The sequence below is a fragment of the Zingiber officinale genome, chromosome 3A (assembly GCF_018446385.1).
Source record: "Zingiber officinale cultivar Zhangliang chromosome 3A, Zo_v1.1, whole genome shotgun sequence".
Taxonomy (NCBI): Eukaryota; Viridiplantae; Streptophyta; class Magnoliopsida; order Zingiberales; family Zingiberaceae; genus Zingiber; species Zingiber officinale.
Window position 1 is genome coordinate 103,878,497 of NC_055990.1, and position 72,089 is coordinate 103,950,585.

At 39.5% G+C, this 72,089-nt stretch overlaps 1 protein-coding gene across 1 annotated transcript; it reads left to right on the top strand.

The window, feature by feature from the left end:
- Positions 1-6,610: 6,610 nt before the first annotated feature.
- On the top strand, positions 6,611-47,060 carry LOC122050548 (the record flags this gene model as incomplete). The annotated part of the gene is made up of 4 exons (XM_042611443.1): positions 6,611-7,261; positions 45,596-45,721; positions 46,577-46,642; positions 46,866-47,060. Coding segments are annotated over 4 exons (1,038 nt in total), but the record flags the coding sequence as incomplete, so codon positions are not given.
- Positions 47,061-72,089: the final 25,029 nt, after the last annotated feature.

Sequence of the window (72,089 nt, forward strand, 5' to 3'; positions counted from 1 at the left end):
GAGAGATGCTCAACCTCCGAAGAAGAGGAAATCCAAGAAGCTTCATCCTCAAGGGAATGAAACGAAGGGAACAAGGAGGGAGCATACTCCTTGTTTCATGTTCAAGATGATGAAGCCTCAACCTCTAGGATTGAGGGGGAGCAATCCTTGGTGACGCCAGATCAAGAAGAAGGAGAAGCTTCTACATCCGGGTCAAGTGAAGAAGAAGAAGATGGTGCCACCTCCGAAATTCAAGAAATAGCAAATGGAGGAGCAAGTGCCATCCCTACACAAGAAGGTATAAATGTTTCAATTAAAAATAAAAATCATATAATATGTTTTGAGTGTAGGGAAAGTGGGCACTACAAGAGCAAGTGTCCCAACTTGGCCAAGAAGAAGGGTCAAGTGACGCAAAAGGGCAAGGAGAAGCCCGAGGAGACCATTCCCGGAACAAAGAAGAGCAAGGAGCATATCATATGCTTCTCTTGCAATCAAAAGGGGCATTACCGGAGTCAATGCCTCAAGGGGAAGAAGATGGTCAAGGCTCAAGGAGGCATTAGTCAAGGGGGAGCCTCCAAGGTAAAGAAGAAGGTAACATTTATTGAGCCTACTCCTTTACATTATGGTAAAAAGCGTGATAGTTCTAATTTTTATCATTTTAATGCGATTTACCATAAGAATAGGAAGCATGAGGGCTTTAAGAAAAGCATGTGGCCCTACATGCCAAAACTACTACACCTAAGGCTAGGAATGTAGGTAAAAGTCTAGGCAAGAACTCTAAGGATTGTAGCTACAAGCCTAGAAACAAAAATGCTCATGGACTTAATGGAAAACCAAAAACTAAGGACTTAGTGATGGAAAATCAAGTCTTGAGGTCAAGACTTGATAAAATGGAAAAGACCCTAAGAAGGATGGAAAATATCTTATTAGGCCAAAATGAGCATAGCCTAGGTCTAGGAGCACAAAGGTCATCCAATGGTCATAGAGGTTTGGGATACAAATCCAAAGCTAAAAGGGATGTGCCTAGTTATCATAGGGTTCCATATAGCTATGGAACAAACCCTAAGTCTAGAGGTCAAGTCCAAGATACAAGGGAAGATATCCCTAGAAGTATCTTTGCAACCAAAGTGACTAAGACTTCTAAGAAGTCTAAGAAAGTCACTAACAAGGTCACAAGAGAGGCTATCCCTAGAGTTGACCTAGAAAATGTGACCAAGGCTTCTAAGAAGCTCAACAAGGTTACTAGGAAGGTATCTAGGGAAGTTATCCCTGGTGAGTACCTAGAGCATCCAAGGAGCACCAATAGGTGTTGGGTTCCTAGGAGCATCTTCTCTACCCCATAGATGGGTTAGAGAGTGTCAACTCCGATTAGAAGGGTAGTTAACCCAACTTTGAGGAAATTGACACTCAAGGAGCATTTTCAAGATTTTAGTTAACTTTTGAAAATGAAATGGACCTATTGATTACTCCTTGAAAGAGTAAAATGTGTCTAATGGTGAAAAATTGATTTTATCTTAAAATGGCACAAATTGGGAAAACCTTGAGAAATACCAAGTTGGGATTTTGGTATTCTCTTGGAAATTTAAGGCAATCCGGGCCTTGATTTATGTAATCACTCTTGAGGAAAAATGGAATATGCCAACATTTGAGGACATGTTAATTTTCAATTGGCATACATTAAATCAAGGAAATTAGAAATGCCAATTTAGGCTTTGGCATTCTCTTGAAGCACTTTAGGGCAATCTAGGTTTAAGTTGTAAGTTTAGCTAAGACTTTAAGGATACTTAGATAGTTAATCTAGGTATATTTTATTTATGCTAAATCTTTCCATGATTGTTTTCCCATCATATGCCATGACATCATGTCTAGTTTTGCATTCATGTTTTATTATGAAAAATCCAAAAATACCATGTCATGACATTTATACATCATGTAGTTATAGAATATTTTTCTTTTGAAAATTATTTTATTTTGATGTATGCCATAACATAATCATACGTTAAATTTAATTCCTTGTAATTAAGGACAAATGGCATTTAACAACACTTATTGACAAGTGACATCCTAGGTGGATGTCTAATATTTCTAAAATGCCTAGATAGATATGCATGATCCCTAGATTAGGACAAAAATCAAAATCTACATCTCACAAAGACTATAAGGTGACTTGTATGTGATTAGTGCACATTAGATACAAGTGAGATGTTAGGATGATGAACAAAGCTCAAGATGTTGATTTAGTGCATTCTTTTGAGTTTTTAGGTTCATCAAAACACATAGTTATGTGTTTTCCCATCATTGGGAAAGCTAATGTACAAGTCATGTGCATTATGCCCAAGGAACATGATGGGATATTGGTTTTGAAAATGTTTTTAAAATGTTTTTGGAAAACTTTGGTGAAGGCTATCTTTTGATAGTAATCACCATTGAATAGTTAGACACAAACTTGAAGAAAACGCTAAAGTTTTTGCAAGTTTTCAAGTTTGTGTCAATCTTTGAAAATATAAAGTATTTTCATATAAAGCTATTTTTCCATGATTAAGTATGCCCTAAATAATGTCTACACGAAATTTCATGATTTTTGGATTTTTGTAGAATTTTCTAGGGGTTTCTGAAGTTGACTGAAATGGAATTTCAGCAACTATCAGAACTCCGATCGATCCATGGATCGATTGGAGTTCCTGAATCGATCCGTGGATCGATTCAGAAGGTAAATCTCGCGAGCAGAAGCTTGCTGGATCGATCAGTGGATCGATCCACACATACTGAATCGATCAGTGGATCGATTCGGTTGGTTCAATCGATTGGATCCCAACTCCAATCGATCCAAGTTGCTGATTTTGGCTGGGAAGGCCTGACTTCAGCATCTCTGAACCATGGTTAGTCTATGTAACCATTCCAAACCCTTAAAATACATTTGTATACATAAAAAGGGTATTTTCGTGTTGAAAACAAGGATGGAATGGTTAAGGAAGACTTCATTGAAGTTTAGGTTGAGGTTTGTTTCAAATTTTGAACATTTGAACCTCAAAACTTCTAAATCTGGGTTTCCTAAAGGTTTAGTCATTGTTGGTGCAATGACAGAAGTTACCACCATGTCTTTAGGGGGAGGGACTCTTTAAAGGCATGAAAATTATTTTTCATGAACCTTGGAAGGTGGTTAACCTTCTTTAAAGAAAATGCTCATGGACGAGCTTTTGAACTTGAAATGGGGAGTGGATATCCTCATTATTTCAAGTGGGAACTCAAGATGTTAGAAAATGCTCAAGGTTGGGTATTTGTCTACATTGAGGAAGAAGTTAAGGATAAATGAAGGGTATGGGACCTTCATTATCATGTTGGTTCAACGAGTGAAGTTGTAACCAATGATAAGCAACTCTTTAGGGGGAGAGTTTTCAACAAATGGATTTGTTGAAGTGTGCCCAAAGAGGGGGCATAGGTTGATGTGTGCCAATAGGGGGAGAATGAAAGGACGTGTGAAAGGGAGTAAGTTAGGCTTTCATTATCTAAGAGGGAGTTTTCCCTCTTGGGGGAGAATGAAAAGCTTAACTTATGCTTTCATTACCTAGTGGCATGAAGAATGAGGCTATGGGATTAGCCTAACTTACATGTGGCATTGTAAGTGTTATTGTGGTATTGTCAAACATCAAAAAGGGGGAGATTGTTGGTGCAACATCCCTCAGGTCAAGGTTGACCTGGTTGACCAAGCTGAGTCTTGGTTTGGGTTTAGATGTTTGACAATAAGATATTGATTGAAGAAGAGTCAAGTAGGTCAAGGATGACCGGATACTTGACTGGGAAGTCCTAACTGGGATGTTAGGCAGGAAGAAAATCCTGGTGAGTGAAGCCAGGTGAAAGACCTAGTGAGTGAAGCTAGGCAATTGGGAAGTCCTAGTGAGTGAAGCTAGGTAGGAGAAAAATCCTGGTGAGTGAAGCCAGGTGAAAGACCTAGTGAGTGAATCTAGGCAATTGGGAAAGTCCTGGTGAGTGAAGCCAGGCAAGAGAAATCCAGATGGGTCAAGGTTGACCAGACATTTGGTGAGAGTCCAAGTAGGTCAAAGGGATTGACCGGATACTTGGCACGAGGAAGAAAAGTCCAAGTAGGTCTTAGGGAGTGACCGGATATTTGGCAAGAAGAGAAAAGTCCAAGTGGGTCAAAGGGATTGACCAGACACTTGGTGAGAGAGTCCTAGCTGGCCAAGGGTGACCGGATGCTAGGTCTTATGTACCAACAAGTCATGGTTGACTAGATGTTGGTTTAGGGGGCTTTGGGCTTGGTTTTGGGCAAAAACCAAGGTTTGGATTGATCCGTGGATTGATCCAGCAGGTTTGGATTGATCCGTGGATTGATCCAGCAGGTTTGGATTGATCCGTGGATTGATCCAGCAGGTTTGGATTGATCCGTGGATTGATCCAGCAGGTTTGGATCGATCAGTGGATCGATCCAGAAGATCTGGATCGATCCGTGGATCGATCCGGTGAGTCCCCACGAACAGAACCTCTCTGGATCGATCCGTGGATCGATCCAGAGGTCCCAATCGATCAGTGGATCGATTGGGACGCTGCTGCTTCGCGCGATAAGTGCTGGATCGATCCGTGGATCGATCCAGAAGTTTTTCCAGAGCACAGAGGCGCTCTGGATCGATCCGTGGATCGATCCAAAGCCTCCCCAATCGATTGGGAGCAATCCAATCGATTGGGATTCGACCGTTGGCGCTTTATAGCTGTTGGCGTGCGATTTCTTCAGTAGAACTTCACCGATTCATTCCAGATTCAACACAGCTCTTCCCAGCACTCTCTAAGCTCCTCACCGCCAGTTCTTGAAGGTTCTTGGAGGTTCATCCAAGTCAAGAGGCGAGTTGCAACGAGAAGAAGAAGAAGCTAGGGTTTTTACTGCATTTCTTGTAAGCTTTTGCTTATTCTTTACTACCCTTTCTTCTTCTTGTACTGAGAGTCTTGTAGGGCTTCTCCGCCCTCGGTAGTTACCGAAAAGGAGTGTTTTCATAGTGGAGGGTGCGTGTGTGGTGTGGATCCTTGGATTAGTCATCTCCGTTGGAGGTGGATACCAAGTAAACTCCTAGTGTTAGCGTGTTTGTGTTTGTTTATGTATTTTCCGCTGCGCATTCTTAAAGAAACAAGCAACACCGAGCAACGAGCACGCGACGAGCTATTCACCCCCCCTCTAGCTACTTTTGGTCCTAACAGCTCCCATATCCAAGAAGGTCATGTGCCTCGCCACGTCAGTACTGGGAACCGATTATGGAAATTAATATTTAATGGAATTAATAACTTAAGGTGATTTGGGTCGAACGTGTTAAGTTCCGCAGGAGACCCAAGTCAAAACCTAAAAGAACGAATATATTAAGTTTTGGATCAAACGTGTTAAGTTCCGCAGGCGATCCAAAATTTAATTTAAAAGAACACATGGTAGCTAGGAAAAGGTTCAGACCTTTGTACAAATTTTTGTACAGTGGAACCTCTAGGTTTTCCGAGTAACAACCAGCAATTGGTATCAGAGCTAGGGTTTTGCCTCTGTGTATTTGGTATTAGTTTAATTATGCACATGTCATACATAATTTAGGCAGGTTAATAGTAGGATGTGCTAACTTTGTGGATGCAGGATCCAACTATTATGGCTTTTAGTTATTATGTGTGTGATTGGACCCTTGGACATGTCAAGGGCATTTATATGTGTGTGCATGATTGTATTAAAATACAGCAGGAGCTGTATTTAGTTTTATTAGGATTTTATTTTTGATCTAGATACATGTACATTCCTTTTATGGAATATAGGATCAAAAATGTAAAATTCTATTTATGTCGTGGATCGAATCTTGCAAAGCGTGGAACCTTCTAAGGACCAGAGGCGCAGCGGAACTAGGAGCAAGATGGATGCGACAGCTAGACCCGGTGGCCAAATATGGCAGCAGCTTGGGATGACAACACACGGAGGACAACTAGAGATAAAAGCCATAATAGTTGAAAATTAGATTTTCTATTTATTGCTTTTATATTGTGTTGTGTGTATATGTTAGTTTACATGTTTAGTAGGCTAGCATAGTTAAAATTCCTCATTTATAAATAACTAAGTGGGAGAGGGATTTTTAAATAAATCCCATGGTCTCTATTACTGGTTTGTAAGTGATGCTAACAAGCTTGCGCGTTGGCTCTGAGTGCCTTCCTCCATAACGGATGAGCTTGTTTGTGGATCACTAGAACAGACTTCCATTTTTGGATGACTATAGGAAGTTAATTAAGAGCGTGTGATCTTCCCCAACGGAAGGGGCATAATCTTATTAATGGACTTAGTGTCAAGTAATGGTATACACTTAGACACATCTAATAGTATCCTCCCCATCGGAGTCACTGCTATTATTTGTGTGACCAAAAGACACCAACTATTAATTTTATTTGTCAAAAGGTTAGGTTGACAAGATAATAAAATTAATGGGATAAAATCCTCCTTTTACAAATGTTGAATTTGTATACGTCCAGACTAACGTGGCATACAAAATTCACGATGTTTTGAGGTGTTGGTTAATTTAAAATAGTATTGTTTGAGAAATCAATATTTTTCTAAATTTAGAGTTCTGACCAAAAGTTATTTGTGATTCTTAGGATGACTTTCAACCCACTGTCCATCATACTTCAACAAAATAGACTTACTAGACCTAATTACATAGATTGGAAAAGAAACCTAGACATTGTTCTTACTGCTGAAAGCTATAAATTTGTACTGACTGAGCAGTGCCCTGAAGCACCTACTGGTGAATCTACCCAAGAGGAGATTGAATATCATAGGAAATGGGTAAAAGCAGATGAGATGGCGCGGTGTTACATTTTGGCTTCAATGTCAAATGTATTGCAACATCAGCATCAAGATTTACCAACAGCCTATGATATTATGAACAATCTCAAGGAACTCTTTGGTCATCAGGATAGGGCTTCTAGGCAAGAAGCCATGAGAAAGATAATGACAACCACCATGCAAGAGGGTACTCCTGTGAGGGATCATATCCTAAAGATGATGGCTTATCTGAACGAGATACAGATCCTTGGAGGAGAAATTGATGGGGAAACCCAGATCGATATGATCCTCCAAACACTACCTAGAAGTTTTGAGCAATTCCGCCTGAATTACAATATGAACAAAAGGGTATATTCATTGGCGGAACTACTGACAGAACTTCAGGCAGCAGAAGGATTATTTCGTCACAATGCTCAAATTCACTATGCTGAAAATGGTTCTACTTCTAAACCGAGAGGAAAGAAGAAGAAGAAACAAGCTAGTTCAGCAAAGAAAGTGAATAAGTCTCAGAGTACAGGATTTAAAGCTGGAGTGAAGAAGCCAAAGGGCAAGTGCTTCATCTGCAAGCAGGCAGGACATTGGAAGGCGGACTGTCCTCGTAGGAACTAAAACAAAGGTATATCTCATGCTCTAGTTGTTGAAACATGTTTAGCGGTGTTATCTACCAGCACCTGGTGTGTAGATACAGGAGCCACTGATCATTTCTGCAATTCCTTGCAGGGGTTCCAGGAAACCCGACGACTATCTGAAGGAGAAATTACCGTCTACATGGGCAATGCTACTAAGGTGGCAGTTGTTGCAGTGGGAGACGTCTACTTATCTTTTAGTAGAAATAGGAATTTGGTTTTAAGAAATTGTCTTTATGTACCCAGTTTTAGAAAGAATTTAATTTCAGTTTCTAAACTGTTTTTAGATGGATATTCAGTTTCTTTCAGTAACGATGTAGTTATTAAAAGAAATATAGTGATTATCTGTTCTGGTGCATTAGTTGGCAATTTGTATACTTTAAATCTAATTTCTTCCACAAAGCAAAACATGGAAATTTATAACTCATCTTCTAACTCTAATAAGAGAAAAGAACCTTCGGAAATGAACCAAGCATATCTTTGGCATCTAAGGCTTGGTCATATTAACTTAAGTAGGATTCAGAGGCTTATAGCCGATGGACTTTTGGGTTCATTAGAGTTGGAAAATTTTCCAACTTGTGAATCCTGCTTGGAAGGTAAAATGACCAAGAGGCCGTTCAAGGCCAAGGTGTATAGAGCCAAAGAAGTGTTAGAGTTGGTTCACTCTGATTTGTGTGGTCCTATGTCTGTCCAGGCAAGAGGAGGTTTTGAATATTTTGTCTCTTTCATAGACGATTATTCAAGATATGGATACATTTACCTAATGCGCCGCAAGTCCGAGTGCTTTGATAAGTTCAAAGAATACAAGGCTGATGTGGAGAAACGACTAGGTAAAAGTATCAAGACACTACGATCAGATCGTGGTGGCGAATACCTCTTAGGAGAGTTTAGGAATTACTTATTAGAGGCTGGGATTCAATCCCAACTGTCCGCACCTGGTACACCCCAACAGAATGGTGTGGCAGAACGAAGGAATAGGACTCTTATGGAGATGGTTAGATCGATGATGAGTTATTCAGAATTACCAAATTCGTTTTGGGGATATGCTCTGGAAACAGCAGTGTATGTTTTGAACTTAGTACCTTCTAAATCAGTTTCTTCTACTCCCATAGAATTGTGGAATGGACGTAAACCCAGTCTAAGACATATTCGGATTTGGGGTAGTCCAGCACATGTGCTGAAATCAGATGCTGATAAGTTAGAATCCCGTACAGAAGTTCGCGTGTTTGTAGAATATCCCAAAGGAACGAAAGGTGGTTTATTTTATAGTCCTAAAGACCAGAAGGTCATTGTTAGTGTAACAACCACTTTTCTTACTTACTACTCTCTAAGGGCGACCGTTACCTAACTCCTACTCTACTTACTAGTGTCACTTATGCTATTATTAGCGACACTTAGATTTATCACGGTTCAGAGAAATTCCTACCGAAAAATTTCGGCAGAGTCTCCCCTGTACCGGTGACCAAATCTATAATACACAAGATATATACACATCCACATGCGGCTGGATCACAATTTATTCACAACCACGCAGTAATAAATCATATCATAATCAAAAACTAATCTAGCAACATGAACTAAACTCAAGCTCCCAGAATGAAGCATAATAAGCTACAATGCACATCAAACTCAATTATAAACTCATAATTTCATAACAGAAATAAGGAAAATAAACTAGACATAAACTCTAAATAAATAAGTCTTGCTAGTCCCCTCTGGACCTCTCCATAGTTCAGTCACCACACACATCCATCATCACCACCACCCTGTCGCCTCCCTTCATATCTTAGCTTTTCCTTTATCTGTAGTAGGAGGAAAGAAAACAAGATCTATAAGCGAAAACGCTTAGTAAGTACTAATCTATCTCACAAAACTCGAAATGCATAAATGAAATGCATAAGTGCTGATACTGAAATAATAAAGCTATCTGCATGTGCTCATGGTATACAGAAAATGGACGGAATACAAATCATACTCAGTATCAAGCAGGATAACAAGAAACTAACAATGTAAACTTAGAATCAAAGAAACTAACCATTCTTATTTATTCTAAGCTTGGAACTTATTTCATTTCTTGTATCCTGGTGTTAGAAATTAATCTTTTAATTTCTATCTTTTACTTTCTTCTTCTTTCTTTCTTCCTTCTTACTTAACTTTTCTTTTCTTGGGTTTTCTTTTCTTGGGCCCAGGCTTAGTACCATCTCATGCGCGTTCCCTAATAGGTTGGGGTTGCGAGCCACCAATCCTAAAAGAGCAGACCTCGGTCTACCAGGGCCAAGACCTCGGAAATGGTCACCTGGATTTGTTTAACGACAAGCTCTTGGATGTCGGGTACTAGCCTCTTGCTTTACTTACTTGTTATCTTTCTTATTCTGATATTAAAAATGCCCTGGCATTTAATTAAGCTTTAGTGTTCTTTTAATCCTAAACTACTTCCAGAAAAATGGTTTCAGGAATTCTAAAACATGGTAGTAGCATGGGAGTAAACTAATTCCAATCATACTGTAAATATAGGCAAAGAATGCTACTTTAGTGATTCCAATCATGCTGTAAATATAGGCAAAGAATGCTACTTTAGTGATTCCAATCATGTTGTAAATAAAGCAAAAAGGAAGCTAATTCTAGACGTTTTAGCATGCTGTAATAAAAGTAAAAGAATGCAACTTTACGCTTCTTATCATGTTGTAAAAACTCTAAATCCATTTGCTGGAATTTATGGCAGCAATTAGGCCTACACGAATACTACATTTAAGGCTGTAGGCATGCTAAAGAGACAACTATAAGCTGAAATTAAGGCTGTCCGGTTTAACCAGGAGTTCGAAATAGAGTTTCTATGTAAGAAATGCTCAAAATCTACTTGGTATAAGGACCTCAATTCTGTAATAGCATAAACTTGAACTAATAGCATAAACAAATATCATAAACGAGGAGCTAATAGCACAAACAGAGAATGCTATATTCTTCAACAGAACACCTCTAAGCATGGAAAACTCTCGGCAGTTTTAAGCACAAGGAAACATCAAATCCGAAATCCTTAAACGGATGAACAAGGAATTTGTTCCCAGAACACTTCTATGCATAGGAAACTCACGGCAGTATTAAATGGCAGCAATCTTCACAACAAGGTAAAACCACAACCAACTACTCTTAACCACTGAATCCAACTACAATAGAAGCAAAGGGAAGAACAAAAGAGATTCGGAGTTATCCTACATGCTCAATTAAACAAAACCAGTTCTTGGTCTCTCTTTGAAACCCACGGCAAAACACCCAAAGCCAAAAATCTTTATAACATGGTTCGGATTCAAGAAACTCGGGAAACAAGGAAACAAACCGAAAGATCGGAGCAACTCCTACCGCAGGTGAGTAGTACTTACCCCTTGTTCTTGCACTTACAACCGAGAAGGAGGAAGGGGCGATTAGGGTTCCGGGTGGAGCTCGAAATCTCGGTCTCCTCTTGTGCTCGCGGGCTCTCTTCGACGGGAGGAACTCGGGTCCGCAAGGTTCGCCGGAAAGAAGCTCCAAAGTGGCTGCGTTTCCGCCCGAGCACAGCGCCGTCGCGTCGGGAGAGGAGGAAAGTTAGGTTTTGGGGAAAAGAAAACTTAAACCTTCTCTTATCATTCGGGTTTTTCCATTATAACTATACTTTATATCCAATTCTCTCCATATTAGGTTGACAAAGTCCGTGTAGCTCAGCTGGTTTGGGCCGGTTTTGCTTAAAGCCTAGCTCATGGGTTCGAATCCCAGCCGCGCACTTTTATTCCCCTTTTATTCAAAACGCTCTAACTATAGCTTAAATATATTCCACCTCCTATATAATTAACAAAGCTTTTGTAGACCGGTTGGTTTGCTGCGCTTTGACTAAGTCAAGGCTCGTGGATTCGAGTCTCGGCTGCCACTATTTTCCTTCTTATTTACTCTTATTCCTAACTACTACTTATATACATATTGCTCCATATACAACTAACAAAAACTCGCTGGCTTAGTTGGTCAGGCCGATTTTGGCTTGGGTCAGTCTGACCCGAGGTCCCGGGTTCAAACCTCACTTCCAACGCTTTTTGCCTAAACTTCTTTGGTTTTGTAAAAATGCTAAACGACCTCCAAAAATTACGCAAAAATACTCTAAAAATTTCTAACAATCTCTAGAATATTTTAAAAGCATTTTAAAATATCTTTATGGACATTTGAAACTCAGAATAGGGAAAATTGGGTCGTTACAGTTAGCACCAATGCCCAGTTTCTAGAAGAAGACTATATAATGGATCACAAGCCCAGTAGCAAAGTTGTTTTAGAAGAACTTAGAGAGGACATGTCTACTTCAGTACCAACAGTACAAGATGAAGTACCACAAGAGACTGCAACACGTGTCACACATGATACACAACCACAGACAGTGCCTCGTCGTAGTGGGAGGGTTGTAAGGCAACCTGAAAGATTCATGTTTTTGGGAGAGTCTTCGGATTTGATCCCGGGTAAACATGAACCTGATCCCCGGACATATGACGAAGCACTCCAAGATATAGATGAGATCTTGGCAAAGGCGATGAATTCAAATAGAGTCTATGTACTCTAATAAGGTCTGGGAGTTTGTAGAACCACCGATGGTGTAAAAGCCGTTGGATGCAAGTGGATCTACAAAAGGAAAAGAGGGACAGACGGGAAGGTAGAAACCTTCAAAGCTAGGCTTGTTGCGAAAGGGTACACTCAGAAAGAGGGAATCGATTATGAGGAAACCTTTTCACCGGTAGCCATGCTTAAGTCTATCCGGATACTCTTATCCATTGCTGCTCATATGGATTATGAGATTTGGCAAATGGATGTCAAGACAGCTTTCCTTAATGGAAGTCTTGAAGAGAACATCCATATGAAGCAACCAGAAGGGTTCATTGAAAAAGGCAAAGAGCATCTAGTGTGCAAGCTCAATCGGTCCATTTATGGACTGAAGCAAGCTTCAAGGTCTTGGAACATCCGGTTTAATGAAGTAATCCAGTCATATGGATTTATTCAGTGTCCGGATGAGTCTTGTGTATACAAGAAGTGTAACGGAAACGTGGTGGTATTTCTTGTACTATACGTAGATGATATTTTGTTAATTGGCAACAATGTCAAGGTATTATCAGACGTAAGGGTATGGTTGTCCAAACAATTTGATATGAAGGACTTAGGAGAGTGTGCACACATTCTTGGGATCAAAGTGATAAGGGATCGCAAGAAAAGAATGTTGTGTCTGTCCCAAGCTTCATATATAGATACAATCCTTGCTCGTTTTAGTATGCAGGATTCCAAGAAAGGTTTCTTACCTTTTAGGCATGGAATAGCTCTATCTAAAGAGATGTCTCCTAAGACATCAAAGGAGATAGAAGACATGAAAGCAGTTCCTTATGCCTCGGCTGAAGGAAGCCTTATGTATGCAATGCTATGTACGAGACCTGATATTTGTTTTGCCATTGGCATGGTCAGCAGATATCAGAGTAACCCTGGACAAGGACATTGGACTGCGGTAAAGCATATATTAAAGTACCTGAGAAGGACTAGAGATTATATGCTAATTTACCAAGCAGACGATTTGCTCCCTATGGGTTACACGGATTCAGATTTCCAATCAAATAGGGACAATAGTAAGTCTACATCAGGCTATGTGTTTACTTTAGGAGGTGGAGTCATTTCATGGAGGAGTGTTAAGCAGAAATGCGTATCGGACTCAACCATGGAAGCTGAGTATGTAGCAGCCTCTGAGGCAGCTAAAGAAGCAGTATGGCTCAGGAACTTTCTAATGGACTTAGATGTGATTCCTGGTTTGCCCAAAATTATCACAATTTATTGTGATAATAGCGGTGCAGTTGCAAACTCGAAGGAACCATGAGCTCGTAAGGCAAGTAAACATATAGAGCGCAAGTACCACCTGATACGAGATATCGTGAAGCGAGGAGAAGTTGTCATCGCCAAGATTGCATCAGCAGATAACCTGGCAGATCCTTTCAGTAAGGCCCTTCCGGCGAAAGCTTTTGATCGGCATGTGGAGGGAATGAGAATCAGATGTATGGTAGAAGATATGGCAGCTTAGTCATTAGTATAAGTGGGAGATTGTTGGAGTGTATACTGAAAACCTAAGCTTTTGTAAACATTTATGTTATATAAAGAATCACATTTGGTCAAATTGTCTACACTTGTTTGTAGTTGTTCAATTAATTTATATTGTAGATAACATAGTATGTGGTGTCACATATAGAAGATGATGTTATCAGTACCTTATAAATTATAAACAGTAGCTCACGACCAAAATGGAAAGGAACAAACCATTAGAAGGTCGTAGTGTAATTAGGTATCAGTTTATCTTGACTGTATAATTACACTAGTACACTCAGAGTGTATTGAGTAGGACCATTTAAGGTCGTTTCTTTTATACTGACTTTATAAAGAAACAAAGACCTTGGTTATTATGGAAGTGTGTGCTCTTAATCCTAATATAATAACAAGCACATATATTTGATATTTATTTCTTTAATTTATCAATGGGTGAGATTTAGTTCGATGAATCAATAAGCCCGATAAATTGGGAAATGATATCACTTATAGTGTGTATTGTTGATTATAGAAGGAAACTGTGTCCTAGAGATACTAGGTTGATAATGTCCTCAAGAGGAGCTCATAAGGATTGTCATGTTAAACCCTGCAGGTGGACTTAGTCCGACATGACGATAAAGTTGAGTGGTACTACTCTTGGACTAAGATATTAATTAAATGAGTTGTCAGTAACTCACTTAATTAGTGGACATTCGATATCTTAAACACAGGGAGACTAAAACACTCATAATAAGAAGGAGCCCAAAAATGTAATTTGGGATTGGTGCGGTAGTTCAATAATAGTTCTCTAGTGGAATGAATTATTATTGATAAAATTAAGTTGCGTGTTCGGGGCGAACACGGGATGCTTAATTTTATCGGGAGACCAAAACCAATTCCTCCTCTCGGTCCCTATCGTAGCCTCTTATTTATAGAGTTCTATACCCACCTATACCCACCTTCTATACCCACCAATAGGGGGCCGGCCAAGCTAGCTTGGGAACCAAGCTAGGGCCGGCCTAGGTATAAGATTGGGTGGTCGGCCCTAGTTTGAACTCAAGCTAGTGGGGGCCGGCCAAATTAAATTAAAAAAGAAATTTAATTTTAATTTTTATTATGTGGAAGATATAATTTATTAAAGAGAATTAAAATTAAAATATCTCTCTTGTAAAAGATCTACAAAAGATTAAAGAAAGAGATTAGATCTCTTTCCTTATTTGTAAATTGGTGAGATATTTTATTTTCTCTTTAAAAATTATTCACATGTTGTAAAATTAAAATTATAGAAATTTCCTTTTTATCAACCATGAAGAGATTTTGAAGAGAAATTTTATTTTTTAAAATTTCCGGAAACAAATTAGGAAGTTTTAATTGTTGATTGAAACTTGTCCAATTTGTTTTCATTGATGTGGCCAGCCATAAGATTTCAATTGGGGAAATTTTATTTTATTTTTCTCAATTAAATCATGTCAAGAAAATTGAGGAAATATTATTGTAATTAAATTTCCTAATTTGCCTAGGCCAAGGAATATAAAAGAAGGGGTGAGGGTGCCTTCAAAAGACACAACCTCTATTATTTTCTCTCCCTCTTTTCCTTGGTGTTGTGGCCGGCCATCATCTCTTCTCCTCTTCCTCTTTGTGGTGGCCGAAACTCTCTATTGCTTGGAGCTCTTGTGGAGGCCGGATACTACTTGGAGAAGAAGAAGAAGAAGGAGAGAAAGCTTGCGTCTCTTGGAGCTTGGTTGGTGTTTTGTTCTTCATCCTTGGTAAAGCTTCTTTGTGGCCGAACCTAGCTAGGAGGAGAAGAAGGCGGTTGGTGGTTTCTCATCTCGGAAGATCGTTGCCCACACAACGTCCGAGGTTAGAAGAGGAATACGGTAGAAGATCAAGAGGTCTTTCTAAAAGGTATAACTAGTAATTTTTCTTTCCGCATCATACTAGTTATTTTTGGAAAAATACCAAATACAAGAGGCTTATGATTCTAGAATTTCGAATATGTTTTTCGATGTTGTGTTCTTTTATTTTTTCTTTTCCTTGTTATTTGATTGTTCTTTTCGGTTAACCTAAAGTTATTTTAGGAAATTAAATATTAGCTTTCTATAAAAGGTTTTGTCTAGTCGGTGGTGGTTGCTCCCATATCCAAGAAGGCCATGTGCCTCGCCACGTCAGTACTGGGAACCGATTATGGAAATTAATATTTAATGGAATTAATAACTTAAGGTGATTTGGGTCGAACGTGTTAAGTTCCGCAGGAGACCCAAGTCAAAACCTAAAAGAACGAATAGATTAAGTTTTGGATCAAACATGTTAAGTTCCGCAGGCGATCCAAAATTTAATTTAAAAGAACACATGGTAGCTAGGAAAAGGTTCAGACCTTTGTACAAATTTTTGTACAGTGGAACCTCTAGGTTTTCCGAGTAGCAACCAGCAAAAATCACAAGGAAAAAAGAAAAAGAACACAACAATGAAATTAAGTTCGAAAAACAAGAATCGAATGTCTCTTGTATTTGGTATTTATACAAAGAAAAATTAACTAGTATGATGCGGAAATCAAATACTAGTTATACCTCTTCCTTGTATGCTAAAAACCTCGAGATCTTCTGTCGTATCCCTTGCTCGTCTTAGACGTCGTGTGGGCGACGATCCTCTAAGACGAACACCACCCGGAAAGCTTCTCCTCCTTCTCTAGAATTCGGCCACCACAAGGAGCAAAAGAGAGCAAAGGGAAGAGAGGGAGAGGGGCCGACCACTTGATGATCTCCAACAACACAATATCAATAGTTATATTTTACAAGGCCTCCCCTTCCCCCCTTTTTGTAACGCCCGCCCTCCCCTCCTGCCTAGTGAGGGCGGTGTTACTTTCTTCTATACATAGCGTACATACGAATAGTTTTCTTTATTTTTTTCTTTCAAAACAGCGGAAGTAATTTGTTCATTTAAATCATAACTAATCGTACCAGTATGTTCAACATGGTTATAAACTTAAGGAATCATAATCATCCATTCCTAACATAAGCGTAAGTAGAAATGGTCATGCAAGTCATCAACATGAAATAAACATAAGCAGGTGATTTATTTTCTTTAGCCAAGCCACCACCACACACATCTCTTGCCCCTCCTGCTACTCTTTTAGTTTATCCATCCTTTACCTTTATTTGCGGTACAAGGAAAGTAAGCTATGAGCACACAAGGCTCAGTAAGATCCTTTCCTACTCACAAAAACCGTACATATCATATAAGAGTAATCATATCACATATCATAGCATGAATGAAACTCATATCATGGCATAAATGGAAATCATATCATGGCATAATTAACAATCATATCATAGCATAAAGTGAGCATCATATCTTGGCATGAACTTATCATATCATAGCATAAAATAAACATCATATCATGACATAAACTTATCATGGCATAAATGGCATTCATATCATAATGTAAAGTAAGCATCATAACATATCATGTCATATCATAATAATAAGCATCATGACATATCATATCATAGTATAAAGAACATCCTATCATAGCATGTGAGTAAGCATCATATCATATCATTCCATATCATAAACATATATGCAAGATGTCCTTTAAATCTTGGATGATGTCATGTGCAAGATGCTTTTCAAAACATGCTTCATGTCATGTGCAAATGTCTTAAAAATAATATCATATAGTACTTAAAAATAATCTCAACATGAGGGGGCCCGACTTAGTACCACATACATACATAAATACACGCATCCTAAGTAGACCCAAGGTAGCTAGTCTTGAACCTACTAGGAAACTAGGCCCGTAGCTCGACCTAGGGGCACGTAAGGAGCCCACCCTTTACTAGGCCCGTTTCTTAGTCCATCGACCTAGGGGCGCATAAGGAGCCCACCCTTTTGGTACAAGCCATACAAAGTAAAATATTGTGTCATATACATATCATATACATGTCATTTATAACATCTCATATTCATATCATTCATAGCATATCATGTACATGTCATTCATAGCATATCATATTCATGTCGTTCATAGCATATCATGTACATGTCATTCATAGCATATCATATTCATGTCATTCATAACTTTTCATAACATAGAGAGTGCTCTTAGTCCCACTTGATAGGGAAGCAACTCGTAGGTCTTTCACTTAGCTTGTCATAAAGAGTGCTCTTAGTCCCAACAATAAGGAAGCATCTCTTAGGCCTTTTCTTTTCATTTCATAAAGCATTCATACTTGAGCATGTTACACAACATAGGAGACATTTCCATGCATGATTCATAAGCATACATAAATGAGCATTTAACACATCATGAAAAACATAAGAATGCATGGAACATAAGTTGGCATCTCCTAATTCATATCATGGCAAAGTGAAGCACATAAAGAGTCATAATTGGGTCTCAACATCAACCTACTAAGGGTGGCCGAAACATGCAAGGGTCGACCTAGGTTGCAAGAAATCATAATAGCATATAAACCCTAAATCAGTTTCATAACATTTATCCTAAGGAACATCATAGGCATATTAAATTTTGGTTCCAAGCTTCCTAGGTCTAAACTTCACAAGGTGGACGAAACATACAGGGCCTAGATCTAGGTTACAAATAGAATACAAACATGTGAACCCTAAACAATTTTCATGACATTTATTCTAAGCAACAACATGAGCATATTGAGTTTAGGTTTCAAGCTTCCTAGGTCCACAACTATAAGTGGCCGAATGTCCTAAATGTGAAGCTAGGTTCTCAACCAAATTCAAGCATGAGAATATCATGTTAATTTCATATCATATCATGGGGGAAAACATGAGCATGTTAGAGTTGAGTTTAAGCTTGTCTAAGCCTTAAATTTCATCTTGGCCGAAAGTTTAAAAGTGTGAAGACCTAGTTCTAAACAATATGAAATCTTAAGTACATCATGTTATCTTCATATCATATCATGAGGAAGATCATAAGCAAGTTAGATTTGAGGTTGAGCCTCACTAGGGTTTTAATTTCTTTCAAGGCCGAAACCCTAAGGTAAGGTTCACCTAGTTCCAAGCAACATACAAGCATGAAACAATCAAGGAACATTCATAACATATCACAAGAGAGATCCTAAGCATGCTAGTTTTTAGTTGAGCTTCTCTAGGGTTTTTAATCCCTTCATGGCCGAAACCCTAAGGTGGAGTTCACCTAGTTTTAAGCAACAAACAAACATGAAATATCAAGGAAACATTCATAACATATCATAAGAGAGATCTTAAGCATGCTAGTTTTGAGTTTGAGCTTCTCTAGGTTTTTTTTTTTTAATCCCTTCATGGCTGAAACCCTAAGGTAGAGTTCACCTAGTTTTAAGCAACAAACAAACATGAAATATCAAGGAAACATTCATAACATATCATAAGAGAGATCCTAAGCATGCTAGTTTTGGGTTTAAGCTTTCATAAGTCTTACAACTCATCATGGCCGAAAGTTTCAAGGAAAAACTCTAGGTTTTTAAATCATCTAAATTGAAGAAAACCACATAACCACTTGTACCACAGGTGAGGGGATACTTACATCCTCTTGCTTGGTCTTTTTCTTAAGAAATATACCCTTGTGAAGAAGAAGAAGAGAGCTCCTCCTTCTAGTATTTCCTTCGCTTCTCTTGCTTGTAAGAAGTAGGTCTTGAGGCTTTCTTCTTGGGGTTTAGTTTTCTTAGGAAGAGAGCTTGGTTGAATCTTGAATACTTGGGAGAGGGATGGCTCAAGGTCTCGGCAATGGTGAGGAAAGAAAGGAGGAAAATGAAACTCTTTTTTCTATTTTCCTTCTTATGCCAAGTGGGAGGAAAAATACAAGATGAATTTTGCCTTCCCTTTCTCATTCACTCCTTCCTAATTATCCTTAATGAGGCAAGGTGTCCCCATTCATCCCCTTAGTTCCTCTTATCTCATTCCCTCATGTTTCTCCACGAAAACGAAAGAGAAGGAAGAAGGAAAAAGACAACTTGTCTTTTGCTAGCTTTCTTCTTAATCATGAGAAGGAGGGAGAAAGCTACTTGATGTTTTATTGCTTCCTTCTCTTAATCATACATTTTACCTTTATCTACCATTTCCATCCTTTATTCAACAATAACTTATGATGGTCTAGTGGTCAATCCATAATCCTTAAAGATTAAAAAGGTTCAAGGTTCAATCCTTGACCAATTCCTTTTTATATATATTTTTTTTTGGTTCTATCTTATCTTTTTATTCTAAAAGAGAATCTTCACATACTTAGCTCAAGAAATTCGTGGGTGTTGCAGTACCCCATACCTCATAGAAAGTTCATCCTCGAACTTTAGAATAGCGACATCAGGTGGCACAGGACTTCCTGCTGAGTGCATCAGCCACTTTGTTCGCCTTTCCTGGATGATAAAAGATCTCGCAGTCATAGTCTTTGACTAGTTCGAGCCATCTACGTTGTCTCATATTCAGGTCTTTCTGGGTGAAGAAGTATTTCAAACTCTAGTGGTTGGTGTAAATCTTACACTGAGCTCCATATAAATAATGTCTCCATGTTTTGAGCGCAAAGACCACGGCTGCTAGTTCTAGGTCATGGGTGGGGTAATTCTTTTCATGCTCTTTAAGTTGTCTAGAGGCGTAGGCAATGACCTTGCCGTCTTGCATGAGTACAGCTCCCAGTCCTAATATGGAGGCATCGCTGTACATATCGAAGCCCTTGTCACATTCCGGAAGAGTAAGGATCGGAGCACTAGTCAGTCTCCTTTTTAATTCTGTGAAACTCTTCTCGTAGTCATCTGTCCATTCATACCTTTTGTTCTTTTTGGTGAGAGCTGTCACAGGGGCTGCAATTTTGGAAAAAAATCTTCTACAAATTTCCTGTAATAGCCTGCAAGCCCGAGAAAACTTCTAACTTCGCTGGCATTCTTCGGCCTGTTCCAGTTGCTTACAGCTTCGATCTTGCTTGGATCCACCATTACTCCGTCCTTGGAGATAACATGGCCCAAGAATGATATTCGATCAAGCCAGAACTCACATTTGGAAAACTTTGCATATAGTTGTTTCTCCTGAAGAATCTACAACACTGTGCTCAGGTGTTCAGCATGCTCCTCTTGGGTTCTGGAATAGATGAGAATATCGTCAATGAAGACGATCACAAATTTGTCGAGATATGCCGTAAATACCCGATTCATCAGATCCATAAATGTAGTAGGAGCATTAGTCACTCCAAAGGGCATAACTATAAACTCATAGTGTCCGTATCTTGTTCGAAATGTCGTCTTTGGAATATCACTCGGTTTCACTTTCACCTGATGATAGCCGGACCTCAGGTCAATCTTTGAGAAGACGGTTGCACCCTTCAATTGGTCGAACAAGTCGTCGATCCGTGGAAGAGGGAATCGGTTCTTGATTGTTACCTTATTTAGCTCTCGGTAATCTATACACATTCACATGGATTCATCCTTCTTCTTTACAAACAGTACCGGAGCTCCCCATGGGGAGTGACTAGGGCGGATAAGTCTCTTGTCAAGTAACTCTGACAGTTGTTCCTGGAGTTCCTTCAGCTTAGCCGGCGCCATTCGGTAGGGTGCTTTAGAGATCGGTTTAATGCCAGGAATCAATTCAATCTCGAATTCTATTTCTCGATCAGGGGCTAATCCTGGTAATTCATCAGGAAATACCCCTGGATATTTGCATACTACCCGGACATCTTCTAGCTTCTGGTCACCAGTTTGACTTGCGTCGACCATTGTGCTAGAAAGCCAGTACATCCTTTATCTAACATCTTTTGTGCCTTTATGGCTGATAAGAATCCCTCAATTCCTTCCCTTGGTTCCCCAATAAATTCGAACTCCAGTTCGGCTTCTGGTCGGAAGACTACTTCTTCTTTACGGCACTCGATTGAAGCGCCGTACTTGCTCAGGAAATCCATGCCTAGTATAATATCAAAATCCTGCATGTCGAGTATTATCAGATCGCAGTAGAGTTCTCTATCTGTGATTCGGATAGGCACGGCTCGCAGCATCTGATCGGATGGCATCACTTCTCCCGAAGGCAAGGTTGTTAAGAATTTACCATTTAAGACTTGTGGTGGCACTTCTATCTTCTTCGTGAAGGGTGTGGAGACAAACGAGTGGGTTACCCTAGTATCAAATAACACGGTAGCATACTGACTGAAAATAGGTAGCTGACCTGTGACAACTGTAGAAGCACTCGCCACGTCCTCCTTGGTGAGAGAGAAAACCCTGGCATTCGTCGTCACTGGTGGGGCTTCTAATTTCCCTTGGCTAATCGGAGTCCCTTCGAGAGCTGTTTGCATCTGATGTAGCTGTGCGGGGGTACTCCTATTCTGGTCATACTGCTGAGATGGTACCTGGAATCGGGTAGGGCAGTCTTTGACCATATGTCCTTCCTGTCCACAATTGTAGCACTTCCTCGTACCCTAGTGGCATACTCCGGAATGCTGCTTCCCACACGTGGTACACGGAGGGTACCTAGGCTGCTTATTTGCTGGACCACTTTTAGTGTTGTTCTATTGCTTTCTCTTTCCAATGGAGTTTCCTTTCCAGTTCGTCTTGGTATTCTGCGGTTTCTGTCCTTTCGTCTGTGCCGGATTCTTTCCCTCGTTCATCGCCTTCTGATAATGTTCGGTGATCAAGGCACTGCTGACTAGCTCCTCCGTGGTTTGCGGTCTATTAACTCCGCCGACCACATTCAAAGCTATCTCAGGTCGGAGCATCTTCAACATTAGTCTGACCCGTTCTCTTTCCGTGCTGATCAACTCTGGACATAGGCGTGCAAGGCGGTTGAAGCGCTTTACTGCTTCATTGACAGATAAGTCACCTTGCCGGAACTCGGTGAACTCGTCGTAATGTCGATTCGTCACTCGCATATGGAAATACTCCTCCAGGAACTCTGCTTCAAAATCGGCCCAATTCATTAGGTTGACCTGTCTTTTGGTCTTAACTCTTTCCCACCACATTCGTGCGTCTTCGGAAAAACAGAATGATACACACTTGATCTTCTCTGATATTGGCCAATCCAGCAGCTCTACGATCTTTCCACTGTCTTGAACCAGGCTTGGGCGTCCCATGGTTCGCAAGTACCCGAAAAATTCTTCGGCTTCAGCCTTAGCCACTGTATCAAGTAGGTTTCTTGTCGGACCACTGGGGTAGGGGCTATCGGTAGTACCGGTGCAGTTGTAGGTATGACGGGCGGTGTATTCTGATTTGTTGGTGGGGTGAACGAATTTCCTTGTTGATTCATCAGAGCAGTGATCACTTGTTGTTGTTCCGTGATCTGACGTTGTAGGTCTGTAACCACTTAGGTCAGATCTGGTGGAGTCACTATTTCCTCGGTCCTATTACCGCGTCTTCTAGTAGCCATGTTTATCTTCATAAATGACAACAAGGCTAGCATAAGTCATCATAGTTTCTAACCAGGCTAACCTAAGGTGATTATTATTCTTAACAAGTCCTAGCCTATGTTATAGTCAATTCTATCCTACTTTCATGTATCCCTAGGCTAAAACTGCAAATCATACAAGAGAGAAAAAAAAATATAAATAGACATGCGCATTAGATTAAAACATTACCTATCATGCATAAAAGAAATAAGTAAGCATAGAAATTCTTACTTGGAGCAGCAGAGTAGAGGCTTGAAGTGTGTGTAGCGGAATGGTTAACTTGGCTCTGATACCAAACTGTAACGCCCGCCCTCCCCTCCTGCCTAGTGAGGGCGGTGTTACTTTCTTCTATACATAGCGTACATACGAATAGTTTTCTTTATTTTTTTCTTTCAAAACAGCGGAAGTAATTTGTTCATTTAAATCATAACTAATCGTACCAGTATGTTCAACATGGTTATAAACTTAAGGAATCATAATCATCCATTCCTAACATAAGCGTAAGTAGAAATGGTCATGCAAGTCATCAACATGAAATAAACATAAGCAGGTCATTTATTTTCTTTAGCCAAGCCACCACCACACACATCTCTTGCCCCTCCTGCTGCTCCTTTAGTTTATCCATCCTTTACCTTTATTTGCGGTACAAGGAAAGTAAGCTATGAGCACACAAGGCTCAGTAAGATCCTTTCCTACTCACAAAAACCGTACATATCATATAAGAGTAATCATATCACATATCATAGCATGAATGAAACTCATATCATGGCATAAATGGAAATCATATCATGGCATAATTAACAATCATATCATAACATAAAGTGAGCATCATATCTTGACATGAACTTATCATATCATAGCATAAAATAAACATCATATCATGACATAAACTTATCATGGCATAAATGGCATTCATATCATAATGTAAAGTAAGCATCATAACATATCATGTCATATCATAATAATAAGCATCATGACATAACATATCATAGTATAAAGAACATCCTATCATAGCATGTGAGTAAGCATCATATCATATCATTCCATATCATAAACATATATGCAAGATGTCCTTTAAATCATGGATGATGTCATGTGCAAGATGCTTTTCAAAACATGCTTCATGTCATGTGCAAATGTCTTAAAAATAATATCATATAGTACTTAAAAATAATCTCAACATGAGGGGCCCGGCTTAGTACCACATACATACATAAATGCGCGCATCCTAAGTAGACCCAAGGTAGCTAGTCTTGAACCTACTAGGAAACTAGGCCCGTAGCTCGACCTAGGGGCACGTAAGGAGCCCACCCTTTACTAGGCCCATAGCTCGACCTAGGGGTACGTAAGGATCCCACCCTTTACTAGGCCCGTTTCTTAGTCCATCGACCTAGGGGCGCATAAGGAGCCCACCCTTTTGGTACAAGCCATACAAAGTAAAATATTGTATCATATACATATCATATACATGTCATTCATAGCATCTCATATTCATATCATTCATAGCATATCATGTACATGTCATTCATAGCATATCATATTCATGTCGTTCATAGCATATCATGTACATGTCATTCATAGCATATCATATTCATGTCATTCATAACTTTTCATAACATAGAGGGTGCTCTTAGTCCCACTAGATAGGGAAGCAACTCTTAGGCCTTTCACTTACCTTGTCATAAAGAGTGCTCTTAGTCCCAACAATAAGGAAGCATCTCTTAGGCCTTTTCTTTTCATTTCATAAAGCATTCATACTTGAGCATGTTACACAACATAGGAGACATTTCCATGCATGATTCATAAGCATACATAAATGAGCATTTAACACATCATGAAAAACATAAGAATGCATGGAACATAAGTTGGCATTTCCTAATTCATATCATGGCAAAGTGAAGCACATAAAGAGTCACAATTGGGTCTCAACATCAACCTACTAAGGGTGGCCGAAACATGCAAGGTCGACCTAGGTTGCAAGAAATCATAATAGCATATAAACCCTAAATCAGTTTCATAACATTTATCCTAAGGAACATCATAGGCATATTAAATTTTGGTTCCAAGCTTCCTAGGTCTAAACTTCACAAGGTGGATGAAACATACAGGGCCTAGATCTAGGTTACAAATAGCATACAAACATGTGAACCCTATACAATTTTCATAACATTTATTCTAAGCAACAACATGAGCATATTGAGTTTAGGTTTCAAGCTTCCTAGGTCCACAACTATAAGTGGCCGAATGTCCTAAATGTGAAGTTAGGTTCTCAACCAAATTCAGGCATGAGAATATCATGTTAATTTCATATCATATCATGGGGGAAAACATGAGCATGTTTGAGTTGAGTTTAAGCTTGTCTAAGCCTTAAATTTCATCTTGGCCGAAAGTTTAAAAGTGTGAAGACCTAGTTCTAAACAATATGAAATCTTAAGTACATCATGTTATCTTCATATCATATCATGAGGAAGATCATAAGCAAGTTAGATTTGAGGTTGAGCCTCACTAGGGTTTTAATTTCTTTCAAGGCTGAAACCCTAAGGTAAGGTTCACCTAGTTCCAAGCAACATACAAGCATGAAACAATCTAGGAACATTCATAACATATCACAAGAGAGATCCTAAGCATGCTAGTTTTTAGTTGAGCTTCTCTAGGGTTTTTAATCCCTTCATGGCCGAAACCCTAAGGTGGAGTTCACCTAGTTTTAAGCAACAAACAAACATGAAATATCAAGGAAACATTCATAACATATCATAAGAGAGATCTTAAGCATGCTAGTTTTGAGTTTGAGCTTCTCTAGGTTTTTTTTTTAATCCCTTCATGGCCGAAACCCTAAGGTAGAGTTCACCTAGTTTTAAGCAACAAACAAACATGAAATATCAAGGAAACATTCATAACATATCATAAGAGAGATCCTAAGCATGCTAGTTTTGGGTTTAAGCTTTCATAAGTCTTACAACTCATCATGGCCGAAAGTTTCAAGGAAAAACTCTAGGTTTTTAAATCATCTAACTTGAAGAAAACCACATAACCACTTGTACCACAGGTGAGGGGATACTTACATCCTCTTGCTTGGTCTTTTTCTTAAGAAATATACCCTTGTGAAGAAGAAGAAGAGAGCTCCTCCTTCTAGTATTTCCTTCGCTTATCTTGCTTGTAAGAAGTAGGTATTGAGGCTTTCTTCTTGGGGTTTAGTTTTCTTAGGAAGAGAGCTTGGTTGAATCTCGAAAACTTGGGAGAGGGATGGCTCAAGGTCTCGTCAATGGTGAGGAAAGAAAGGAGGAAAATGAAACTCTTTTTTTCTATTTTCCTTCTTATGCCAAGTGGGAGGAAAAATACAAGATGAATTTTGCCTTCCCTTTCTCATTCACTCCTTCCTAATTATCCTTAATGAGGCAAGGTGTCCCCATTCATCCCCTTAGTTCCTCTTATCTCATTCCCTCATGTTTCTCCACGAAAATGGAAGAGAAGGAAGAAGGAAAAAACAACTTGTCTTTTGCTAGCTTTCTTCTTAATCATGAGAAGGAGGGAGAAAGCTACTTGATGTTTTCTTGCTTCCTTCTCTTAATCATACATTTTACCTTTATCTACCATTTCCATCCTCTATTCAACAATAACTTATGATGGTCTAGTGGTCAATCCATAATCCTTAAAGATTAAAAAGGTTCAAGGTTCAATCCTTGACCAATTCCTTTTTATATATATTTTTTGGTTCAATCTTATCTTTTTATTCTAAAAGAGAATCTTCACATACTTAGCTCAAGAAATTCGTGGGTGTTACACTTTTTATATTAGTTTCCCAACGAAAAATTATGGAAAGAGTTTATAAAAAATTAGACTCATTCCTATTTCCTTTTAATTTTTTCTTTTTCTTTCCTTTTAATTAATCAATCCTAGATTGATTTATTAATTAAACAACTATTTGTCGATGTTTAATTATTTGACCGGCCCCTTGCTTGGGCACCAAGCAAGGTGGCCGACCACTTATTAAAAGGGAAAGAAAGAAAATTTTTTTATAAAATTTAAAAGAAGAAAACTTCTAATAAAATTTTACAAACTCTCTTTTTTTCTAATGTGGATATTAAAAGGAATGTTTTAAAATTTAAAACCAATTTTTAAAATTTAAAACATCTCTAATAATATTTCTTTTTTAAAAGAAAATTTTATAAATTTTACAACTCTCTTTTAAAACCTTGTGGGTTAATTTAAATTAGAAAAATTTTATAAATTTTTAAAATCTCTCTTTTTACAAATTGTAAATATCTGAGGAAATTTAAAAATTCAAAAACAACCTTCCTAATTTAAATATTGTGGTCGACCCCCTTGCCCAAGGCAAGGGCCGGCCACTTCTAGAGAATATGTGGTCGGCCATTGCTTGGTCACCAAGCAATGAACCGGCCCCTTCTTGGACACCAAGATAGGCTTTTCTTTGGATGGACTTGAGGCTTTATTGAGGCTACAACAGGGACTTAGAGGAGAAATTGGTTTTGGCCTTCCGATGAGCTTGAGTATCTCGTGCTCGCCCCGAACACACAACTCAAGTTCATCGATAATAACTCATTCCACTAGAGAGTTATTACCGCACTACCGCACCAATCCCAAATTACATTATGGGCTCCTTCTTATCATGAGTGTGTTAGTCTCCCTGTGTTTAAGATTACTAATGTCCACTAATTAAGTGAGTTACTGACAACTCATTTAATTAATATCTAGCTCCAAGAGTAGTACCACTCAACTTTATTGTCATGTTGGACTAGGTCCACCTGCAGGGTTTAACATGGCAATCCTTATGAGCTCCTCTTGGGGACATTCTCAACCTAGATAACTAGGACACAGATTCCTTCTATAATCAACAACACATACTATAAGTAATATTATTTCCCAACTTATCGGGCATATTGATTTATCGAGCTAAACCTCACCCTTTGATAAGTCAAAGAAATAAATATTAAATATACATGCTTGTTATTATATTAGGATTAAGAGCACACACTTCCATAATAACTAAGGTCTAGTTCTTTTACTAAGTCAGTACAAAAAGAACTTACCTAAATGATCCTACTCAATACACTTAAAGTGTATCAGTGTAATTTATTAGTCAAGATAAACTAATACTTAATTACACTACGTCTATTCTGATGGTTTGTTCCTTTCCATCTTAGTCGTGAGTAACTGTTTATAATTTATAGAGAACCGACAACATGTCTTCTAAGTGTGACTCCACACTCCTTGTTATCTACTATATAAATTAATTGAACAATTACATTTAACAAATAAATGTAAACATTTGACCAATGTGATTCTTTATTTCAAAATAAATGTGTACAAAAGCTAAACTTTTAAGTATACACTCCAACACCCTCCACTTCGGTCATGCTAATCACTGCATTTTGTGGTTTTTATCCTTCTAAGGCACCTTCAAGGCACTCGAAGGTGCCTTCAAGCCCAGATCTAAGGAGCTTTCAGCTGATTGGAAGGCCCTCTCTGCGCGATGTTTCAGCTAGGGTAGCCGAGGCACCTTTAACAACCCTAGAGGTGTCTCAAACACTGTTCACCAAGTTTTTCTTTGTGCTTCTTACTTCTTACAAGGCATGTTAGTTCAAATACTAAATATACCCTGAAAAATAAGTTTAGCACAATAAAATATGATTAATTAACTATTTGATAGTCTTTGTATTGCCTAGTTCTAACTTTTGGATTTTCTGGATACCCTAGGTTGAATCAACACCTACTGTTCTCTCTACAGGGAATGCATTCTCACCTACTCCTCTCGGGAGAATTTACCTTTTGCCAAACCACTCCTCCAGACCGTCTGAATTTTTGCTCAACATCCGAGACATCAGGACTTTTTATTGGACGTCCAATCCTTGACCTGTCTAGTCTTTCGCCTGGTGTCCATAACCCCCAGGACTTTCACCTAGCACCCTTAACCCTAGAATTTTACCCAACTTCCTCAACCTACCAAGATTTTGCCCAATCCCTTGGACCAAGACTTTATTACCTAACCGTAGCTAGGACTTTCCACTTGCCTAGCCTCAAGTAAAACTTTCCTTTGCCTAGGATCACTTAGGACTTTTCTGCACACTTAGTTTAACTTGTTAGAATAATAATAACCCTTAACTTTGAATCATTTTCCATAATTAAAACTTAGGTTCAATCATCTGGTGCTTTCTGTACCAATAATCTCCCCCTTTTTGATTATGGAAACCCAATTCAAAGTTAAGTAAAGCATATAATAAATAATATAATATAAATAAGGAATTTGAGTATAAATGAAATAATTGGACAATTTAACAAGGTAAAGATGCTCCCCCATAACTTAATACTCTGTGACTCAATCTTTTGAGAAAAAACTTATTTATGTTTGGACTTAAGTTATGTTTTGACTTAACTTTTAACCTTTCTCTCTCCCTTTGACATAAATAAAAAAGAATATTAAGTAGAGAGAAAAGTTATTAACTTGTAATGATAGAACTTAATTATGAAAAACTAACTTTTAATCTTCTTTCTAAAAAAATTAACTTTAAGCTTCTCCTGACAAGTGTCACTTAATTTTCTTTCTAAAGAAATTTAGCTTTTCTTCTTAAAAAAAATACTTAGCTTTTCCTTTTCCAAAAAAACACTTATCTAAATGTTTAGCTTTAAAAAGAATTTCTTACTTAGCTTTAAAAGAATTTCATTGAAGAATGCGTAGCTAAAAAGAATCTCTTTGAAAAAATATTTAGCTAAATGCTTAGCTTTAAAAAGAAACTCTTTGAAAAGATACTTAGTTTTAACTCCTTTACTCAGAAAATTTTTACACAGAAGATTTACAAGGTACTTAGCTTTAGTTATACATTTGAAAATATACTTAGCTTTATGAAAAAATATAGAAAAAAATACATGGCTTATCTCCCAATTTTTTTTGGAAGATACTTAATTTAAAAAAAAAATAAGTTTTTGTAGAATTTAGCCTTTAAAATTTTGACTTGAAATTTTAAAAAATACTTAACTTTTGCAAATACTGAAAATATTTTAGGCTCCTTTTTCTCTCCCGCTTGATTAATGCCTTAAAATTTTAAATAAATTTTTTAAGGGCCTTAGAGTCCAATCATGGAAAATAAGATTAAGAATATATTTAAAATAATCATTTATTTTCTTAATTTTCCATCTCATCCTTTATAAGTTATCAAACATGTTAAGTTTATGAGTTTATGTGAGATGTAGTTAAGTTAATTATGAAGTGGAGAATATTATCTCTGAATTTTAAAAATATTTAAGTTTAAGGAAAAATATTTAAGTTTGAATATTTAAATTTGAATTTGATCAATTTATTTTAATTTTAAAAAATATTCAAGTTTCAATGATTAGATTTGAATTTTAAATTTTGGGAAATTAATTATGTTTTAAGTAAGATTTTGAAATTAATTATGATTTTGAAATTAATTAAGCTTTTGAAATTAATTAAAATTTTAAAATTAATTAGATTTTGAAATTAATTAGATTTTGAAATTAATTAAGTTTTTAAAGATAATTTTATTTTTGATTGGGATTAATTAAGTTTAATTAAGTTTAATTTGACTTTGTTTTACTAATTTCCATTTTTAACCTAAATCCATCTCACCCTTTTCTAATTTTGAATCACGGAACCTTATGAGTTTTGTGAGATGATTTATCTTCAATTTAAAGTGAAACCTAAGGATTAATTTACATTTGAGTTAGACTTATGTTTAATAGTTAGTCGATTAAATATCTATTTTGATAATCGGCTTCCAAGCTATGGCAAGGCACAAGGTATTCTTAGGTATTGGAGGAACAACCACTTCTAGACAATGTCTTTTAAGAAAATTAGATATTTAATTTTCTTTTTAAAAATCCTAGGTCTAACTAGTCAAGTATCGATCAAGCTAAGTTCTTATCTATCCTAATCTAAGCATAAATAAAGAAAGCAATAACTCAAGCATCACACAATTCTATTTAATAACAAAAATGGTCTTTTTATTGGCTCTCCCTAGATCATAGCCTCACTAAGGTCTATCAAGATAGTGAATTTGATCCTCGGGGATCTAATATTGATTGATACCAACTTGATTAATCAGGTTAGACTTGGGGACCCATGCTTGGGCTAGATTTCTATTCGATCGATTCACTAAAGATAAGTATGATTTAAATCTTTGTTTAGCCTTATATTCGAGTCTAGATCGATTATATATGACCCTTTTTCCAAGAATAAGATTAAGGTTCTTGGAACCCAAAGTGAACCATTCCAATGAGTCCTTGAGTTCTTTAACTTGAGGTTTTAAATTTGAATTCTCTTCCTCAAGTTGTTGGACTTGAGTTGAGGTTCCATCTTGAACTTGTTCAGTCAAAGAACTCAGGTTAGTCTCCTCCTTAAGGACTGTTACCTTCTTTTGGAGTGACTTTACCCAAATATTAGATTTGGCCAACTTTCTTAATAAGTATGAAATTAAATTTTGTAATTTATCTACTTGAGGAGAACTTACAGTATTGTTTGGTCCTTCAAAAATGGATACAGATCCTTGGCTTTGCTCAAACACGGCTTTAGATTCAGCTCTGGTTCTAGACTTGGACTTAACTTGTAACAACCCACCCTTCTTACTACTATTCTCTAAGAGCGGCCGTTACCTAACTACTACTCTGCTTACTAGTGTCACTGACGCTATTATTAGTAAGTACTTAGATTTGTCACGGTTCAGAGGAATTCCTACCGAAAAATTTCGACAGAGTCTCCCCTATACCGGTGACCAAATCCATAGTACATAAGATATATACGCAGCCACAGGCGGCTGGAACTCATCTTTCACAACCACGCAGTTATAAAAATAATAGTAAAACAACCAACTATATCACCCCACAAATAATTAAAGTGACTAAATGCATATGCGGAAATAAACTCAACTACAATCTCACAAACTTCATAACAGTGTTAAAGAAAAGAACTAAAGCATAAACTCTAATCAAATAGGTCCTGCAGGTTTGATAACACTCTCTGGATCTCTTCATAGTCGCAGTCATCACACACCTTCATCACCACCACCATCCTGTCGCCTCCCTTTCATATCTTAGCTTTTCCTTTATCTGCAGTAGGAGGAAAGAAAACAAAACTATAAGCGAAAACGCTTAGTAAGTACTAATCTATCTCACAAAAACTTCGAAGTGCATAAAAGTAATGCAATAATACGGAAACTTAAATGCTAAAGCAAAGCTGCATGTACTCATGGTATACAGGAATAAAACTGAATACTAAACATGCTCACTAACTGACAGGAAAGTAATGAAACAACTACTGTAAGCTTAGAATTAAAGAACTAAACTTTTATTGATTCTAAGCATAAACTTGTTTCATTTTCTTATATCCTTATACTAGAAATTAATCTTGTAATACCCCGGTTCTGAGATTCTGGTTAAATATGACTTAAAAGGTTAGATGGTACTATCCATATCACCAAGGTGCACCTTCCTTTTCGGAAGCCCAAACTTAAGAACTCCAAAGTTAAGCGTGCTTGGCTTGGAGAAATCTGAGGATGGGTGACCTCCTGGGAAGTTTTCCAGGGTGCGTGCGAGTGAGGACAAAGCACGCTGAAAGGACCTCCGGTGGTCTGTGGAGCTAGTCATCAAACCGATGGACAATTATGGGTAGCGTTCCCGGTTCGGTCTAGATGGGGCCGCCCGGGCCGGGGCGTTACAGATGGTATCAGAGCCTTGGCTCCTTGATTTTCAGGTTTGTCTTGTTTTCATCTTTGTTCTTGTCCCTCTTTGTTGATCTCTCTATCCCTATCTGTCATAAATTTCTGTTCACTATTTGAGTCCTCAACTCAAAAAAAAAAAAAAAAAAAAAAAAAAAAAGCAGGAAAATTCGAAAAAAAAAAAGGGAGGATTTGTGAATTGAAAGGACTCAATATTCTTTCTTTGTGAAATCTTAATTCAAAGATATTCCTTTGCTCTTAATCATTGCTGAATTTCTCGTTTTATCCGTTTATTTCTCTTATTCTACTCATATTTCTATTGTTGGTTTCTTGTTCACTTGATTGTCTACTTGCTGTCTTGAGAAAGACATTGATAAGATTCTTTCCTTAAGAGCTTATAAAAGAAGCTGAGTGGATAAATTTGAGTGCAACCGCATGAGTAGAGTGGTGAGAACCGTCTAACATTTCTTTTGTAATTTTCCTTGTATCTTCTTTTGTTGCAAGCATGAGTGGGGAAAGATCACCTCATTTCCCTAGGCGAAATCTTAATAGGCTTCAAATGGAGGCACTTACTCAACAATTTGAGAGAATGCTTCAAAGACAACTTGAAGAATTACACGAAAGGATGGACCGACTTGAAGGAGAAAAAGTTTCCAACCGTGGGGGCAATTCTAATCATGAAGAATCTTGTCAAAGTGACCCATTCTATGATTCACCAAGAGAAAGAAGGAGGCGTGAAGGAGGAAGAAGATGTGAAAGAGGAGGTAGAGACCATAGACGAGAAGATGATCTAGGAGGTGTGAAAGTCCAGATACCTTCCTTCCAAAGGAGGAATGACCCCGAAACATATCTTGAGTGGGAGATGAAAATAGAGCAAATCTTCTCATGCTGCAATTACAATGATGCAAAGAAAGTAAAGGTGGTTTCCCTTGAGTTCACCGATTATGCCTTAATTTGGTGGGATCAATTGCAAAAGGAGAGAAGAAGGTATGGAGAGCATCCTATCAACACTTGGGACGAAATGAAGACTTTGATGAGAAGGAGATTTGTGCCTTCCCACTACCATAGGGAATTGCACAACAAATTGCAAAGACTCATCCAAGGGAGTAGGAGTGTGGGTGCTTACTACAAGGAGATGGAGGTGGCTTTGATTAGTGCCAATATTGTGGAGGATAGGGAAGCTACCATGGCTAGTTTCTCCATGGCCTAAACCGAGATATTGGAGATTGTGGAGTTACAACATTATATGGAGCTTGACGACTTAGTGCGTCAGGCAATGAAAATATAGAAACAATTAAAGAGAAAGGGCGTTATGAAGAAATCATCTTCTCCAAACTACTCTTCAAGTTGGAAGGACAAGCCAAAGAAGGAGGGTTCTTCTTCAAATTCTAAAGAGGCAGCAAGCACTAAGAAGCCTATTCCTACTACCTCTTCTTCCACTTCTAAGAGTAGGGATATCAAGTGTTTTAGGTGTTTAGGAAAAGGTCATATTACATCCGAATGCCCGAATAAGAAGACTATGGTGGTGAGGGATAATGGGAATATCTCTAGTGAAGAAATTTCTTCTCATTCCTCTTCCTCAAGTGTTGAGGAAAATGATGGAGCAACCTATGCGCAAGATGGAGATCTCTTGGTGGTTAGGAGATTATTGGAAAGTCAAGCCAAGGAGCATGAGGACCAAAGAGAAAATATTTTTAATACCCGTTGCCTTATTCAAGGTAAGACATGCTCTATGATCATTGATGGTGGAAGTTATACCAATGTGGCAAGCACTAGGTTGGTCACCAAACTCAACCTCAAGATTACACCACATGCAAGACCATATAAACTCCAATGGCTAAGTAATAGTGGTGAATTGGAAGTGAACCAGCAAGTGTTGATTAATTTCTCCATTGGCAAATATGAAGATCAAGTTCTATGTGATATTCCGGGTTCGGTCCGGGTAATTCTGGTGTCGTTCCGGGTTCGGTCCGGGTGGGGCCCGCCCGGGCTGGGGCGTTACAGATGGTATCAGAGCAACCTTGCGACCGTGAGTGCGCCTGTGGTAGGAGCACCCAGGGCACCACCTAGCGAGGGAGATTCTGGGATTTGTTTGTGGTGTGATTTGTGGTTACACAACGAGGACGTTGTGTCTTTAAGTGGGGGTGATTGTAATACCCCGGTTCTGAGATTCTGGTTAAATATGACTTAAAAGGTTAGATGGTACTATCCATATCACCAAGGTGCACCTTCCTTTTCGGAAGCCCAAACTTAAGAACTCCAAAGTTAAGCGTGCTTGGCTTGGAGAAATCTGAGGATGGGTGACCTCCTGGGAAGTTTTCCAGGGTGCGTGCGAGTGAGGACAAAGCACGCTGAAAGGACCTCCGGTGGTCTGTGGAGCTAGTCATCAAACCGATGGACAATTATGGGTAGCATTCTCGGTTCGGTCTAGATGGGGCCGCCCGGGCCGGGGCGTTACAAATCTTTTAATTTCTCTTTCACTTTCTTATTCTTGTTCTTCTTACTTTTTTCTTCTTTTCTTTTCTTTTCTTCTCTTTTCTCTGTTCTTTTCTTCTTTGGGCCCAGGCTTAGTACCATCTTTGTTTTGCGCGCTCTCTAATAGTGACTGAGGTAGCGAGCCTCTAGTCCTATGAGGTAAAGACCTTGGTCTTACCAGGGCCAAGACCTTGGAATTGGTCACCTGGATTTATTTAACGACAACCTTGGAAGTCGGGTACTAGCCTCTTACTTTAATTTTCTAGTTATCTCTTTTTAACTAGTCTCTAGTCTTTTCTTTACTCTTTTATTTTCCTCATAATCTTTTACTAGAGTTTGTTGGAATCCTTTAGATATACCTAACAAGTATAGGATTACAATTAACTAAACATGCTATATAAAACAACACAAGGGAAACCAATCTAAACTCTCTCTAAGCATGTTATCAAACAAGGAAAAAGAAAAGCAAAATCTGAACTTCTAACATGCTGTAAATAAAGGAAAAGAAAGCACATCTGAACTTACTAATCACGCTATAGAATAGGGCAAAAGAAAGTAACTTTGGGCCTTCTAAATATGCTATAAAATAAAGCAAAAAGGAAGCTAATTTTGGGGCTTTCTAAGTATGCTGTAATAAAAGCAAAAGAATGCAACTTTACACTTTCTATCATGCTGTAAAAACAGGGCAAAGGAATCCCTTTTTGCTGGAATTTATGGCAGCAATTAGACTTACATGGGTACCACATTTAAGAACTAAAGGCACGCTTAAAAGACAACCATAGGCTGAAATCAGGGCTGTCCGGTTTAACAAGAATTCAAAACAGAAATTCCATGCAAGAGATGCTCTAATCTACCCGGTATAAAGAGCTTCAATTCTGTAATAGCATAAATTTAACTAACAGCATGAACCAATATCATAATCAAGGAACTAAAGGCACCAACAGGGAGTGCTATATTTCCCCAACCGAACACCTCTAAGCCTTGAAAACTCTCGGCAGTTCTAATCACAAGAACACCTAAACCAAAATCCTTAAACGAATGAATAAAGAGTTGTTCACAGAACACCTCTATGCATTCAAAACCATTGGCAGCAACCATGAAGTGGCAACCTGTACGGTATGATCCGAAAACAGGGAAGCAAGGGAACAAACCGAAACCTAAATTTGCATGGCAAAATACCTAGCAACAACTAAAGGAAAGGATGCATAACAACCCTAGGACCATCTATTCGGCACAATGGAATCCATGAGCAAGGAGAACAAAACTCAACACCCGAAGCTACTCCTACCACAGGTGAGTAGTACTTACCTAGAGTTTCTTGCACTTACAACCGGAAAGGAGAGGAAGAAAGCTTCTAGGGTTCGGGTAGCTAACTTTTCCCAGCGATTCCTTCGTGCTCCCGAGTTCTCCTCTGTCGCGACAACCACCCGCAGATGAAGGATGGTCGGGAGAAACTTCGTCGGCGCCGGAGACCACGCCTGACTTCTTCTTCGTTGTCGCCCGAGCAGAAGCGCCGCGCGGAGTCAAGATCGGGGAGAAGGCAGGGTTTTTTTTCGGCTCGGGAAGGAAAAGAACTAGGTCCTTTAATAACTAGGGTTTTATTCCAAACTATACTATATCCTTAATTCTTTCTACATAGAGTTAACAAAAATCTCCTAGCTCAGTTGGTCAAGCCGGTTTTGGCTTGGGTCCGTCCGACCCGAGGTCGTGGGTTCGAACCTCGCTTCCAACGATTTTTGCCTAAATTTCCTTTGTTTCGTAAAAATACTAAACGACCTCCAAAAATTTCACAAAAATACTCTAAAAATTTATAGAAATCTCTAGAATATTTTAAAAGTATTTCCAAATATTTTTATGGACTTTTAAAACTTGAAATAGGGAAAATTGGGTCGTTACATAACTTCGACAACGTAAGTTTGTACTGGTAGAGCAAGGAAGCTCACTTGCTCATGTTCTTCATTGGAGTCTTCCGAGGATTTAGACCACATTGATTTTAAAACCTTCCTTCTTCTTTTCTTATATTTGGACATTCTGACTTGTAGTGTTTTAGTTACACCCGTAGTAGGTTACTTCTGATTTGGGCTTTATTGTTTGATTTGGACCCAGCTGCTTGCTCTTGGATTGGATCATATTTTTCTTCTTAAGCATTCTCCGAACTCAATTGACTAACTTAGTGATGATCTTGTCTTCATCTTCAAAATTTGATCTGTCTTTATATTCATATTCAGGTTGGTACTTGGGCTTCATCTTCTTATTTGGGAGCTTTCCTGCAAGTAATACAATACCTTTCTTCGGAGTAGCATTAGTTTGTTCATGCAATTCAAACTCAGAAAATAACTCATCTAGCCTAATAATTGAAAGATCCTTGGATACTTTGTAAGCATCTACCATGGATGCCCGCAAAGTGTTCCTCAGGAAAGCGTTTAATGTGTACCTTATAACGTTGCGATTCTCCACCTTTTGTCCGATCGTGTGGAGTTCATTGAGTAGGTCTTGGATCTGAATGTGTAATTGGCTCACTAATTCACCATCCTGCATTTTAATATTATATAACTTATTTAAAATAAGGTTGCATTTACTTACTTTTGCATCAGAGGTGCCCTCGTGCAGTTCGATCAATTTCTCCTATATTTCCTTTGACCTTGAGAATGGGATGACTCAGTTTAGTTCTTCTTTGGTTAGGCCATATTGGAGAGTACATGTCACCTTTGCATCTTCCTTGATCTTCCTCTTTGTTGGTGCGCCCCACTTGTCACAGGGGATGAGTACTCCGTCTTCAGTGGGAAATGTGAATCCGGTTTAGATTATGATCTCCATGTCCACTTGCATCTTCAAGTGGTACTTCATTAGTCCTTTCTAGTATCTGAAGTCCTCGTTAGAGAAAAGGGGTGGGCGTGCGCTATTGTAACCTTCTTGATGTACCATTTAGTGAAGATCTTGCAAAGATAAAAATAATGAAACTTGTTCCAAGACTTAATCTTGGATTTGTAGTGCGGTAGAAAAATAAGGAAAAAAATTAGCTCGAGTAGTGTTGCACCAATTTCGAGAAAAAATTTAAAGAATTGACAAATTTGTTAGGAGAAGTTATTTGACCAATTCTGACTTATGAGAAAATTTAAACATGAAAAAAGGTGTAAGAATTTAGTTTTACCAAAAATAAATGAAAAAGCAACAAAAAAGAATGCTTAAATGGTGGTTATACCGATTTAGAGCAGCTCCACTCTGATACCAATTTTAAGATCAAAAGTGCTAAAGGAGGAGGAGGAGGGGGGGGGGGGGGGGGGGGGGGGAAATATTGCTCGTGACTTTTTCACTTTTTTGGAAAACATAGAATAACATAGCAAAAAGAAAGAAAGAAAAAAAATTGCTAACACTATTTATTTTTATTTGGTTCGAGGGCTGTGACGACTCCTACTCCAAATGTTGGAAATGGGGATAGTGGGGAACGTGGCCCATGTTCCCCACTACTCATAATGGAAAAGGTCCATTATGCCCCTGGTTTATTTCCCTATATAAAGGGGATGCGTCCAAGGATCAGAGGTGATAATCAGGGTGCGTTGGAGACGAGAGTAAGAGGAGAACATCTGAGGTGGTGGGATTTGGTTTGTGGAATTGCGGAGGGCTTTCCTATCCTGTGATCGCTCTTCCGACAGCGAGTTTTGCCATTGCCGATTACGGATCTGCGGGAGATCGCTGTAAGTTTTTATCGCATTTAATTAATTCATCTATCATGCATTTAGAATATAAATCTACATTGGTATCAGAGCGCGTAGTTATTTCTAAATGTTTATAGACGAATTATGAAATTGTCGTACGAATGTTTCCTCGTTTTGTCATTTCCCGTCGCTGTTTTGCACGACTAATGTGTCGTAGCATACACATTGTGCCAAATTTATAAAATCAAGACCGCTGGATTTGCCGGCGACGGCAGTCTGTGGCCGTCGTTGGCGTCCTGGCTGGCCGACTATGTGTTGGTGGCTAGGACAGTTAGAACCACTGTCGGCAATCTCGTCGAGCCTAAAATTGACTGGTTTTTGGTGTTGGAAATGATCAACTACCACCGGCAGAAGGTAGTGTAGGTCCCTTTAGAGGCCGGCAAAAGGGGAGGGGTGAATTGCCCTATAAGAATAAACACAAAACCTTTCTCGGATATTCAACTAATTTAAAAGACACTTGTAATAATTAAACTAAGAGACTAAAAGAAAAGAACAGACACAAGAGATTTACTTGGTTTGCAATCAGGGGATTGCTAATCCAAGGAAAGTAAGCGCACTATCTATTTATCTCCTTCGGGCGGAGTAGCCTCTTTACAGTGTTGACAGCACAAATAAAAGAAACAGAATTGAAAGCACAGAGAAAACTGATTACAAGTGAGTTGTTCGGACTGTGTAGATCAGTGCTATATTTATAGCACTAGTCGGGGCGCCCCGAATGGGTTCCGGGCGCCCAGGGGGGATAAAATTTTATCCCCCAACGATCGGATCGCGTTTGACGCGATCTTGGTCAAAATCCAGGTCCGGGCGCCCCGGAGGGCTCCGGGCGCCCCGGACTGCTCCGGGCGCCTCGGAGCCCAAAGTCAACAATGTTGGCTTTTTCGCCTCCAGTTCAGCTCGTCTCGGTCCGGGTCTTGTTCGCTCCGGCTCTGCTAGCTTGGGTGATCTCAGCCATTCGGAATAGGGCTCACCCGAACCCAAGTTCCAACCTTCTCCTCAAGCAGCCTTCCTTCCCGGTTTCTCGTCCCTCGAACACCGCGCACGTTCTTCTCTCCACCGGTGTACTCTTCCGCGGTCACCTCGTCCCTCGGACGCACCGAGCCCGTCGGCTCTCTCTCCGTGCCGTCCTTCTCGCTAGCCGCATCTTCCGCTCGACTTCCTGTGTTCCTAAACTCCTGCACACTTAGACACAAGGGTTAAACAAACGCAGGACCTAACTTAGCTTGTTTGATCATATCAAAACACCTTGGGGTTCCAACAATCTCCCCCTTTTTGATATGAGCAACCCAAGTTAAGTTAGGGTAAACATATGCAATAAAAACAATTTATATTCAAATAAGTCCAAATATTTTTCAATTGAAAAATTATATTACCTCCCCCTAGACTTAACATACATCTCCCCCTTTGATCACATAAAAATTGGGATTATAAACAAGTTTAAGGTAAATTAAAAAAACTTTAAGTATAAAAAATGTCTAAGTAAAGACACTTTCAGAATTTTTCTTTCGAGAAAAGTTTAAGAAAAATATTTTTCAGATAAAAACAGTCATAAGTGTTAAAAAAAATTTTAAGTTTGAAACTTATTTCAATATTTCCAAAAAAAAATTCTAATAAAAAAAAAATTCTAAATTAATATTGAGAAAAATTATAAGACAATATTATCATATAAAAAAAAATTCTTAGTCAAAATATATATATATATATATATATATATATATATATATATATATATATATATATATATATACATATATATTTTAAAAAAAAATCTTAAGGCAAAAAAAAAATATTCCAAGTTAACTTTCATAAACAATTTCTAAAAAAATATTCTAAGTCAAGTTAAAAAAAATTAAATATTTTCTAACACAAATTGAATAACTCTTTTAAAGCATTAAGTAATTTAAATTAATTCTTTTTCAGTTAGTCAATTAAACTTTTCATTTCGATACTTGCCTTCCAGGTCGTGGCGAGGCACTAGGCCTTCTTGGTTATTGGAGCAACAACCACTTCCTTAGACAAAGCCTCATAATGAAATTAGTTGTTTAATTTCCTTGCTGAAAATGCTAAGTCTGATTTTAATTTTAAGTTAAACAGGTTTTCGAACCCAGTAGAGGTTCCTACCTACAGGATTAACCAAGTATTTCCTAGGTACATAGATTTTTGATATATTTCTAATTTGACTTTGATGAAATCTATAATACCAATTTAAACCTCTATAATTTCTAAAAGTAGAAATATTTGAACCATTATATTTTTTTAATATTTTTATTTCTTCTTTAAGTTTTTCATTTTCAATTTTCAATTTTTCAAAATCCTCTATAAGACATGATTTTGCCAAAATTATTTTTGTTTCTAGAATTTCATTTTCTAATTTGGTATTTTTATTTTCTAATTTATACATGGATTTAGTCATTGCCTTAATACCAAAATAAAGTTCATCATGGGGTAAGAGGCATACATCACTTACCATATCAGACTTAAAGCCTGAATCTCCCCCTGCTTCGCTACTTCCATCTGAGGTCGCTCCCCCTTCATTGATGCTGGGTTCTGATGTACTTTGTCCTTCGTAGCTCGTCATCAGTGCAATCCCCGCATATTCTTGAATCTCGGACTCAGATGAGGAAGTGTCGTCCCAAGTGGCTTTTAGGTTCTTGTGTTTCTTGGGTGTCTTCATTTTGTCCTTCTTTAGTTCTGGGCAATCCTCTCTTAAGTGTCCTTCCTTTTGCACTGGTAGCAGCGCACTTTTCTTCTATTTCTTGGATTCTTTTTATTCTGCATTTCTTTAAATATATTAACTCTAAATTTTTTTAAAAAGTTTCTTACCATGTATGCTTCCTGATCATCCTCTGAGTCTGACTCAGGTTCATCCCTTTTGGTTGTGTTTAGAGTAATCATCTGGCTTGATTCCTTTGTTCCTGCACACCTGGTTTCATGCAATTCAGGAGTGGAGAACAGTTCTTCTAGAGCACTTACCTCCAGGTCTTTCGAAATGTAGTAGGCGTCGACGATTGATGTCCAATCTGATGTTCTGGGAAACGCGTTAAGTGCGTAGCGTATTGTTTACCGATTTGTTACCGTTTCTCCGAGGTTCTCGAGACCAGTAATCAGTTCTTTTACCTTTGCGTGTAGACTAGCTACCTTCTCACCTTTCTCCAGTCGGATGTTCATTAGCTTGTTCCGGAGGATGTCTCTTTTAGCGAGCTTCGCTTCGGACGTTCCTTCATGGAGTTCCTGGAACTTCTCCCAGAGTTCTTTGGTAGATGAATAGCTTCCGATGCGGTTGACCTCTTGAGGCGGCAACACGCTCAGCAGGTGATATTCCGCACGGCTGTTTGCTAAAGACTCATTCTGCTCCTTCTTTGTCCAGTGACTCTCTTCTTTTTCTTCTCCATCTTGATTCATTGGAGCTACAAAACCATATTTCATAATAAACTGAATTTCAAAATCAGTTCTTAGGAATACCTCCATACGTCACATCCAGTCTGCGAAGTCCCACTCGAATTTTGGTGGAACGATGTTTGGTCCGACCATCTTGTTGCTTCGATCAGCGGTAAGTCCTCCTGAAGCGCCTTACTCTGATACCACTTGTAGGTCCCTTTAGAGGCCGGCAAGAGGGGAGGGGTGAATTGCCCTACAAGAATAAACACAAAACCTTTCTCGGATATTCAACTAATTTAAAAGACACTTGTAATAATTAAACTAAGAGACTAAAAGAAAAGAGCAGACACAAGAGATTTACTTGGTTTGCAATCAGGGGATTGCTAATCCAAGGAAAGTAAGCACACTATCTGTTTATCTCCTTTGGGAGGAGTAGCCTCTTTACAGCGTTGACAACACAAATAAAAGAAACAGAATTGAAAGCACAGAGAAAACTGATTACAAGTGAGTTGTTCTGACTATGTAGATCAGTGCTATATTTATAGCACTGGTCGGGGCGCCCCAAATGGGTTCCGGGCGCCCAAGGGGGATAAAATTTTATCCCCCAATGATCAGATCACGTTTGACGCGATCCTGGTCAAAATCCAGGTCCGGGCGCCCGGAAGGGCTCCGGGCGCCCCGGAGGGCTCCGGGCGCCCCGGACCCCAAAGTCAACAACGTTGACTTTTTCGCCTCCGGTTCAGCTCGTCTCGGTCTAGGTCTTGTTCGCTCCGGCTCCGCTAGCTTGGGTGATCTCGGCCATCCGGAATAGGGCTCACCTGAACCCAAGTTTCGGCCTTCTCCTCGAGCAGCCTTCCTTCCCGGTTTCTCGTCCCTCGAACGCCGCGCACGTTCTTCTCGTCTACCGGTGTACTCTTCCGCCGTCACCTCGTCCCTCGGACGCACCGAGCCCGTCGGCTCTGTAACGACCCACCTTCTGGGTACTGGCTGTAAGGCCGGTCGCTACAATTTATGCTAAACTATACTGTGCGGAAAGCTGGGCTAATTAAAATTTTACTCTACTAATGACGGATACAACTGATAAGAAAGGTCTAAAGACCTTCTTTGCTGGTATACATATACTAAGGAGGGGAAACTGAACATCCCAACTGAGCTAGGGACTAGAAACTAAACTTCCCAACTACCTACAGACCTGCCGATCGATCCACAGACCAATCTGGGCTGCGGTCGTTCTGTTCCCAACAGGATCGGTCGACAGACCGATCTAGCTGTGGCTGGATCGGTCGGCAGACAGATCCAGGTATGTCTGGATCGGTCGGCTGACCGATCCATGCACCCGAAACACCTGGAACTCGCTACTGTATCGTGCTGGATCGGTCGGCTGACCGATCCAGGAGGATACAGTGCATACTGTATCTGTCCGGATCGGTCGACTGACCGATCCAGCGGCACAATCTACACTCTGATCGGTCTGTAGACCGATCAGAGTTCTGATTTCAGCCCTAAACTCTGATTTCAGTACTTTGGCATGCCAAAATCTCACACAACAATTCTAAAATCAATGGAAATACATTCTAACAACTATTAACCAGCATTCTAACATAATTACTAACAAACTAAACCTGGCATACTACATAGTGCATGGTTTACTATTTCATAACACTTAACAACCAAAACTGAATAATGAAACTAAAAACGCAAAGTGCTAATACTGAAGTAAAACTGTTTAGATCCCAAAGATCTTTATTCCAACTCCTGCCCACACACATCTTGATAGCATTTCCCTCCAGCCTCCGCTACTGATCCACTTTTCCTTTACCTTTATCTGCAGTATAAGAAAAGTAGTATCTATAAGCTAAAAAGCTTAGTAAGAAACCATCTACCTCACAAAACATGCAACGATGCAAATATGATTTTAAATCATGCTGTTTAAAACATATGCTGGATATACTGAATAAACTAAGCATGGCATGGCATATAAGCATACAATCATGGCATATCTAAAGCTGAACATAAAGTCATCATGCATATTCACAGGGAAAAACTAAGCTGATACTAAGAACTGAGCTACTGCTAAAACTGTACTGAATTCACGAACTAATTTCTGAAGGTTGAAAACCATATACATATAGTAAGTGAAAATACTAAACATGCTGTTGATGGGCCCGACAACTGTACGTGCTATGCGCGCATCTCTAACTAGACCCGGGGTTGCAAGTCCCGAATTTAGTAGAGCTACTAGGTTATCTAAACCTAGGGACCGACTATGGGAGCCCAGCCCAATGGATATCTAATCCAGTACAGTGCCAACTGAAAAGTAAAATACTGAGTATAGCTAAACTGTTCTAAATTGCTCTTTCTAGGTTATCTGAACCTAGAGCTAGGTTGTCTGAACCTAGAGGCGACTGTGGGAGCCCACCCATTGGATCGTAGTCCCATATAAGCTAGAATAAACTGATTTACTAATTTAGATGCTTCTAATGCATTCAACCGTGCTAATAAAAATGCCTAAGTTGCATTCTTTTCTAAGCTGGTTATTTAATCGAACACCTAGTGCGCTTTAACTCCCCTCTCTATTAGGGAGACTACCTTTAGGCACCCAACAGCATCTAAACCTCCAACTGAAGGAGAAAAGATGTGTCCGGCCCATCTAAAGGTACTCACTAAATCCCTAAACCTGCGAGGAGGGTTAAATACACCCTATGTGTCGAAAACATGCGCATATAACTAAACTAATGCACAGAAAAATCACACGGTAGCTATTATACTGCAGGTGAGGGGTTTTTTACCTTCTATTCGTAATTTCTTACGATTCAAATCGCTAGGTTTCCGGAGAAGACGATCCTTTCGACGATCTTCCTGCGTCTATGCGTTCCTCTCGCGGAGGGGAGCGTCCTCGTGTCGAAGTCGTCGCCGGAAGATGTCTTTGGGGCCTAGCCTTGGTGCGCCGAGAGAAAGGGGAGGAAGAGAGGTTGGCGTCGGTGAGGGTTTGGAGAAAAAGTGGCGTGAGGTTTTTGTGAGGAGAGGGCTGCCGAACCAAATTAAAAACCAAACCCACACTTAAGTTTTTCCTATTTATATTAAGTGGATAACCCGATCCAACTCTAATATAAATATAATTGGCTCTCCTTTCTTTCAGCACGGCCCTGCTGGGTTCACCGGTTACTAAGGCTAACTAAAGGTTTAGCGGACCTGAGAGGTTCCGGGTTCGATTCCCGCTTAAGCCTTTTTATTCTTCTAATTATTTTTGCTACTTCCGCTACTCGGAAAATTCCGGAAAAATATCTAAAAATTCCAGAAAAATCATAGAATATTTATGAAAGTGTTTTGAGAATTTTCGGGCATTACAGGCTCTCTCTCCGTGCTGTCCTTCTCACTAGGCGCGTCTTCCGCTCGACTTCCTGTGTTCCTAAGCTCCTGCACACTTAGACACAAGGGTTAAACAAACGCAGGACCTAACTTAGCTTGTTTGATCACATCAAAACACCTTGGGGTTCCAACAGGTAGGCATCACCGACGATCGTGTCCGTCACGGCGTGGGCGGTTTACACGGTGTGATTGAAGATGACAGCGTGTGCGGCGTGCGCAAGGTGCACGACGTGAGGACGTGTGTAGTGGCGGAGAAATCGGTAGAAGAGCCGTTCGTGTGAGGAAATGTTTATTTTTCAAAAATCAAATAAAAAAATAAAAATCGTGTCATTACTGCACACGGTGAATAAAGGCATGGAATATATGTTTATTAAAAAAAGCGTATCATGTCCATGCAATTAAATTTGATGCATGCATAAATTTAATTTCGTATTGTTCAAGTTGAATGCAATGACTTTTATTCACTTGAATGCAATGAATTTTATTCAATTGAACTGGTTCAACTTTAAATGGGCTTGGTTGAAAGATAATTAGAATCAGACCCGAGGCAATTAGTTAGTTTAGTCGAATCAGTTTGGTCCATTAAGATCTGGTTCAGATTTAAATCATTAGTTGGTTTAATTGAACCAATTTGATCTAAACCCGAAATTAATTTGGGTTAATTAATTGGACTTGGACCAAATATGATCAAATGACCAGATTTGTTCTATTAGGTCAGATTTGATCAAAACAATTAGATTTGTTCTAATTGGTCGGACTTAAACCAATGGGCATTGGTTTGATCAAACGGACCTGAGTTTGATCAATAAGTCTGAAATTGATAGAAATGGACTTAGAGAAAAAGTAACAGAACATAGGTACAAAAATCCCTGTCCAATTAGATTAGTTCTAATTAAGGACAATGGACTGAGCTTAGGATCTGGATCCCTAATCAACCAATCCAATGAGTTTGACCAATTAGATTAGTTCTAATTGTTGACTTAAACTCCTGAAAATTGAGAAGATTTGTTTTTCTTGATTTATTATGTTGGTACTATGCCTGTATAAATTGAAATAAGCCGGTTTTGTATTGGTTAGTCGGTTTTGTACTGACTTATTTATTTTCAATTTTTCAGATAGCTAGTCATGATTTACGACAACATGAGCTTTGGGAGGAGATTAAGGAGCTTGATTTCAACCCTGTTCAAGGACTCGAATGGCTTATTGGTCGGCTCAATCGGTTGTTCTAGAAACTCGAGCGAGAAGAATTTCCAGTCGAAGACACACACAGAAGATTTGCTCTAGTCTATTCACTGCCAGAAAACCTTAGGCAGATAGCATTCCAACTTTGGGATGATTATGATGGACACATCTCGTATTCAGAGATGTGCAGACAGTTGCTTCATCTCTATTGGGGTCCTGAAGACCCAGAGGAGGATCCAGATAAATCTTAAGAGCATTCAGAAGATCCTAAAGATCCTCCAGAGGAGGATCCAGAAGAATCTGAAGAGCATTCAGAAGAGCCTGAAGATCCAGAGGAAGATCCAGTTGAATCTGAAGAGGATCTGGGAGAGTGTGTGTGGGATCCAATTGAGAACCTTGAAGCTATCCTGCCTGTGATTACCCCAAATGAGTCCAGGCTGAGAGGGATTATATTAGCCATTGCACTAGTGTCTATCCTAGTGGGAGTGGTAGTTGCCTATCTAGTTTATTAGAGTTCTGTTATTTTTATTGTCGTTTTGTATGAACAATAGTTAGTCCATTTCATTCATGTCAGTTAGTTATATGTTAACAATTTGCAACATAATTTTATGTTAATGATGTGTTCATTTATTTATGCTGTTTGCTTGACATGATGCATGATTAGTTCATGAAGTATTAAATGATTAGTTCATTTAATTAAAAAAAACATGATATATTAAATGATTAGTTCATTTAATTATAGAATTCATGATATGATAAATGATTAGGTCATTTGTTGGGATGTATGTAATAGAATTGATTAATATTAATTTGATTGGTCATACGGATGATGAGTGAAAACATAGTTGTCACTTGATTTTGTAAACCAACTCAAAGTGATATTAAGTCAATCATAAATTGCATACATATGATATACACTGAATACTAAATAATGTGTTTATTTATGATAGATTATGGCAACCAAAAACATAATAGCTGAACTCAACAAAGGTGAAAAACTTAATGGGAATAACTATAAGATCTGGCACCTCAGGATACAGTATGTACTTGAGGAACAAGAAGTTCTAGAGGCTATAAATCAGGCTATGGAAGTACCTGTAGATGGTCCCACTGCACAACACAGACGAGATCTTGATGCCTATAAGGCATAGAAGAAAAAGGACTCCACTGCAAAGGGTATATTGATTAGTTTAATGGTAGACGACCTAGCTTTTGAGTATGAGTCATATCTTACGGCTCATGCAGTATGGGTAGCCCTTAAAGAAAAATACAGTGGAGTAAGTCTGAGCAAACTTCGCCAGCTGACAATCAAGTTTGACAGCTACAAAAAGCGTCCAAATGTATCAATGGTTCAACACCTCAGGGAGATGTCGAACATGATTCGGGAGCTTAAAACTGCTGGTCATGAGTTGACTGATGAACAACAGGTTTAAGCAGTTATTCGTTCACTTCCAGATTCTTGGGAGACCATGAAGCAGACCTTAACTCACAGTGAGAGTATCAAGACTTTCACTGATGTCTCACGCCATGTAGAATTGGAGACGGAGAGAGTTGAATCCGCAAGGATTTCTGGACAAGCCTATGTGGCTGTAGGTTCTGCAGGATCATATGGATCCAAGAAAAAGAAATGGTTCATGAAAGGGAAGGGAAAGAAGAAGGAAGCTACTGTTGTAGGACAGGGCCCAATCAAGAAGATAGTCAAGAAGACTAGAAAGAAACCTAAAAACAATTTGACTTGTTTTAACTGTGGCAAAAAGGGTCACTTTGCTCCGGAGTGCACTGAGCCAAAAAAGGTAAATCCAAGTGTGTCTTCTTTTCAAGAGCATTTTGTTGCTAGTTCAGTGTTGTTAGCTGATTCTTATCCTTTGTGGATTATAGATTCGGGAGCAACCAACCATGTAGCTTGGGAACGAGTTACATTTGTTGAGTACCGTCGGGTACCAGCTAGCAACAAGTGGATCTATGTGAGAAATAATGCAAGAGTTGAAGTCAAAGGAGTCGACACTTGCAAACTCAACCTACGTGGTGGTATAGTTTTGTTTCTACATGATGTCCTGTATGCTCCTGAAATTCGACGGAATCTTGTTTCCGTTACGTGTCTTCTTAATTTAGGGTATTGTATTAATTTTTACAGTCGGTCTGTTGAACTTAAGATTGACTCAGTGTCAATCGGATATGGTTTTTTAACAAATGGTTTTATGGTTCTTGATGTAGAACCAGATGTCAATTATGCTATTGATGGTTGTTTTTCAAACATTGCTTTAACTAGTGATGCATATATAACTGATGAGGTTTGGCATGATAGATTAGGACACATAGGACAAGAACGTATGAATCGGTTAGCTAGAGAGGGTCTATTGGGCACTCGAGCTAAGATTCAATTGTCTATATGTGAGCATTGTCTTGCTGGAAAAGCAACTAGGAAACCATTTGGTAAGACTATTAGATCTGAATCAACATTGCAGTTAATTCATTCGGACATTTGTGGTCTAATGAATGTGAAGGCTAGACATGGAGCTTCCTATTTCATTACATTTATTGATGATTTCTCTAGGTTCGATCATGTGTATTTGATTTCTCACAAATCTGAAGCGTTAGATTGCTTCATTCGTTATATGAACGAAGTTGAGAATCAAACGAAATGTAAAGTTAAGGCTTTACACACTGACCGTGGAGGGGAGTATTTGTCTGATATGTTCAAGACAATATGTAATGATAGAGGGATTATTAGACGGCTGACAATCCCTGGAACTCCACAGCAAAATGGGGTAGCTGAAAGAAGAAATAGGACTCTTCTTGAAATGGTTAGGTCTATGATGGCGCAAGCTAATTTGCCAATCTCCTATTGGGGAGATGCATTATTAACTATAGCGTATATACTTAACAAAGTGCCTTCAAAGTCAGTTCCATCTACCCCATATGAACATTGGATAGGGAGAAAACCAGATTTGAGTAATCAGAGACCTTGGGGGTCAGCTGCTTATGTTCATGATAGTTCTCACAAGTATGGAAAACTAGGGCCTAGAGGTAAGAAATGTATCTTTATAAGATATCATGAGACCTCCAAAGGTTATGTTTTCAAAGGTGAGCAACTAGATGGAACTATCTCCGAAATAGACTCGAGAGATGCGAATTTTCTCGAAACAGAGTTCTCAATCAGAGGTTATGTTGATAAAAATGTTCCTCTATTTGAGGAGGATGAGATTGTTAGGACCAAAAGTAGCTAGAGGGGGGGGGGTGAATAGCTCGTCGCGTTCGCTCGTTGCTCGGCGTTGCTTGTTCCTTCAAAGATGTGCAGCGGAAAATACAGAAACAAACACACAACGCTAACACGGTTGGTTTTACTTGGTATCCACCTCACAAGAGGTGACTAATCCAAGGATCCACACCAACACACACACCCTCCACTAAATAAAACTCTCCTTTATGGTAACTACCAAGGGCAGAGAAGCCCTACAAGACTCAATACAAGAAGAGAGGGAAAGGATACAAGAAATACAAGCTTACAAGCTTACAATGAGTATAAACCCTAACCCTAGCTTCTCTTCTTGGCTTTGATCCGCCTCTTGACTTGGAAAACTTCCAAGATCCTTCAAGAACTGGCGATCTGAGCTTTGTGAGTGCTGTGGAGGAGCTGGCGAAGATCTGAGATGAAATCGTAGAAGGGATGCCGCAGCCATCACACGCCTGCAGCTATAAACGACGCCAACGGTCGGATCCCGATCGATTCGAATATTCCCAATCGATCGGGGAGGCTTTGGATCGATCCACGGATCGATCCAGAGCGCCTCTGTGCTCTGGAAACGATCCAGCGCTTATCGCGCGAAGCAGCCGCGTCCCAATCGATCCACTGATCGATTGGGACCTCTGGATCGATCCACGGATCGATCCAGAGGCTCTCTGTTCGCTGGGACAGGTTTGGATCGATCCAGCACTTGATTTTTGTCCAAAACCAAGTCCCAAACCTCCCAAACCAACATCCGATCAACCTTGACCTGTTGGTATGTCATGCCTAGCATCTAGTCACTCCCTTGACCTGCTAGGACTCCCTTACCAAGTGTCCGGTCAATCCCTTTGACCCACTTGGACTTTTCTCTGTGCCAAGTATCCGGTCAATCCCTTTGACCTACTTGGACTTTTCTTTCATGCCAAGTATCCAGTCAATCCTTTGACCTACTTGGACTTCCCAACACCAGATGTCCAATCATCCTTGATCCATCTGGATTTTCCCTTGCCTGGCTTCACTCACCAGGACTTTCACCTAGCTTCACTCACTAGGATTTTCCATCTGCCTAGCTTCACTCACTAGGACTTTCACCTGGCTTCACTCACCAGGACTTTCACCTAGCTTCACTCACTAGGGTTTTCCTTCTGCCTAGCTTCACTCACTAGGACTTTTCTTTTCTGCCTGGCTTCACTCACCAGGACTTTCCTACTGCCTAGCTTCACTCACTAGGTCTTTCATTTTGCCTAACATCCCAGTTAGGACTTCCCAGTCAAGTATCCAGTCAACCTTGACCTACTTGACTCTTTCTCAATCAATATCTTATTGTCAAACATCTAAACCCAAGCCAAGACTCAGCTTGGTTACCCAGGTCAACCTTGACCTGAGGGATATTGCACCAACAATCTCCCCCTTTTTGATGTTTGACAATACCACAATAACACTTACAATCCCATATGTAAGTTAGGCTAATCCCATAGCCTTCTTCTTCATGCCACTAGGTAATGAAAGCATAAATTAAGCTCTTCATTCTCCCCCTAAGAGGGCAAACTCCCTCTAGGTAATGAAAGCCTAACTTACTCCCTTTCATGAGTCCTTTCATTCTCCCCCTATGACCTTCCCATAGGTAATGAAGGACTAAGCTTAACCATACATTCTCCCCCTATTGGCACACATCAACCCATCGTTGGACACACATCAACCTATGCTCCAATTCTGGGCACACTTCAACAAATCCATTTGTTGAAGACTCTCCCCCTGAAGAGTTGCTCATCGTTGTTCACAACATCACTCGTTGTGATCACCCGATAAAGAAGGTCCCATACCCTTCATTTATCCTTAACTTCTCCCTCAATGTAGACAAATACCCAACCTTGAGCATTATCTAACCACTTGAGTTCCCACTTGAAATAATGAGGATATCCACTCCCCATTTCTCCCCATTTCAAGTTTAAATGCTCAACCTTGAGCAAGTTCACAACAGAAGGTTAACCACCTTCCAAGGTTCATGAAAAATAATTTTCATGTCTTTAAAGAGTCCCTCCCCCTAAAGACATGGTGGTAACTTCTGTCATTGCACCAACAATGACTTGGAATCCCTAAAACATTAGGAAACCCAAATTTAGAAGTTTTGAGGTTCAAATATTCAAAATTTGAAATAACCTCAACCTAAACTTCTACTTAGTCTTCGTTAACCAATCCATCCTTGTTTTCAACATGAAAACACCCTTTGTATGTATACAAATGTATTTAAGGGGTTTGGAATGGTTACCTAGACTCAAAGAGGTTCAAAGATGCTGAAATCAAGCCTTCCCAGCCAAAACCAGCAACTTGGATCGATTGAAGTTGGGTTCCAATCGATTGAACCTTGCTGAATCGATCCACTGATCGATTTAGACTCCCTAGATCGATCGGCTGATCGATCCAGCGAGCTTCTGCTCGCGGGAATTGCCGTTTGAATTGATCCATGGATCGATTCAGGAACTCCAATCGATCATGGATCGATCGGAGCTCTGATAGTTGCTGAAATTCCATTTCAGTCAACTTCAGAAACCCTTAGAAAATTCTACAAAAATCCAAAAATTATGAAATTTCGTGTAGACATTATTTAGGGCGTTTACTATCACGAAAAAATAGTTTTCTATGAAAATACTTCATATTTTCAAAGATTGACACAAACTTGAGAACTTGCAAAAACTTTAGTGTTTTCTTCAAGTTTGTGTCTAACTATTCAATGGTGATTACTATCAAAAGATAGCCCTCACCCAGGTTTTCCAAAATCATTTTGAAAACATTTTCAAAACCAATATCCCATCATGTTCCTTGGGCATAATGCACATGACTTGTACATTAGCTTTCCCAATGATGGGAAAACACATAACTATGTGTTTTGATGAATTTAAAACTCAAAGGAATGCACTAAATCAACATCTTGAGCTTTGTTCATCATCCTAACATCTCACTTGTATATAATATGCACTAAAACACATACAAGTCACCTTATAGTCTTTGTGAGATGTAGATTTTGGTTTTTGCCCTAATCTAGGGATCATGCATATTTATCTAGGCATTTTAGAAATGTTAGACATCCACCTAGGATGTCACTTGTCAATAAGTGTCGTTAAATGCCATTTGTCCTTAATTACAAGGAATTAAACTTAATGCATGATTATGTTATGGCATATATCAAAAGAAAATAATTTTCAAAAGAAAATATCCTATTACTACATGATGTATGAATGTCATGACATGGTATTTTTTTGGATTTTTCATAATAAAACATGAATGCAAAACTAGACATGATGTCATGGCATATGATGGGCAAACAATCATGGCAAGATTTAGCATAAATAAAATATACCTAGATTAACTATCTAAGTATCCTTAAAGTCTTAGCTAAACTTACACCTTAAACCTAGATTGCCCTAAAGTGCTACAAGAGAATGCCAAAGCCTAAATTTGGCATTTCTAATTTCCTTGATTTAATGTATGCCAATTGAAAATAAACATGTCCTCAAATGTTGACATATTCCATTTTTCTTCAAGAGTAGCACTTTTGAATTAAGGCTCTGATTGCCTTAAATTGCCTAAGAACATACCAAAATCCCAACTTGATAGTTCTTATGAATTTCCCAATATGTGCCATTTAAGTTTAAAATCAATTCTTCCACCATTAGGCACATTTTACTCTTTCAAGGAGTAAATAATAATTCCATTTCTTTTTCAAAGGTTAACACAACCTTGAAAATGCTCCTTGAGTGTCAATTTCCTCAAAGTTGGGTTAACTACCCTTCTAATCGGAGTTGACACTCTCTAACCCATCTATGGGGTAGAGAAGATGCTCCTAGGAACCCAAAACCTATTGGTGCTCCTTGGATGCTCTAGGTATTCACTAGGGATAACCTCCCTAGATACCTTCCTAGTGACCTTGTTGGGCTTCTTAGAAGCCTTGGTCACATTTTCTAGGTCAACTCTAGGGATAACCTCCCTTGTGACCTTGTTTGTGACTTTCTTAGACTTCTTAGAAGTCTTAGTCACATTTATTGCAAAAATACTCTTAGGGATGACTTCCCTAGTATTTTTGGCTTGACCACTAGACCTAGGGTTTGTTCCATAACTATATGGAACTCTATGGTAAGAGGGCACATCCTTCTTAGCCTTTGGTTTGTATCCCAAACCTCTATGGCCATTAGATGACCTTTGTGCTCCTAGACCTAGGTTATGCTCATTTTGCCCTAATAGGATATTTTCCATCCTTTTTAGGGTCTTTTCCATTTTATCAAGTCTTGACCTCAAGACTTGATTTTCTCTCACTAAGTCCTTAGTATTTGACCCATGAGCATTTTTGTTTCTAGGCTTGTATCTAAAATCCTTAGAGTTTTTGCCTAGATTTTTACCTACAATCCTAGCCTTAGGTGTAGTAGTTTTAGCATGAAAAGCTATATGTTTTTCTTTAACACTATCATGCTTTCTATTTTCATGGTAAATAGCATTAAAATGATAGAAATTTGACCTAGCATGCTTTTTACCATTTTGTAAGGGAATAGGCTCAATGAAAGTTACCTTCCTTTTTACCTTAGAGGCTCCCCCTTGACTAGTGCCTCCTTGAGCCGTGACCACCTTCTTCCCCTTGGGGCATTGACTTCGGTAATGCCCCTTTTGATTGCAAGAGAAGCATATGATATGCTCCTTGCTCTTCTTCGTTCCGGGGATGGTCTCCTTGGGCTTCTCCTTGCCCTTTTGTGCCACTTGGCCCTTCTTCTTGGCCAATTTAGGGCATTTGCTCTTGTAGTGCCCACTTTCCCTACACTCAAAACATATTATATGATTTTTATTTTTAATTGAAACATTTATACCTTCTTGCATAGGGATGGCACTTGCTCCTCCATTTGATATTTCTTGAATTTCGGAGGTGGCACTATCTTCTTCTTCTTCACTTGACCCGGATGTAGAAGCTTCTCCTTCTTCTTGATCCGGCGTCACCAAGAATTGCTCCCCCTCAATCCTAGAGGTTGAGGCTTCATCATTTTGAACATGAAACAAGGAGTATGCTCCCTCCTTGTTCCCTTCGGTGCATTCCCTTGAGGATGAAGCTTCTTGGATTTCCTCTTCTTCGGAGGTTGAGCATCTCTCAACCTCGGAGTCCTCCTCTTGGTCTTGCTCCAAAGAGTCACCCTCTCTGGATTCTTCATGATCTTGTACAGTGGAGGGGATCTCTTCATGAAGCTTAGCCAATTTGCTCCAAAGTTCCTTTGCATCTTCAAATTCTCCAATTTTGCAAAGAATGGTGCTTGGCAATAAATTGACCAAAAGCTTGGTCACTTTGTCATTTGCCTCGCACCTTTGGACTTGTTCCGGGCTCCATTTGCTTTTCTTTAGAACTTTGCCCTTTGAATTTCTTGGAGCCTTGAAGCCTTCCATTAGAGCAAACCATTGCTCTATCTCCATCATAAGAAAATTTTCGATTCTTGATTTCCAAGAATCGAAACTCGTAGAAGTGTATGGTGGAGCCACCCTTGTGTCAAATCCAAGCCCATCTTGGAATTGCATCTTGAAGTTGAGCTTGATAAAGTCTTGAACTTGAAGAATTTGCTCCAACTTCTTCACCCTCTAGCTTTTCTTGATATGTTTGCCCCTTCCGGCGGTGATTCCGGTGAAGAGCAACCTTGCTCTGATACCACTTGTTAGGACCAAAAGTAGCTAGAGGGGGGGGGGTGAATAGCTCGTCGCGTTCGCTCGTTGCTCGGCATTGCTTGTTCCTTCAAAGATGTGCAGCGGAAAATACAGAAACAAACACACAACGCTAACACGGTTGGTTTTACTTGGTATCCACCTCACAAGAGGTGACTAATCCAAGGATCCACACCAACACACACACCCTCCACTAAATAAAACTCTCCTTTATGGTAACTACCAAGGGCGGAGAAGCCCTACAAGACTCAATACAAGAAGAGAGGGAAAGGATACAAGAAATACAAGCTTACAAGCTTACAATGAGTACAAACCCTAACCCTAGCTTCTCTTCTTGGCTTTGATCCGCCTCTTGACTTGGAAAACTTCCAAGATCCTTCAAGAACTGGCGATCTGAGCTTTGTGAGTGCTGTGGAGGAGCTGGCGAAGATCTGAGATGAAATCGTAGAAGGGATGCCGCAGCCATCACACGCCTGCAGCTATAAACGACGCCAACGGTCGGATCCCGATCGATTCGAATATTCCCAATCGACCGGGGAGGCTTTGGATCGATCCACGGATCGATCCAGAGCACCTCTGTGCTCTGGAAAAGCGCCTGGATCGATCCACGGATCGATCCAGCGCTTATCGCGCGAAGCAGCCGCGTCCCAATCGATCCACTGATCGATTGGGACCTCTGGATCGATCCACGGATCGATCCAGAGGCTCTCTGTTCGCTGGGACAGGTCTGGATCGATCCACTGATCGATCCAGAGCCTGGATCGATCCACTGATCGATCCAGCACTTGATTTTTGTCCAAAACCAAGTCCCAAACCTCCCAAACCAACATCCGGTCAACCTTGACCTGTTGGTATGTCATGCCTAGCATCTAGTCACTCCCTTGACCTGCTAGGACTCCCTTACCAAGTGTCCGGTCAATCCCTTTGACCCACTTGGACTTTTCTCTGTGCCAAGTATCCGGTCAATCCCTTTGACCTACTTGGACTTTTCTTTCATGCCAAGTATCCAGTCAATCCTTTGACCTACTTGGACTTCCCAACACCAGATGTCCAATCATCCTTGATCCATCTGGATTTTCCCTTGCCTGGCTTCACTCACCAGGACTTTCACCTAGCTTCACTCACTAGGGTTTTCCATCTGCCTAGCTTCACTCACTAGGACTTTCACCTGGCTTCACTCACCAGGACTTTCACCTAGCTTCACTCACTAGGGTTTTCCTTCTGCCTAGCTTCACTCACTAGGACTTTTCTTTTCTGCCTGGCTTCACTCACCAGGACTTTCCTACTGCCTAGCTTCACTCACTAGGTCTTTCATTTTGCCTAACATCCCAGTTAGGACTTCCCAGTCAAGTATCCAGTCAACCTTGACCTACTTGACTCTTCCTCAATCAATATCTTATTGTCAAACATCTAAACCCAAGCCAAGACTCAGCTTGGTTACCCAGGTCAACCTTGACCTGAGGGATATTGCACCAACAGAGATATTATCAACGTGAGAGGTATCAAAAGGGATACCTGTGTAATGACCCGCCTTCTACTAACTAGGCGGTAAGGCCGGGGGTTACATTATGCTAACTATTCTTGTGCGGAAATAAACTGAATGAATTAAAACTCTATGCTATGTGCTATAAAATTTGAACTTTGTGTTCGGGACACATTGCTGAAGTTATACATATGCTAAAGAAGGGATCTTAACTTCTATTTGGTCGTAAACTGAAGTTAGGCACTTCTGGCTGAAATCAGACACTTCAATCGATCAGCTGATCGATCCACTGATCGATTTGACGTGATACTGTGCACGGAGTCAAGTCTGGATCGATCGGCTGATCGATCCAGCCTGACCAATCAATCCAGAGATCGATTCAGAGGCTCTCTATTCGCGGGATTTAAATTCCCGATCAATCGGTTGATCGATCCATGGCCGATCGATCAGCTGATCGATTCATCAGCTTTCTGTACGCGGGAGTCCGCTTCCCAGTCGATCGGCTGATCGATCGAGGACTTCTCAATCGATCAGCTGATCGACTCAGCTGCTCACTGTTCACGGGGAATCACCTCCCAATCGATCGGCTGATCGATTGAGGACTTCTCAATTGATCAGTTGATCGATTGAGTTTCTAATTTCACTGAAATCAGCCACGAATTCATACAGAATTGTCAGAACTCAACTATAACATTACACAATACCACTAGACAGGTTATCACTTATACTTTGCTAGCTAATATCAAGATAACAAGCAGTCTAAGCATGGCATAAAATCTAGTTTCACAATTTATGATACTTAGCATCCTAAAAGTGCAGAGAAGTAGCAGCATAAGAAAATACCAAGTTTTTAAGTTTGCTAGTCTCCAAAGATCTTTATTCCAAGTTCCTTCTCACACACATCTTTATCGCATTGCCCTCCAACCTTCGCTAATCCATCTTCCCTTGACCTTTATCTACAGTATAAGGAAAAAGGAAACTATAAGCTCGGGAGCTTAGTAAGAAACCATCTACCTCACAAAAACATGCAATTACAGAAATCATGGTTTTTAAAAGATGCTATGCTGATACATAAGCTGAGAATCATACTAGAAATGCTAAAACATGGCATGTGAGCATGTAACTCATGGCAATCAAGAACTAAACATAAAGCTATCCACTATACCAAGGAAAACTGAACTGAAGCTAAGTTGAATTCACTTATCTGTTTTGTGAAGTTTGAAAACTATTTTCATAAATAGGTAAAAATACTAAACATGCTGCTGATGGGCCCGACAACTGTACTTGCTGTGCGTGCATCCCTAACTAGGCCCGAGGTAGCAAATCCCGAATCTAGTAGGGTTACTAGGTTATCTAAACCTAGGGACGACTATGGGAGCCCAACCCAAGGACAACTAAAGTCCGGTACAGTGCCACTGATAAAATAAAATACTGATTTTATAACTGATTTATCATATCTTGCTTTTTACTAGGTTATCTGAACCTAGAGGCGACTGTGGGAGCCCACCCATGGGACCGTAGTCTCATATTTCTGAAGCAAGGCTATGCACGCTATTTAAAATGCAGCTAGGGCATTTAACTGAGCTATTAAAATGCCTATCGTAACATTTAACTATACTAGGCATTTTATCGAGCACTTGGTGTGCTCTAATTCTGCATTTATCTAAACTAAGACCACAAAAGTGAACTAGAACCATAAGAGCATGCGAATAGCTACTTATACTGCAGGTGAGAGGTTACTTACATCCTGCGCTAGTTTTCTTTCGAATATGATCGCTAGTTTTCCGGAGAAGAAGGTCTTCTTGACAATCCTCTTACGTCTATGCTTTCCTCTCGCCGAGGGAAGCGTCCTTGTGCCGGAGTCGTCGCCGGAATGTGCTCCTACGGCCCTAGGGATGAAACCCTAGGTGTTCTTGGACTTGGGTGCCGAGAGGATGAGGGAGAGTGAGAGGTGGCTTGGGTGAGGGTGAGGGAAAAGAGAGTTGTCATTTGAGAAATAATAACTCCTCCCTTAATTCCCTATTTATATTAAGTGCTTAACACCATCCAACTAAATCTTAAATAGAATTGTTCTCTTCTTCTTTCAGCACACCCCTGCTAGGGCCCCTTGGTTACTAGAGTCATTTATAAGGTGTAGAGTCTAATAGGTCTCGGGTTCGATTCCCGCTTAGGTTATTTTACGTTTTTATTTAATTTTGCTACTTCGACTATTATAAAAATTCCAGAAAAATATTCTAAAATTCCAGAAAAATCATAGAATATTTATAAAATTATTTTGAGAATTTTCGGGCGTTACAATCCCCCACACCTTATAAAAAGTTCGTCCTCGAACTTAGAATAACTCTAGGTACTTCTGCCTCATGCTAGCTTCTGTCTCCCAAGTTGCCTCTTCTGTTGTGTGATTTTGCCAAATGACTTTTACTAATGGTACCTCCTTGTTCCGTAATTTCTTAACTGCTCGGTCTATTATCTGATTAGGCCGACTGTCATAGTTGAGGTCTTCGCGGACTGATACTAACTGGGGCTCAATCACCTGGGTGGTATCTGGTATATGCTTCTTCAGCATAAAGACATGAAATACGTTATGGATAGCTGACATCTCCTGGGGTAGCTCTAGCTCATATGCTACCTTTCCAACTCTTCTGGTGATAAGGTATGGTCCCACATATCTGGGATTCAATTTTCCCTTCTTCCTAAAACACATTACTCCCTTCATGGGAGCTACTCTGAGGAACACTGTATCCCCGACTGAAAACTCTAAGGGTCGACGCCGTGTATCAGCATAGCTTTTCTGGCGGCTCTGAGATGTCTCTATCCTTTGGCGGTTCTGCTGTATAGCTGTCGTGGTATCTGCGACTAGATCTGTCTGAAGTTCTAGTTCTTTCTGTTCACCACTCTTATACCAGCAGATTGGAGATCTACACCTCCGCCCATAGAGAACCTCATAGGGTGCCATGCCGATAGTGGCCTGATAGCTATTGTTGTATTCAAATTCTGCTAAACTCAGATATTTGCACCAACTCCCCTTAAAGTCTAGGGCACACGCTCGGAGCATATCCTCGAGTACCTGATTTACTCGCTCCGTTTGACCATCTGTCTGAGGATGGAAGGTTGTGCTAAACTTTAACTTGGTGCCCAATGCTGACTGTACACACTCCCAGAAGTGTGACGTGAATCTACTATCTCTGTCTGAAATGATGGTCCGTGGGATTCCATGCAGTCTGACGATCTCCTTGAGATACAACTGAGCTAGCTGCTCCATGGAGTAGGATCCTGATAGCTAGGAAGTGGGCTGACTTAGTCAATCTGTCGACTATTACCCAGATGGCATCAAAACCATTCATGGTTCTGGGTAGTCCCACTATGAAATCCATAGAAATATCCTCCCACTTCTATTCTGGAATATGAATAGGCTGTAGAACTCCTCCTGATTTCTGGTGTTCTGCCTTGACCCTCTGATAGGTCAGACAGGTACTGACATATCTAGCGATGTCGCTTTTCATCCCAGGCCACCAAAAACGTTTCTTTAGGTCTTGGTACATTTTGGTGGAACCAAGATGCAACGCATAAGGAGTCCTGTGAGCCTCATCTAGGATCTTCCTTTGTAGTTCCTCCTGATCAGAAACACATAGTCTGTCACCAAAATATAATACCCCACCATCAGATACTCTGAACTCTCCACTTCCTGATTCTGTTAACGGTTGCTTGATTTTCTGGATTTCAGGGTCCTGATCCTGAGCTGTCTGGATATCACCAAGTAGGGTAGATGCTAATATCATAGTAGAGAGTTTCCCAACTATAAGTTCGAGACCAAAATCTGTAATCTCCTTTTGTAGGGGCGGTGACATGGCTGCTAGGGATAGTAAGGTGGCACTGGACTTCCTGCTAAGTGCATCTGTCACCTTATTGGCTTTTCCTGGGTGGTAGAGGATGTCTATGTCATAGTCTTTGACCAGCTCGAGCCATCTGCGCTGTCGCATATTCAGATCCTTCTGAGTGAAGAAGTACTTCAGACTCTGATGATCTGTATACACTTTGCACTGAGCTCCATACAAATAGTGTCTCCAAATTTTGAGGGTGAAGACAACTGCTGCAAGCTCAAGGTCATGAGTAGGGTAGTTCCTTTCATAATCCTTGAGTTGTCTGGAGGCATAGGTGATCACCTTACCTTCTTGCATCAGTACTGCTCCTAATCCCAATTTAGAGGCGTCACTGTAAATATCAAAGTTGTCTGTGTTTTCGGGCAGAGTCAGAATGGGTGCACTGGTCAATCTTCTTTTGAGCTCCATGAAACTGTTCTCACAGTCCTCTATCCACTGAAATTTTCTGTTTTTCCTGGTGAGAGCTGTCAGTGGGGAGGCTATCCTGGAGAAATCCTCTACAAATTTTCTGTAATATCTTGCTAGTCCCAAAAAGCTTCTGATTTCACTGGCGTTCTTAGGTCTTTTCCAGTTACTCACAGCTTCTATCTTACTGAGGTCTACCATGATACCATCCTTGGAGATGATGTGACCCAGAAAGGATACCTGATCAAGCCAGAATTCACATTTCGTGAACTTGGCGTACAGCTGATTTTGCTGAAGGGTTTGCAGTACTATCTTCAGGTGCCCTGTGTGTTCTTCCTGAGTTTTGGAATAAATAAGAATGTCGTCGATGAACATGATGATAAACTTATCTAAGTATTCTCTGAATACTCGGTTCATGAGGTCCATGAAGGTAGCTGGAGCATTCGTCACACCAAAGGGCATGAGTACGAACTCATAATGTCCATATCTGGTCCTGAAAGCCGTTTTGGGTATATCACCTTCTTTAACTTTCACCTGGTGGTATCCCGATCTGAGATCTATTTTTGAGAACACTGCTGCTCCCTTTAGCTGATCGAACAGGTCATCTATCCTGGGAAGAGGATACCTGTTCTTAATCGTGACTTGATTTAGTGCTCGGTAGTCTACACACAGGCGCATGCTCCCGTCCTTCTTCTTCATGAACAATACAGGTGCTCCCCATGGTAAGTGACTAGAGCGTATGAAGCCCTTGTCAAGCATCTCCTGTAGTTGCTCCTGAAGTTCCTTCAGTTCTACTGGAGCCATCCAATAGGGTGCTTTGGAGATGGGATTTGTACCGGGGATGAGTTCTATCTCAAATTCAATCTCCCTGTCTGGTGCTAGGCCTGGTAACTCCTCAGGGAAGACTGCTGGGTAGTCACGTACGACTCGAACCTCCTCTAGCTTTTGATCCTTGTCCTGACTAGTACTGACTACATGTGCTAGAAATCCCGTACATCCTGAATCCAGTAGTTTCTGTGCTTTCAGAGTTGAGAGAAACTTCTTAGCCTTTCTCTTTGGTTCTCCGATGTACCCAAATTTTACTCCTGCTTCCGGTTGGAATACAACTCTCTGTTTACAACACTCTATGGAGGCACTGTACTTGATCAGAAAGTCCATTCCTAAGATGACATCATAGTCAGCCATATCTAGCACTATCAGATCACCAAAAAGCTCTCTGTCTGCTATAATGACTGGCACTACTCGAAGCCAGTGTGTGGATGCCATGATTTCTCCTGAAGGTAGTGTCGTCAAAAATTGACCCCTGAGTACATCTAGAGGTATTGCTAACTTTTCGGCAAATGTCTTGGATATATAAGAATGGGTTGCCCCAGTATCGAATAAGAAAGCAGACACCTAACAACAATCATCCAACTCTAGTACAAGCCCAAAGGACAGAGATAGAAAATAAGTCCCTATAGCAACAGCAGCAACCCGTGCTCCATTGCCTACTCGTAGGTCCACCTCGCCCTTTGTCAATGCCCTACTATTTCTCAGCGCCTGCACATTAGTACAAATGTGAGAAGCACATCCGGTATCTAATACCCATGATGAAAAAATAGATAGATTGACTTCTATAACATTTATACCTGAAGTGGAAGTTTCACTCCTCTTCTTCTTAAGATCTTCCAGGTACACTTTATAGTTCCTCTTCCAGTGCCCGGTCTGACCGCAGTGGAAGCAGGTAGCATCCTTGGCGACCCCTCCTTTAGGCTTCTGTGCCTTGCCTTTGCTCTTGGCTTGGGACTTTCCCTTGCCTTTAGGCTTGCCCTTGCCCTTGTGTTTCTGAACCATCAGAATAGAGTTGGGCTTAACCTTCTTAAGGTTGAGCTCAGCAGTTCGTAACATACTAAGCAGTTCAGGCAGTGGCTTGTCAATTTCGTTCATGTTGTAGTTCATGACAAATTGACTGTATCTCTCTGGCAAAGACTACAAGATCAAGTCAGTGGCCAACTCTTGGCCAAGCGGGAATCTCAACCTCTGTAGGTTTTCTATGTACCCAATCATTTTGAGTACATATGGGCCTACAGGAGCCCCATCTGACATCTTGCACTGAAATAGTGCCCTTGAGATCTCAAATCTCTCGTGTCGCGCTTGTCCTTGATATAGTTGACGAAGATGTTCAACCATATCATAAGCACCCATTAACTCATGTTGTTTCTGAAGCTTAGAGTTCAAGGTCGCGAGCATTAGACATGATACATCTAATGCGTCATCTCGATACTTCTTGTAAGCATCTTTGTCTGCTCGCGTGGCATTGGCAGGAGGAGCCTCCGGAATGGGCTGCTCTAGAACATACAGTTTACGTTATTGGGTGAGAACTATTCACAGATTCCTGTACCAGTCCAGGAAATTTGCTCCGTTGAGCTTGTCCTTGTCAAGGACAGAATGCAAAGAGAAGGTGTTCGTGTTTAACCTCATGGTTATCTACAACAGAAAAAATGCAGAAAATAAATAAACATCATATTCTAGTAATCATTTAATTAGGCCTTTTAATTAAATGATGCTCCCACTGAATTCTATAATTCTTGTGGGACAAGATCCACATCATACTACGCCTTGAGTTAGCTTTGGCTAAATCGCCCAAGACTTAGTATGATCAGTAGGTAACTAATTACCAATTATATCTCTATGCAACTCTTGTTTATAGGATCAAGATCCGCATTTATATTAAAACTCGAGTTAGCTTTAGCTAATACGCCAAGAGTTAATATAAACGTGATTTTATCCTATCTTCCAACTATTGGATAAATGCCTACAGTTAAACTTGATTTAACTAGTTATACTCAATCTAATTGAGTTTTACTCACCCATGCGTTGATAGGCGGGACCAAGATTGTCCCTCCGTACCCTACCAAGATAATATGTGTTGCTCTGCTTTGGCAGATTCAACAACAACATGTGATCGAGGTAGTGATAGGTATCACGGCATGGTAGACATTTTAGAGTCGACGCGATTTAGATCTAATCTAATCGATGATGTGTATCATATACGCGATTTAGATCTAATCTAATCGTTAAGGGTGCATCTTGTACACGATTTAGATCTAATCTAACCAATAAGGCACTAATTAATTACTTAATCTAGCATGCATCATATATACACACACAAACAATTAATTAAATATTTTATGATAATCATGGCCCTACTACGATCTTCTCAAGCCAATGAGAAGATCGGATGGTCAACCTAAGGTCAACATCTTCTCAAGCTCCTTCCTTTGACCACCTTGTGTTGCTCGCACCCTCCTTGTAACCCCATCTCGAGTGGACCTTCCACCGCTCCAATTTTGTACATTACAATGGTGAAATTCAAGTTACATTCGAGTCTAAACTAATTTACAATAAGAATAAATAGAGAAAGGCATGACGCGCAGGCCGTGAATCAAGTACAACATGCACAAACACAAAAAATGGCACGCAGACCATATTATGAATTACAACACAATCTTTCCAATAAAATTGGGTCTTTTGGGTCATGACTATCATAAAATAACACATAATTCTATATTATATAATTTCTATAATTTTCAATAATTTTTACTACTATTTTTATAATTTTTATGAGTAAAAATTCCTGGCGGTCCCGTTTAGCGGTTTTCGGGCGCAATCGCGGAACGAAGCCCCTTGCGGGGTCAGGGCCAGTACCCCTACCCACGATATAATCATCGAGAGTGTCCCTAAGTGATCCTACAGTGCGTTAGTCCACTGTCCCAAAATGATTTGGGGCGAAACCTTGCCGTTTTGGAAAAATCTTCTCGGTAGTCGAAGCCTACAAGTGTCTAAACACTTGTGCTTCGCTTCTACAAGAAAAATACCCAAAAAATCTATAAAAATCGGAAATTCACATAAAATTAAAGTACTGTAATTTTTCATAAAAAAATACAAACCAAACTCGTACTCACTTCGCACGTGGCTCTGATACCACTGTTGGATTTTTCGGGCCGCAAAAATCGCTTTTTGCGTTACGGAAACCCCGAAACCCCAGCCACCAGATCCGTGCGAAGATTAAAATTTCGAAAAACATTATTAGTACGAGTTTCTTACACTAGTTCTAAACTAGATCTACAAGGAGAAGGAATTTACCCATGATGCAAAACCCTTCGCAATCCCGCTCGTCCTCGGTTCGCCGGATCTCGAAAGTGTCAAAGTAGACACTTCTCTATATGTATCCACACAAGCAAGAGATGGAGAAGAACCTCTAAGGATGTGCTAGCAACCTTAGAGATCAGTAATGGAGGAGAGGGAGAGCAAGAAGAAAACTAGAGAGGAAGAAGATGATGGAGTTACTCACACAAACACAAAATGCACTAAAGACCTCATCAAAAGTGGCCGACCACTTTAAGGGGAATTGTAACCTCCATGGGATGCTAAGAGTCACAACTCTTGGTAACTCCCATGAGGTGGCATTCCACTTAAGCAACCATGATGATGTGGAGCATCATCATTGGACCACTTAATGCCAACTCACCAATGAGGTGGGAAATGGTCAATTCAAAATTGACCCTTCATCTTCCTCTCAAGTCAAGTCAAACTTGACCACTACTCTCCCTTGGTTGATCTAATCTAACCATTGGTTCAAGTTAATTTTAATTTAATGAATCTCTATTCATTGAATTAAATTGATTAAATGAGTCTAAGTCTAAATTAGACTCACTTAACACATGAACCAAATTGAGTCCAACTCAATTAGCCTACTTTGGATTACTCTTAATCCAATTTGGTTCATCATATGAACCTAATCATTTAGGTTCATCAAATGAACCTAATCTCCATCTAATTGCCCTTTGTGTGTGACCCTATAGGTTCTTGTAACGTTGGCAATACTCCTAAACCCATTTAGAAGCATAAGTAATGAGCGATATCTAGCAACACATCATTACTACCCAAGTTACAAGAATGTTGAGATCCAACATCACCTTGTGACTACTAATTGTGACTCCTCACAATATATATGACATTGCCCTTCTATCCTAGACATCTAGATTGATCAATATGAGGCATAGACCGTGTCATCCTCTAATCAATCTAAATCTTGAACTCCAAGTAGACTCACTCTATCAAATGAGCTCAATATCTCATATTGACTCATTTGGGCATGGCCATGCACTTAGTGGTCTCACTCTATCAAGAATATCGATGTCACTCCCGTCATATAGGAGGGATAGATCTCATCTACATTACTCACATCCCTCTGCATAATTTGTTACATATCCAGTAATCGCCTTTATAGTCCACCCAGTTACGGGTGACGTTTGACGAAACCAAAGTACGTAACTCCTTATATAGGGAACCATGGTGACTTCAGGTCCAAGGACTAGTAGTCATACTAATAGCTACATGAGAAAGTATATGACAATTATATAACGGTCCATGATACTTTCTCATGGAGGGTCATTCAGTTTACATTCTCCAATGCATACCTATGTGTCAACTTGATATCTCCATATCCATGACTTGTGAGATCAAGTCATCGAGTTGACCTACATGCTAGTCTCGTCACATTAACATTGTCCCTGAATGTTAATACTTTACTAGGAATGATTAAGAGTAGTGTTCCCTATATCATCTCACTATCAGTTCAACTAACCGATTGATATAGGTAAGAACTCTCTACTCAAGGGTGCTATTATTCTTAGTTATTTGGTATCAATATAAGTAAGTATAATAACCAAAAAAAATGCCTTTATTTATATAGAAGAATATGATACAATGAGTCCATACAACAATCATCAAATGATTGGCTCTAGGGCTCTAACTAACAACGGATACTTTCCCTTGTGACCTTCTTGGTGAATTTCTTTAACTTCATAGAAGACTTAATCACATTGGTCTTTGTAAGGCTAGTTCTAGGGATGGCCTTCCTTATAACCTTAGCTTGACCCCTATACCTAGGGTTAGATTCATAGCTATATGGAACCCTATGATAGAAAGGGACATCCTTCTTGGCTTTGGGCTTGTATCCCAAACATCTATGGCCATTGGATGGCTCTTGTCTTTATAAATCTAGGTTATGCTCATTTTGCCCCTTCAAGATAATTTTCATTATTATAGGGTCTTTTCCAATTTATCAAGTCTTGACCTCGAGGCTTGATTTTCCATGCTTAAATCCTTAGATTTTGATTTTTCATTTTGTCCTTAACCATTTCTATTTCTAGACTTATATCTAAAATCCATAGAATTTTTGCCTAGATTGTTATCTACCTTCCTAATCTTAGGTGAGGTAGTCTTAACATGATATGCTACATATTTTTATTTAACCCTATCATGCTTCCTATTTTCATGATAAATGGAATTAAAATGATATAAACTAGACCTAGCATGCTTTTTATCATAAGTCAAAGGAGTTAGTTCAATAAATGATACCTTGAGTTTCCCCTTAGAAGCTCCCCCTTGACTTGAGCTTCCTCCTTTGACTTTGGCCGAATTCTTCCCCCTTTGGACATTAGCTTCAGTAATGTCCATTTTGTTTGCACAAGAGACACACAATGTGCTACTTGCCCTTTCATACCATGGGGCCAACGTTCTTGGACTTCTCCTTGCCCTTTGGTGCCACTTGGCCCTTTTTCTTGGTCAACTTGGGACACTTGCTCTTATAGTGCCCATGTTCCCTACACTCAAAGAAAAGGATATGATTTTTATTATTACTAATTGAAATTTCTATACCTTTGCTTATAGGGGTGGTACATGTTCCTCCATTTGATTTTGCTTGACTTGTGGAGGTGACACAATCTTCTTCTCTATTTGACTTGGAAGTAGAAGCTTCTTCTTGCTCCGGTGTCAATGATTGACACTCCCCCTCAATTCTAGAGGTGGAGGCCTCTTCATCTTTATCCTCTTGCACATGAAACAAAGAGTATGCTCCCTCTTTGCCTTCTTTGTTGTACTCCATTGAGGATGAAGCTTTTGATCTTCTTCTTCCAATGTTGAGCATCTCTCAACTTCGGACTTCCCTTCTTCTTGATCTAAAGAGTTGCCCTCTTTTGATTTGTCTTGATTTGGTGTAGTGGAGGGGGTCTCATGAATCTTTGCCAATGTACTCCAAAGCTCCTTGGCATCTTCAAATTCTCCTATCTTGTTCAAGATGTTACTAGGCAATAAATTGATCAAAAGCATGGTCACTTTATCATTGGCCTCACATCATTGGATTTTCTCTTGACTCCATTTGCTCCTTTTGATGCTCTTGCCCTTGTCATTTGTCAGAACTTGAAATCCTTCCATTAGAGCAAACCATTGCTCTATCTCCATCATGAAGAAGTTTTTGGTTCTTGATTTCCAAGAATCAAAGCTCGTTGATGTATGGTGGAGGCACCCTTGTGTCGAATCCGAGTCCATCTCAGAATTCTATTTTGATGTTGAGCTCCTTATGATGATGTCTTTGACTTGTTAAAATTTAGCTTCAACTTATTTTTCCTCTAGCTCATTTCCCTTCCAGTGATGAGTTCAGTGAAGAGCGGCCTCGCAATGATACCACTTGTTGGGTCACTTTGGAGCTAGAGGGGGTGAATAGCTAGTCATGTTTGTTCACTTGCTTCATAGATGATGTGTAGCGGAATAAAATTTGAAGCCAAGCTCTCCAATGCTAACAAGTAGATTTACTTGGTATCCACCTCAAGAAGAGGTGACTAATCCAAGGAGCTACACATGACACACTCTCTACTATAAAAAACAGCTCCTTCTTGGAACAACCGGAGGCGAAGAAGCCTCGTACAATACAAAAGAATACAACTCTAAACAAGAAGTAAATGTAAAAATATAACTTGAAACCTCTTCCTGTTTGATCTCTTGTTGCTTGTGGATGCCTCTGGACCAGTTGGAAAGTAGTACAACACGTGTCTTCTAAAGATCAAGATTCGGCGAAATGTGTGGAGAAGAATCGTGTAAACACTACTGAGAATGTTGCTCAAAAATCCTTTTCTAGGGTTACCGTTGGCACCTTAATCGATTAAGAATTCCCTTAATCGATTAGCACGTCAACAACCTGCATAAATAGCTATATTTTTAACTCTAATCAACTACCCTTGTCGATTAGGCATTGCTGAATTGATTAGCCAGATCGATTCAGTAACATTCTGTTCAATCGTGAGAGATGGTTGATCGCTTACGCTTTGACAGAAACACTTTGTTTGAACCAAAAGGCACTGTAAGCAATTACCCTAATCTCTTACGATGTCTTAATCGATTACGTCAATCAATTACGCATGCTTTCTCATGATTTTGAGCTTAAGTGATTAGCCTAATCAGTTAAGCTATGTTAATCGATTACTGAACCCTAACTACCAAACCTAGGTCTAGGGTTCCCTTTCCCAATATTCGGTCAACATTGACCTGTTGGGACTCCTCATTGCCTAGCATCTGGTCAACATTGATCTACTGAGACTTCTTTACCAAGTGTCTGGTCAATCCTTTGACCCACTTAGACTTTTCTCCTTGCGTCAAGTATCCGGTCAATATTTACCCACTTGGACTTACCATCTCGTTCCAAGTGTCCAGTCAACCTTAACCCACTTGGACTTCCCAATGCCAGATGTTCGGTCTACTTTTAACCATCTGGACCTCCACATGCCTGGCTTCGCTCACCAGACTTTCCTTCTACCTAGCTTCACTCACTAGGGCTTTCATCTGGCTTCACTCATCAAGATTTTCCTTCTGCTTAGCTCCACTCACTAGGGCTTTCACCTGGCTTCACTCACTAGGATTTTCCATCTGCCTAACTTCACTCACCTGGATGTTCAACAGCAAGTGTCTGGTCAACACTGACCCACCTAGAATTTCATCTTCTGCCAACCTTCCCGTTGGACTTTCCCTTTCCTCACCTCTAGTTATGACTTTTCAATCAAGTATTCAATCAACCTTTACCTACTTGACCAATCTCGACACATAGTAATTGCAACTGCAATCTCCATATATTGTCAAACATCAAAATCCAAACATCAAGACTCAAACTTGAGCCAACTCAAGTTTAGTCAACCTGGTCAACCTTGACCCAGGAGATATTGCACCAACACACTTTTCACTCTTTAATTGTAAAAGTCAACTCTCATTTTCAAGATATGACACTACCTTAAAAATTTCCTAAAGTGTCAACTTCACCGTGGTTAGATTAACTACCCTTCCAATTAGAGTTGACATGCTCTAAACCCATCTAGGGTGCAGAGAGCACACTCTTAGAAATCAAATCCTATTGGTGCTTTTTGGGTGTTCTAGGTATTCATTAGGGATAATTTTTCTTGATATTTTCCTAATGACTTTCCTAGATTTCTTTGGAGCTTTAGTTACACTAGTCTCCTCAAAATCAACTCTATAGATAGCCTCTCTTATAACCTTGACTTGACTTCTAGACCTAAGCTTAGTTTCATAGTGTTGGTTAGTCCTAGGAAAACGTACCGGTTCCACTGTACAAAAATTTTTGTACAAGTGTCGAACCTTTCCTTAAATAACCTATTATGTTCTTTAGAAGTTAAATTAGGAATCGCAGACGGAACTTAACATCATTGATTCCAAATTTAACTTATCTGTTCTTAATGGTTTAGATTTGAATCGCAAGCGGAACTTAACACTATCGATTCAAATCTACCTACGTTATTAATTCCATAAATATTAATTTCCAAAATTGACTTCCAGGACTGCATGGCGAGACACATGGCATTCTTGGATATGGGAGCAACCACTACCGCCTAGGCAAAGCCTTTTAAGGAAAGCTAATATTTATTTCCTTAAATAACTCTAGGTTAACCAAAAAGAACAATCGAATCACAAATTCGAAAAAGAAGAAAACACAAACTCGAAAAACTATTTTGAAAAATTAGATCTAATTACCTCTTGAATTTAGATTTCTTACAAAGAAAATAACTAGTATGATGCAGAAGAAAATTACTAGTTATACCTTCTCTTTGTAAGCTAATAACCTCGAGATCTTCTGTCGTATTCCTTGCCTCACCTTGGACGTCGTGTGGGCGACGATCCTCCAAGATGAACATCACCCAAAAGAGTCCTTCCTCTTCCTCTAGAATTCGGCCACCACCATCACCAAGGAGAAGAGAGCAAAGGGAAAGGGAGAAGGGAGAGGGCCGACCACCAAGGGATCTCCAAGCAAGAGAATAAGAGTTGTCTCATGAAGCTCCCATCACCCCTTCTTTTATATTACTTGCCCAAGGCAAATAAGAAAAACTTTATACAAAAAATAAAATCATCCAAGAGTTTTTCCTTTTCCCTTTTAATTTTTTCCTTTTCTTTCCTCTTGATTGAATCAATCACCAAATTTAATTTTGTGATGATTTTAATTAAATTAATATGGTCGGCCACTTGCTTGAGCACCAAGCAAGGTGGTCGGCCACCTCATCAAGGGGAAAAAGGAATTTTATTTTTATAAAATTTTATAAGAAAAACTCTTATAAAATTTTACAAGCTCTCTTTCCTAAAGTAGGAGTTAAAAAAGGAAAGTTCTAAAAATTAAAATCATGTTTTAAAATTTAAAACTTCTCTTACAAAATTTCCTTTTTTAACATGATGATAGAAAATTTTAATTTTTAAAACTTATCTTCCTTTTTTTCTTAAACCATGAGGATGGTTAAAAAAGGAAAGTTTTAAAACTTTTAAAACTCTCTATTAAAACATGTGACATAATTCAAATAAGGAAAGTTTTAAAAAATTAAAATCTCTCTTTTAAAACTTATAGTTTTCTACAAAGAGAATATTTTAAAAATTCAAAACACCCCTCCTAT